Raw genomic sequence first — 72,089 nt, 5'->3', positions numbered from 1 at the left:
CTACAGGTTTCTAAAATCACATCATTAGAGAGACATCCCTTTGTGTTAAAGAATAAAGCAGCACCTCTCCCTGCTTTGGCTTTATAAAGAAAGCCTCTGGAAGCTGCCAACTCATTAAGCAACAATAGTCATTAATACTTTATGATGCTAATCAATCTATCAACTTTAGACCACCAAGAATAAAGTTCAATCTTATGCCCTGCCTACAAGGAGTTTACAGTGTAATTGGAGAGAAGAAAGGCTTAGAAAGCTGACTATGAATATATATATTCTCTTTTATAAGAGAATCAAATACACAGAGCAAGCAATAAAACCTAGAAGACTACTCAAAGGCTACTTTATCAATCTCTCTCTCTCTCTCTTGAACTATCATTTATTGCCTCTATTTGGAAACATACAGTAATTTCTTCCATCTAAACAAACAACAACAACAAATTCTCCTAGGACACTATAATTGCCTCCAATCTGTTTCACAGGGACTTTGCAGCACTAAATTTCTTGAAAATATAATCTCTAATTCTCTTCATTCCCCTTTCTCTCAAAACATTCTAATCAGACTATACAGCCCCTGTCATACCACCAAATACCCAAGGACCTCAACAGCACTAAACCTAATTGTCAGTTCAGTTAAGTTCAGTCTCTCAGTCATGTCCAACTCTTTGCTACCCCATGGACTGCAGCATACCAGGCTTCCCTGTCCATCACCAACTCCTGGAGCTTGCTCAAACTCATGTCCATCGAGTCAGTGATGCCATCCAACCATCTCATGCTCTGTCATCCCCTTCTCCTCCTGCCTTCAATCTTGCCCAGCATCAGGGTCTTTTCCAATGAGTCAGTTCTTCGTATCAAGTGGCTGAAATACGGGAGTTTCAGCTTCAGCATCAGTCCTTCCAATGAATATTAAAGACTGATTTCCTTTAGGATGGACTAGTTGGATCTCCTTCCAGTCCAAGGGACTCTTAAGAGTCTTCTCCAACACCTCAGTTCAAAAGCATCAATTCTTCGGTGCTCAGCTTTCTTTACAGTCCAACTCTCACATCCATGCATGACTACTGGAAAAACGATAGCTTTGACTAGGTGGACCTTTGCTGGCAAAGTAATATCTCTGCTTTTTGATATACTGTCTAGATTGGTCATAGCTTTTCTTCCAAGGAGCAACAGTATTTTAATTTCATGGCTATGGTCACCATCTGCAGTGATTTTGGAACCCAGCTGACAAAATGTGATCCACTGGAGAAGAGAATGGCAAACCACTTCAGTATTCTTGCCTTGAGAACCCCACGAACAGTATGAAAGGCAAAAAGATATGACACTGAAAGATGAACTCCCCAGGTTGGTAGATGCCCAATATGTTACTGGAGAGGAAAGGAGAAATAACTCCAGAAAGAATGAAGAGACAGAGCCAAAGTGAAAACAACACCCAGTTGTGTATGTGACTGGTGATGGAAGTAAAGTCCAATGCTGTAAAGAACAATATTGCATAGGAACCTGGAATGTTAGGTCCATAATCAAGGTAAATTGGAAGTGGTCAAACAGGAAATGGCAAGAGTGACCATCAGCGTTTTAGGAATCAGTGAGCTAAAATGGACTGGAATGGGCAAATTTAACTCAGATGACCATCATGGGCAAGAATCTTGCCCATTACTACTATGGGCAAGAATCCCTTTAGAAGAAATGGAGTATCCTTCATAGTCAACAAAAGAATCCAAAGTGCAATACTTGGGTGCTTTCTAATTATCAATGATGCATATTTAGATATTTGATCTATCAGCAGACTTTGGCAAGGTGATTACTCCTCTCTCCTTGAAACATTTCTTTTATTGACATGTAGTTGATTTATATTACCGTATTAGTTTCAGGTAGACAGATTAGTGATTCAGTATTTTTGTAGGTTGCTCTGCATTATAGGTAATTATAAGCTAATGGCTTTAATCCCCTGTGCTATACAGTATATCCTTGTTATTTACCTATTTTATACATAGAAATATGTTCTTAATGTAGTTTTCTGTGTAACCACTCTCTTGTTTTTTCTCTCAACTTTGTGACTATTCTTGGTTACATTTTAAAAAATTATCCTTATCTTGTAGATTTCTAAACATTGAATGCTTTAGGCTTAATCCTATGATTATTTATGTTCCCTCTACATTAATTCTTATAAGAGCTCATCAAGTTTTATGGCTTTAATTGCCATTATTTGCTGACAACTCCCAAATTTATATATGCAGCTGAAACTTAATATGTTCAGGACCAAACCCTGGATCTTCTCTCATAAACCTGCCTTGACTCATCCTTTCAGTTGTTCAGGCTAAACACCTTGGGTTCATGCTTGACTCCTGTTGTGGTCTTAAATCCCTTTTCCAATTTTTTGTAAGTCTATAAATCTTTCAATTTATAAAGTTTATTCAATCTAATTGAAAATGCTTTCACTTTAATCCACACATTTTTTACAAAGAAGACTAAATTTGCAAGGTCTGTTTCATTAAGAAAATTTAAATTTGTATGTATATGTAGAAAATCAGAAAACTAAATAAGCAGTTGCAGTATTGTGTTACGTTTTACATCAGTTGTATTAGTCATGATTCAGTTCTGTTCATTTCAGTCACTCAGTCGTGTCCGACTCTTTGCAACCCCATGAACCATAGCAGGCCAGGCTTCCCTGTCCATCACCAGCTCCCGGAGTCCACCCAAACCCATGTCCATCGAGTCAGTGATGCCATCCAACCATCTCATCCTCTGTCGTCCCCTTCTCCTGCCCTCAATCTTTCCCAGCATCAGTGTCTTTTCAAATGAGTCAGCTCTCCACATCAGGTGGCCAAAGTATTGGAGTTTTAGCTTCAACATCAGTCCCTCCAGTGAACACCCAGGGTTGATCTCCTTCAGAATGGACTGGTTGGATCTCCTTGCAGTCCAAGGGACTCTCAAGAGTCTTCTCCAACACCACAGTTCAAAAGCATCAATTCTTTGGTGCTCAGCTTTCTTTATAGTTCAACTCTCACATCCATACATGACCACAGGAAAAACCATAGCCTTGACTAGATGTACCTTTGTTGGCAAAGTAATATCTCTGCTTTTTATATGCTGTCTAGGTTGGTCATAACTTTCCTTTCAAGGAGCAAGCCATCTTTTAATTTCATGGCTGCAATCACCATCCGCAGTGATTTTGGAGCCCAGAAAAATAAAGTCAGCCACTATTTCCACTGTTTCCCATCTATTTGCCATGAAGTGATGCTTATATTAAAGAGAAAAGCCAATGTAGCTTTTTAAAGATATAAATTTATTTCTCTGTCATGTAAAAAAAAATCCTGGGTGTTATGGCATCTCTGCCAAGTTTTCAGGGTTCCAACCTCCCGTTTTTCTGCTCTGGTCTCCTTAGTATGTGGCTTTCAGCCTCAGGGTTAACTTATGCTCCAAGATAGTTCTTTTTTTTTTAAGGAGGGATTATTATTTATTTTTTTAGTGGGGGGTGGGCTGTGCCCCACAGGTTGAGAGATCTTAGTTCCCCAACTAGGAACTGAACCTGTGCCCTCAGTAATGAAAGCACAGAGGCCTAACCAATGGTAAGCCAAGCAATTCCAGTCTAAGATAGTTCTTGAATGTATAGCCAACACATCTGCCTCCAAGGTTGTCTCATGAAGGGAAATGAAAGAGTGCTTCTCCTAGTTGAGTTGGCTTCCTTTAAGCAAGTTTCTAGAAGTGCCACAAAGTATTTGCACTCACATTTTATTGGCCCAGAATTAATCATATGGATACATCCAGCTGCAAAGGATGATGGGACTGTACATTATTCTAGTGTGTACAGTGCTATCTCAGATAAAGTCAGGAATCTGTTACTAAGAAGGAGAACTTGTATATTGGTTAGTGATGGACATTCTTTGCCACAAGTACAGTGTGTAATAGGTGTTCAGATGAGGGGTCTTAGGCTCACATTTAGGAGGCCAGAGAAAGATGATGAGATGAAATGACTTCTGCACCCATTCCAGTGTGGCCTGACTTAGAATTACATGTTAAGGTGGAAGATAGATGGGCTCCAGACTGAACAGCTGCAGTTTATCCCCTGTGGACAGATACTCCAAAATGAAGAGGAGGAGGGGTTAAACCCAGTCCTATAAATAAAAGATAGAAACCATGTATTTCTCATTCTTGAGATCAAGGAGACCTTCCCGACTATACATGTGCAGAAAGGCTCCTTGCAGGCCAAAAGGGATGTCCACTTATCCACAGGCCTTTTTGCTAGAATCCATCTTGGCTAAGTAATACATACACACATAAGAGGACCCGGAGATAAAGTAAATATGGACTCAGAATCAGGCAAAGCAAGATGACTGACCCACATTCCAGGACTTTCCTGGTGGTCCAGTGGCTAAGACCCCATGCTTTCAATGCAGGAGCCTAGGTTTGATCCCTGGTCAGGGAACTAGATTCCCACATGCCACAACTAAAAGAGCCCATGTGCCCAAACTGAGACCTGGTGCAGCCAAATAAATGAATAGAGGAGAAAAAAAAGAAAAGAAAGAAATGACCCACATCCAACTACCACAAAGGCACAGCTCTCTCTGAGTCCACCCTGTGTCTAGCCTCACTTACACTTTTCCCTCCTAAAAGTCACTTTACTTGTTTCTCTACTTTCCGTCTTTGTGAGAATTCATTTCTGCAAAGCCAAAAGGCCAGGACCTAGGCCACTGGTCTAGTCACTAGGCTTCAGTGCTCTCATGGCTACAGCCTGACTTTAGTCTCTGGCTGGAAACTGAAATCCTCCAAGTCTCTGCAGGCACAGCCCACTGGAGACCAATATCTGCATTTACACTGGGGTGTGAGCCCTGGGAGAGCTAGCACTCTGTCTTCTTTGTGTCTAAAACCCTTGAAAGGGGAGTTTTACATAGCAGATCTTCAATATTTTTGGTGAATTGAGATTAAAATGATGAAGCTGTTCAGGAGGAAGTGGGGGAAATTGTGTCAGCTTTTATCATCATAAAAAATACCTCAGGCTTTATATCACAAAGGCAGCTTACATTAATAATTTGTTGAAACAGCTGTAATTTTGTAATCCTTCAAAAGTCTTCTTACTAATAGCTGATCCACTTTTTAGTCATGTCAATAAGCAGACCTTCTTCCTTTCCCTCAAGTCCACCCTCGCTCCCACCCCAGAGGTCCAAACTCGGCTAAGGACATAAATGACAGGCCAAGTTCAAAATCAGGATTGATTGTAGGCTTTATGTAGGTAAGGGGTAGGGACTCAGGGTTGCGGAGACCATGACTTGTATCCTTTCACAGAACACAGCTCTTGGAATAGGTATACTATAAAACCAACATTCGGACACAGATGATTGCCATAACTGATTCCCAGATGAATCACATTAGCTATTTCCCAATTTATGGGGTTATGGAAAGTTGAACATGGCAACTGCTACTTTTACAGAGTCTAAAACCCAAATTAAGACAAATCCTGACAGCCAGGGGAAATTTGAGAACAGCTGCTAACATACATTCTATTTCATTCCATTTAACTGGTTTGAGATTATACAGAGTGAGAATGACTCTGTGAGATGACTACTGATTTTCCCAGAAATGAAACCCAAGCTCTAGCAGCTAGTTTACCTTCCTGTTGGCTTTTATATTCTCTTACTAAGAAATGACTGTGCTCATGTTAATTACAGCACAGGTGATGGAAACTTGGCTGCCACATCCAGACAATGACTGAGTCTGAATCTGGTCAAAGACCTGGTCCAGCTTGAACCTAACTGTATCTTGACCCTCTGAATGGCCCCCTTCCGCTCCGCAGTTCTAGACAGCCTGATATAGGCATGCCGCCAGTTGCTTCAGCTCGGGCATCTCTGCATTATCAGTTGGGTGTGAAGGAGAGAAAGCAGACTGTACCCCCTTCAGATTCAGCCTGGTAGATCTGAAGAGTCATGTTGGAATGTGGATTTCCGAGGATCCTTCAGATGCGCTCTTAACTGCTCTGCAACAGATGGGCTTCTTAGAACTTTCTCTTATCTCTTAGGGAAAGGAGATAATTTTCTCTGTTCTGTTTCCAGTTTTCAGATGTGATGATTTGTGAGACAGCTATAAAGCCACAAGATACAAGTTACTGTTTAGGACAGTCAACTATCAAACAGGACAAATGGATAAGCTCATGAAGTTAGGTAACTTAAAGATAACCAGGAGCTTTTCCTTCAACTCTTCAGTCTGAGAGAAGCACTTTAGGCAGAGTGCCTCAGGGAGGAAGGAGAAAAACTACCCACACAAACAGGGAAATGCTTCATTATTTACTTAGGTCTTCAGAAATCACAGTTCCAGAACCTGAAATCCAGAACGATCAGTCAGTTGAGATTGTCAGTCCTGTGGGAAGTGGAATATGACAGCTAAGAGTTCAAGCATCGGAGTCACGACAAACCTTAGATTTTGAATCCCACGCTCAATGGGACAATGAAACTAAGACATAGAGAGATAAAGGCCAAGGTCTAAAACCTAGTCCAGGGACTTGGTGGGCCCGTGGCTAAGTGCTCTCAGTGCTCCCAGTGCAGGGAACCCAGGTTTGATCCCTGATCGGGGAACTAGATCCCATATTTGGCAACTAAAAAGTCTGCATGCTGCAGCTAAAGGTCCCACATGCCACAGTGAAGACCTGGTATAGCCAAATAAATGTAAATATATTTTCTTAAAATCAACTTAGTCCAAGTACAATGATGTGTTCATAAATGGGGTACCAGGATACAGATTGAACGCCCATCTCAGTATCTCAATAAACTCAGTTTATTGCCATCTTAAGCACCTATGTGTTCATTGCTTAATCATGTTGACTTTTTATAACCCCATGTACTGTAGTCCACCAGGCTCCTCTGTTCAGAGAATTCTCTAGGCAAGAATACTGGAATGGGTAGCCATTCCCTTCTCTAGCGGATCTTCCCAACCCAGGGATTGAACCCGTGTCTCCTGTATTACAGGCAAATTCTTTACTGTCTGAGCCACCAGGGAAACCAGTAAGTATCTATTGCTGCATGTTAACTGAAACAAAATTTATTTGCTTTTGACTAGAATTACATCTGCTCAGTATGGTCCACTAGTTATCCATGATAAAATAAAATAATAGTGCCTAATGCATACAAGATGATGGCCTAACAGGAAGAGTGTGGATTTAACCCTGGATCTATTCATCTTCAGTAAACTGGACAAGTTACTTGAACTCTTTGAGCCACAGCTTTTTCATTTATAAAACAGAAATAATTCTCACCTTGCAGGTTTGAAAAAAGGATTCCAGATCATTATCTGTAACATAGTCATTATTATTATCATTGTTGAGAGGGTAGCTCATTGAATCATATCTCTACAGTAGTCAAACTAGTCATTGCCAACTTTTCAGAAAAACTTTTCTGTTTATAAGAAATCCTGGCTTTTCCATCTGGGGGAATCATATTCAAGTTTCCACTTTAACTCTTGAATCCTTCAAGGAAGTGCCCCTCAAGCCTTCTTGCCCTGAATGATGCCGTGTTCCTAGACACATTTCCACCCCACATACGTTTGCTGTGTTCTAAATGTTTCTGGGGGTTGCCATGGTTTCTAATACTCATTTGTAATCTGCACGAGAAAGTCTGAACTGAGAGGTTATCAGTTAAGGGGAGGGAAGGAGTATGGTCATGTCAGACTTCAAGGTTTCATATTAATGTGGTCTTAAACTACCAGTCAAACCTTGTAATTTCTTCACTTACAAAATGGGATCGTTATACCTACTTCACAAGTTTGTTGTGAGAATTATAGGAGCTAATGCATGTTAAAGCATGTAGCTTGCAGTATATCATGTATTTAATACATGTGCTTCTACACAATCATCAAGACAGTACTGTACTGGCACAAAGACAGAAATATAGATCAATGGAACAAAATAGAAAGCCCAGAGATAAATCCACTCACCTATGGACACCTTATCTTTGACAAAGGAGTCAAGAATATACAATGGAGAAAAGACAATCTCTTTAACAAGTGGTGCTGGAAAAACTGGTCTACCACTTGTAAAAGAATGAAACTAGAACACTTTCTAACACCATACACAAAAATAAACTCAAAATGGATTAAAGATCTACACGTAAGACCAGAAAATATAAAACTCCTAGAGGAGAACATAGGCAAAACACTCTTTGACATAAATCACAGCAGGATCCTCTATGACCCATCTCCCAGAGTAATGGAAATAAAAGCAAAAATAAACAAATGGGACCTAATTAAAATTAAAAGCTTCTGCACAACAAAGGAAACTATAAGCAAGGTGAAAAGACAGCCTTCAGAATGGGAGAAAATAATAGCAAATGAAGCAACTGACAAAGAATTAACCTCAAAAATATACAAGCAACTCCTGCAGCTCAATTCCAGAAAAATAAATGACCCAATCAAAAAATGGGCCCAAGAACTAAATAGACATTTCTCCAAAGAAGACACACAGATGGCTAACAAACACATGAAAAGATGTTCAACATCACTCATTATCAGAGAAATGCAAATCAAAACCACAATGACGTACCATTTCTCGCCAGTCAGAATGACTGCTATCCAAAAGTCTACAAGCAATAAATGCTGGAGAGGGTGTGGAGAAAAGCTCTTACACTGCTGGTGGGAATGCAAACTAGTACAGCCACTATGGAGAACAGTGTGGAGATTCCTTAAAAAAACTGGAAGTAGAACTGCCATACGACCCAGCAAACCCACTGCTGGGCATACACACTAAGGAAACCAGAATTGAAACAGACATGTGTGCCCCCAACGTTCATCTCAGCACTGTTTACAATAGCCAGGACATGGAAGCAACCTAGATGTCCATCAGCAGATGAATAGATAAGAAAGCTGTGGTACATATACACAATGGAGTATTACTCAGCTAATAAAAAGAATACATTTGAATCAGTTCTAATGAGGGGGATGAAACTGGAGCCTATTATCTAGAGTGAAGTAAGCCAGAAAGAAAAACACCAATACAGTATATTAAGGCATATATGTGGAATTTAGAAAGATGGTAACAATAACCCTGTAAGTGAGACAGCAAAAGAGACACAGATGTATAGAACAGTCTTTTGGACTCCGTGGGAGAGGGCAAGGGTGGGATGATTTGGGAGAATGGCATTGAAACATGTATAATATCATATGTGAAATGAATCGCCAGTTCAGGTTCGATGCATGATACAGGATGCTCAGGGCTGGTGCACTGGGATGACCCAGAGGGATGGTATGGGGAGGGAGGTGGGAGGGGGGTTCAGGATGGGTAACACGTTTACACCCATGGCAGATTCATGTTGATGTATGGCAAAACCAATACAATATTGTAAAGTAATTAGCCTCTAATTAAAATAAATTTATATAAAAATAATACATGTGCTTCTTTATCCTCCAAGAGGTCACATCATAAATACTATAATCCTACTAGTCTCGTTTGCTCACCCTACCCTTGGGGTGATCAAGGGTATAAACATCTTTTTTTTCCTCTGCTCCCTTCTTTTTCTTCCTTCCTCTCACTTTTAACTACTTAATTACAGGTAGTTGCTGAAAGAGTAAAGGGGACCTTTTATAACTGGTTTTTTATTAGTGGCTTTATTGCTCTATCTAAACTAAGCTGCTGAAAATTTTTGAGGAATAAGAAGACGTCCCAGAGAAGATGGACTGCGTCACTCTTGCCCTTGTGTATAATTCCGTACTGAGCAAGCATCTTGGCATATCGTGGGCATTCAGTGTGTATCAGGAGTCAAGCTTGCGGATCTAGGATCCCAATGTGTGATCCGAACTTTCTGCTACCGTGGACTTGAGGCAAGTTACTTGATCTTTTTCTGCTCTGTTCCCTCCTCTGGAAAATGGAGTTAACATTAATGCTTTCTTCAGTGTTCTGTTGGGGATAATATGAAGAATGCATATATTAAGCGTGCAATACATTGTACATAGTTATTGATAGCTATACATAAATCCTACGAGTAGCACCATTCCTGGGTGGTGCTAGTTGTAAAGAACCCGCCTTCAGTGCTGGAGACATAATGAGACGTGGGTTTGATCCCTGGTTCGGGAAGATTCCCTGGAGAAGGGCCTCGCAGCCCACTCAGTATTCTTGCCTGGAGAATCCTATGGACAGAGGAGCCTGGAAGGCTGCAGTCCATACGATCGAAAAGAGTAGGACATGATTGATGAGGCTTAGCACACCCACATAAGTAAATAGCTAATAAAATATCATATGGAAATAAAATAACTGGCAGAAAAAAATGTGTGAGTAATTTGATATGTTTAACCTGTAGACTAATTGCTGAATGAGCAAGGGTCTTGGGATCCTGACTCTTTGATTTAAGGGCACCCTGGTCAAACCACTCTCAGCTGTGCTTTCCATTGCATCCTTCGCACTGTGATCACAGTACCTTGTTCACATACTTCATTCCCTTTTGAATGTCTCTTCCTTTCCAGCCTTCAGAAGTTGTACCTTCCTTTCAAGGCACAAACTGAATCCAGAAATCTCTATGACATCTTCTTGGATCCCCCCTGTTAGTTAGAATAGAAAACAGAGTCCAAAATGTCTACAGCTAAAAGACTGGCAAAGAAAGGCGGAAAAAGCCAGAGAAAAGGGAACAAAGCAAAAATCTGCAGATGAGTGGGAACCTCAGATGAAACAAACCCGTCCCCCTTCCTGATCCATGATGGGTACTAGCCCTAATTTGCATAGGGCAGGCTGCGAAAGGGTTGGGGGAAGGAGACATAAAGTTTAAAAAGAGGCAGCCAAGCCACCTTGAGGCCTTTGCTTTGGGATCTGGGGTGTACTATCCTTTGTTTACCAAATAAAGCTCTGAGCTCTAACAGAGCTGTGGCTGTAACACTGGTCTGCTATTTCAAATCTTTTTCACAGCAAGACTGAACCGAGAAAATTACGCACTTTCCCTACACCCCATTCTGCCTTCCACAGTTCCCCTTCTCTCTTTCTTCCAAATACAGTAGAGTACATGCTTCTCTGGCCTCTGTTGTTGTTGTTTTTTTTCCTCTGGCCTCTGTTAATCCGTGGAAACCTGTCCACAGCACTGCATAGAATGGCCTGATTGGTTTTGATGGCTTATCTCTATTAGATTATAAACACCCGTTCAGCAGAGTCACCTTCATTTTTTAATCTACCAGTATAGGAAACTTTAGAGTCAATATGAATTATTCACTGAACAACAACAGCATAGGGAACATGATGGGCCTCTGTCCTGTTTGATAAGATCCCACTGGATTGATTTAGTTGGAATCAATCTGATTTGACTGATTTGGAATCAAACTGATAACAGTTTGTGAGGTCATTTGCCTCTGCTGCTTCTCAAGTCCTGGTTAACATCACAGTTTACTCAAGGACTTCCCTGGTGGCCCAGTGGTTAAAATACTGTGCTTCCAATACAGGGAGCATGCATTTGAACCCCAGTTGGAGAACTAAGATACCACATGCCACATGGCCAAAAAGAAAATAAACAAATACACAATTTACTCTAATTACCTCTTTCTGGAATTGTATTGTTAATTTAGTTTCTTGAGATTCTCAATTAAAACACCAAACAGAATTGAGTGGAGTGGGGCTGCCTTAAGAGTGATTATAAAAGATTTAGAGGCAGTACTGTAGAGACATGCAAATCAGCACCTACAATCTATCCCCAGCTAATTATTTTGTAGAGTTTCTATCCTTTTCTTTTAGAGTCAGCCTGATGAATTGAGCCCTAGGGCTGGTTTAATCAACAGGCTGACTGGAATATGTATGAACTTCCCAACTCTCTGGATGCTTTTAATTCTGAAAGTGTCTTCTGGGAGAGCCTAGCCTTCTCCATAGGTTTGGGTTTGAAAGCAAGCAGAATGAAAGAAGGCTGCAATTGTTCACATGTGTTTGAGTTTACATACACTTAACAGTTTTTTAAAGGGCTTTTTAAAAAGTGCTTTTCATATGATAATCATTTTCTGTATAAGCTATATTTTAAAAGAAAATGCTTAATGATTTCTAAAAGAAAGTAGAAGAATGCTCTTCTATTACACTTCTAAAAAGTATTTGTACATTAAAAATATCTCAGTGAACACTGAGGTCGGGATTTTAAATTTTTCTTGAAATGCATAGCAACCTCTTCTTGATTTTTGTCTTTAAAACAAACACTTTTATTCATTCTATGCAAAGTAGTATTTTTAAAGTTACATATCAGTTCTCATGAGGTATATTTTGTATTGGGGAAATTATGAAACATTAAAATCATGCAAATTATTGTAAATGAATTCATTACACTTTGAAAATACTGCAGGTTTTGAAGGCAGGGGGATTGCTCAAAGTCTGTGCCCCTGTGTCCTCGGGGGACCTGGACATACTATTAATCTCTCTAAGCTTCCAGTTCTATGATCCAATCTCAGTTATTCTCTCATAGGTCAGATGTGGGGATTAAAACAGAAAACGTACACGTAATTCTGAGTATAGTGCCTGACATCTATAAATCCACAACAAAAATTTATTTTTATTGTTAAATAAACTCTACTCAGTTTCAGCTACTGTATCAGGCCATGATGACATGAAGATAAGAAAAAGGATCCTGTCTTTAGTCCCACTTCTTTGTTTAGAAGAAACCAAAGAAAGAATTAAAATTAGCTTCTCACAACTGAGAGCTGGGAAACCTGGGCACTAGAGCCTTCATATTTGTGTTTCTGAACATAAATCTTTACGTTTCTGAAACTCCAGCTGACCAAAACATTCTCTTGATTTTGATACTTAAAGGGCCATTTCTTCTACCAGGGGAATTTCCTGATCCACAGGTTAAACCCGCGTCTCCTGTGTCTCCTATATTGCAGGCAGATTCTTTACTTCTGAGCTACCTGGGAAACCCACTTAAAAGGTTAGAGATTCTAATTGGCCAAAGACATTTGTGGTCTTACAGTAGTTACGTAACTTCCAGTTGGAGCTCAGATGGCCTGATGTTTACCAACAAGGAAATCTCCTTTCTTTGATTGTGCTTTCTGAATTGGTAACCTGAACAAACATATTTCTCAGCCTCAGTGAACCCTCTTTGTCTTCAAAGCAACTCCTCCTTATCCTTCAAGAATCAGTTCAAAAGTTGTCTTGCTCTTTTCTTTTTTCCAGTTTTATTATTTTCCCGCACAATCCTGAAAGTGTTAACGCTACTGTCCTCAGTTGTGTATGGACTCTGTCATATACCTCTACTATAGTTGTGCAGTCGCTCAGCCACACCCAGCTCTTTGCAACCCCAAGGACTGCAGCATGTCAGGCTTCCCTGTCCTTCACCATCTCCTTGAGCTTGCAAAAACTCATGTCCATTGAGTCAATAATCTATTATAGCACCTAATATCAAAGTGATAAATTAATGTGTTTACTATTAGTTTTCAAACTATGAAATGTGGGCTGTCATGTTCAGTCCTATTAGTATGTGTATCCTCATTAGATGTGTTCAACATTCAATAAGGATTGGCTCAAAGGACCAAGTTTCAGATCTGTCACAATTGTATGACCCTGAATTGCTTAATTTCTAGAACTTAATTTCTTTAGTTACAGCATGTTAATTTGGCCTATGTAACCGTTAAAGTCTTTGTTGAATGCCACATTAGATGAGTTTATAACATCAAGTAAATCAAAATGTGCATTTTTATTCTCCATTCAAAAATTAGAAAGCCCGATCTCAGAGAGTTGATGGGATGTTTAATAGAGTTGTGGAGACAGAGCTGGGTGTTTCAGAGAAATGGCCTTTAGAGGCAGAATGCCTAGTTGAATCTTGCCTCCACTGCTTTCTTACTTGCTCTGTGATTTTAGGCAAGTTGTTTAAACTTTCTGTGCCTTTTCAAGTATCTGTAAAATGACAATGAGGGATTTCCTTGGTAGTCCAGTGGTTAAGACTCTGCCTTCCATTGCAAGGGGCAAGGGTTCAATCCCTGGTGGAGGAACTAAGATCCCACATGACATGTGGCACTGCCAAAAAAAAAAAAGGGATGATAATAATTTCTATATGTAAGGTCGATAAAGAGATTCAATAACTTAACATATTTAAAATGCTGAGCGATTCTCAGGTGGCTCAGCGGTAAAGGATATGATTGCCAAGCAGGAGCTACAGGATCAATCCCTAGGCTGAGAAGATCCCTAGAGAAAGAAATGGCAGCCCACTCCAGTGTTCTTGCCTGGGAAATCCCATGGACAGAGGAGCCTGGTGGGCTACAGCCCATGGAGTCACAAAGAGTCAGACACAACTTAGTGACTAAATGACAACAACCACAAAATGCTAAGATCACTGCCTGATTCATAAGAAATAATTACTGTCAGAATCCATCATTATCTGTTATCTTATACCAGTTGACAACACAGAAGGTCCTAGAACCAAGTCTCCTGGCCACACAACAGTGCATTACCTGAGCTAAACTAAACAGCAAAGAACAAAAATGAAAATATTTCTCACCAGTTGGGTTCTCTCTCTCTTTTTAAATCAAAGTGGAAAAAAAAAGTGAAAGTGATAGTCACTCAGTGTGACCGCATGGACCATAGCGCACCAGGCTCCTCTGTCCATGGAATTCTCCAGGCAAGGATACTGAAGTGAGTTGCCGTGCCCTCCAGGGGATCTTCCCAACCCAGGAATCAAACCTGGATCTCCTGCATTGCAGGCAGACTCTTTAGCATCTGAGCCACCAGGGAAGCCCAGTGAAGGACAAAAATGAAAATACTTATCACCAATTGTGCTCGCTCTCTCTCTTTTAAAAATCAAGTTCTTCAACAATTATCTCCCAAAGCCCATCTCCTCCTGGTAGGACTGGGTGGTTTCCTATGATGTGAGGTCACAGGCCTAGGTGGTGCTAGTGGTAAAGAACCTGCCTGCTATTGCAGGAGACCTGAGACATGGGTTGGATCTCTGGATCGGGAAGATCTGCTGGAGGAGGACATGGCAACTCACTTCAGAATTCTTGCTTGGAGAATCCCATGGACAGAGGAGACTGGCACGCTACAGTCTACAGGGTCGGACACCACTGAAGCAACTTCTGCACACACGAGGCCACAGGACGAACTGTCAGATTTGAAAAGCAATAAATACAGTGCGTTTCAGTTTCCTGGGAAAGATCAAATGTTTTGAGTTTGACTTCCTTTCTACCCCTAAAAAATATTTCAGAAGGAAAAGACTGATGAATTCTTCAGTGATCTTTCTCCTTTGTATATTTTGTTAGTTTTTTTTTTTTTTTAAACCAGGCTGTGAAAAGTTGTTGTTCATTAACAAAACTCAGAAAGTGGTCAAATCCCTTTGAAGTTTAAGATAGCATCTGTTCCACTGTCCAAAGAGAATAGCGAAATTAACATCTCCATCACATGCGTTTCAATGTAATTCAAGTTACTACCACCCAGAAGTTGCAGGTGCAAGGATATAGCTAGCTTTGTTTTATGAAGCATATTCGTGTGTGTGTGTGTGTGTAGTGTGTGTATGCACATGCACAGTAAAGGTGAAATTTTACAAAATGCATATTTTAAAAGATAAGTTATAAAAGTTTGAGATTAAATTAGAACTGCTCTTCAGGTATATTTTTCTGTTACTGTCAAAGCCGTTTAGAGTTCAGTCAATAATAATCTAGGTCTTGTACAAAAAAATTAATCAAAGAACAAAATTAAGCCTTCTAAGAAACAACTTAAAATTTCTAGTCCGGCTAATTGGAAAGAGTATATTTAAAAGTAGGAAATAAAATTCGAGCAGGATGCTTATCTCTCTTATCCTTCCCAATCAAGATTTCAAAAGTTAGAGTATTAAAAATAATCATAAATATTATATTTTAGGTTTGCATATAAATGCTCATTAATTTGTCAGTCTTTTGATGTACAGTTATGGCATGTAAGGGGGAGTGAAGTACATATCAACTAATTTGTGCTATCTAACCTTTATAAGCCATGCCAGTAATGGAATTCCCATTATTTCTGTTTCTGGTTTCCTTAGAATGGAGTGAGAACTCAAGAAACATTTGAAACTCAAATGTCAATGCAGAAACCTTCAACATTTCTTCTCATCCATACCTAGTTGGATAACAATTATTTCAAACAATTTTAGTTTTACAGATCAATTAATCCCCCCCACACATTGCTTTCTTGTATAATTTACTAAACTAAGTAATCATAATAATAACTATCAAAAATGGAGTAAGGTTCTACTTTTGAAAAGATGGAATAAACTTCTATTTTTAAAAAGATGGAATAGATAAGTTTTTCCCTATTCCTTCTACTAAGTATATACCAAGGTAAAATTTTGGAAATTATATGCAAGGCAGGAAAAAAAAAAAGACCTTGAAAGGTCTGTTTTTGAAAAACAGGAAGAATATACATAATGGATAAAAAAAGATTAACAGAGCCCTATGAATTAGTGGGACTGTCACAAATCTAATATTTGTGAAGAGAAAATGTTTAGTACAATTATAAAAATAAAAGTTAAGGAAACACAAAGGGAAATAAAGTTTCAAAATTTCATTCCAGCTAATAAACATCTCAACACCAGTTTTCTGTGATAAATTATATATATATTGTAGTACCAGTGTTGTGCTGTTCTTAGTCGCTTAGTCGTGTCCAATTCTTTGCGACTTCATGGATTGCAGCCTGCCAGGCTCCTCTGTCCACGGAGATTCTCCAGGCACGAACACGAGGGGGTTGCCATGCCCTTCTCCAGGGGATCTTCCCAACTCAGGGACTGAACCCAGGTCTCCTGCATTGCAAGCGGATTCTTTACTGATTGAGCCACCAGGGAAACCCAATGTAGTACCTAGAGCAACCCTTTAAAAAATCATATACAAGGATACAGTGAAAAAAACTGTAGATGAAACAAAATGGAATTATTTTTTTAATGTTTTAGCAAGCCATGAGAAAGAGTGGGAAAAAGAAATACACAAAAGAGGCAGAAAACAAAGATTTAAATGGCAGGCTTAAGTGCTAACATACCAATAATAAATTTTTTTTTTTTTAGATTTGCTATATTGATTTTATTCATATTTCTGATTTTCTTTACATGGTGTTTTGTACTTAGTTACAATCTGATGTTTCTTCATTCTAAAACAACTTCCTTGTTATTGACACATATATTTCTATATATCACAGTATAACAATATATTGTATGTCTTGTCTCTCTTTTCTTTAAATAAGTTAAAAACAATGAAGAAATGTATATTTATAGTGTTCAATATTTGCATAATGACCTGTATTTTCTTTACTGCTTTCCGTATATTTAAATTACTATCTTTGGTACTTATTGTCTGCTTAAACTTCCTTTTTGTATTTCACATTAGGCAGATCTGCTATCCATTCTGTTCAATTAGGGAATGTCTTTGTCGTAATTCTGAAAGTTACTTCTATGTCTATAAGATTCTTGCTGCTTCTTTCGCTTCAATCGTATCTGACTCTGTGAGACCCCATGGACTATATTCCTCTAGGCTCCTCTGTCCATGGGGATTCTCCAGGCAAAAATACTAGAGTGGGTTGCCATGTCCTTCTCTGCAATAATAACTTTAAATGTAAATATTCTAAATATACCAATCACAAGATGCAGATAAGCAGAGTAGATAAGAAAACATGCTGCAAGTATATGCAGTCTATAAGATACTCACTTCAAATATGATGATATAAGCACGTTGCTGTTGCTGTTGCTGCTAAGTAGCTTCAGTCGTGTCTGACTCTGTGCAGCCCCATAGACGGCAGCCCACCAGGCTCCCCCATCCCTGGAATTCTCCAGGCAAGAACACTGGAGTGGATTGCCATTTCCTTCTCCAATGCATGAAAGTGAAAAGTGAAAGTGAAGTCGCTCAGTCATGTCCGACCCTCAGCGATCCCATGAACTGCAGCCCACCAGGATCCTCCGTCCATGGGATTTTCCAGGCAAGAGTACTGGAGTGGGGTGCCATCACCTTCTCTGATAAGCAGGTTAGAAGTAAATGAATAAAAAAAAGATATATCATGTAAATGGAAAACAATGTGAGAGTGGCTGTATTAATATCAGTTATGGTAGCTTTCAAAGCAACAGAAATATCACATACTAAGAGACAGATAAGAAACCATAGTACTCCTAAATGTACATGTATTAAACAATAAAGCTTTAAATTCTGTGAGGGGAAAATAGAATTGAAAGGAGAATAGAATTATTCACACTTTTAGTTAGAAACTTCAACATCTTTTAAGAATTGTTGAAATACGTACCAGTTAGAAAACCATGAAATTAATAGCACTGATGACATCAACCAACAGAATCCAATCAACGTTTATGGAACATTCCACCGACAAAAAGCAGAATATATTCTTTTCAAGTACCCACTGAACACATTCCTAAATGGCCCACATTATGGCCATAAAACAAACCTCAAAACAAAAAATGTAAAAGAAATAAGGTCATACAGAGGGTGTTTTCTGACCACAGTGAACTTAAAACTAGAAATTGTTAACACAAAGGTAAGAAAATCACCAAATGTGCGAAAACTAGGCAACACACTTTGAAATAATCCATGAGAGGAACTTTCAAGGTAAATCAAAAGTACACTTAACAGAATGAAAATAAAAATATAGTATAACGAAACTGTAGGATATAGTTAAAACGTTGATGAGAGGGAAGTGTATAGTTCTACACGCTTACATTAGAAAGAAAAAGACATATCCAAGTAATCATGAAAGAAAGTTTTAAAAGTATAGCTATTAATTTAGATTAATCCATATTTTCTCTTCTGAAGAAAACAAATGTATTTATTTATTTGCCTGCACCTGGTCTTAGCTGTGGCATGAAAACTCTGGGTTGTGGTGTGTGGGATCTAAGTCCTTGTTTGGGAATCAAACCCAGCCTCCCTGCATTGGGAATGCAGAGTCTTATTCACTGAACTACCAAGGAAATCCCAATCCACATATTCTTACAATCCTACCAGTTGTTACTTTATTCTACTACTACTACTAATTTATAAATTTAGACATCTAAGAGACAAAAAAGCATATTTCTAGTTGCCAAAATGAGTAACAAATAAAAAATGTAAAAATGTGCCTACAATTAAGGAGTAGCAGAATAAAGTAGCAACTTAAATTATCTTTCATTTTCTGTGTATCATTCATCACTTCCAAATTTCTGCTAGTTCCCTCTAAATTTCTTTTTTTGGCCTGGCTTTCTTTTTTGGTGAAAATTTGTCTATTTAGGGGAAAAACAGTAAAATCTTTTGTTTGTGATAGAATGGAAATCTGTCTTTTCCAGGTAAGCTCAATATGTGTATTTATATTTATTACATTCTTTAGTGGTTCAGATGAAAGAATCTGCCCGCAATGCAGGAGACCTAGGTTCAATCTCTGGGTCAGGAAGATCCCCTGAAGAAGGGAATGGCAATCCATTCCAGTGTTCTTGCCTGGGAAATCCCGTGAGGAGAGGAACCTGGTGAGCTACAGTCCATGGGGTCGCAAAGAGGTGGACGCAACTGAGTGGCTAACACTTTCACTTTTCTTTTGTTATAATTGAACTTATTTTTATCTCTGGTTTTATGTGTTCTAGCTATCATACAATATGCCAATAACTTTCACTATTATCTTATAGAACATACTATTTATGTTAGCTGTAGGGATCTACACCACTTTTTTCTCCCAAACTCAAATTTGCATGAATTCTATGATATATATTAAGTGAATAATTGTTTATAATATTTAAAATTGAAACCTTATGTGACAAGCCAGCTCATTTGAAAGGACCCTAATGATGGGAAAGATTGAAGGCAAGAGGAGAAGGAAGAGGCAGAGAATGAAACGGTTAGATAGCATCACTAACTCAATGGACATGAGTTTAAGCAAGCTCCAGGAGATAGCAAAGGACAGGGAAGCCTGGCATGCTGCAGTTGTTGGGTTCACAAAGAGTCGGACATGACTTAGTGACTAAAACACAACAACAATAAATCTTCACCATGTGGTCATTTCACTGAAAAAAATATGTCTGGATGAGAGGATGAATGGATAATTATTTCAGATTGATTGCATTTTAACAGTGATAGAAAATATTTTTAAGCTTGTCTCTACAAAGGAAACAAATATTTGTAAAAGTTAGACTAAGCACAATTTATGTCCATTTGTTTAAATAATTTTTAAAATATAATTATTTTCTCCCACTCATCTTAAATGTTTGCATTTCAAGAAGAAAAAACAAACCTCTTAGCCTTTCAGATTGGGTCCCCTATTTCAAAATATAAATAGGAGCATTTGGGGAAAGGAAGAAGAACATTTGAAAGCTGATTTAACCTTATTGGATCAGTCACTTGTAGAGGCTTGATTAAAATTTTAACTATCAAAATAAAAATAAGCCAATAACAGCCATTGCTAAAGATGAATGCTTTGTAGAAGATATTAGACTCTCTCCCTCCTCTTCCTTTCTGCACATATATATGTATATATATATGGAAATTTATATGTGTGCATGTGTGCTAATTCACTTTAGTTATGTCCCACTCTTCAGGACTCTATGGACTGTAGCCTGCCAGGCTCCTCAGTTCACAGGATTCTCCAGGCAAGAATCCTGGAGTGGGTTGCCATGCCCTCCTCCAGGGGGTCTTCAGAATCCAGGGACTGAACCCTCATCTCCTGGGGCTTCTGTATTGCATGATTCTTTACTGCTGAGCCACTGGGGAAGTATACATACATATATGTATGTATGTCAGTCTATCATGGTCCAGGCAGTATGCTTGGTGCTAAGAATTAATCAAAAAATGGGGTCGTTCTAAAGTGAACTACATGTGTTTAAGTCAGCAGGGCACACTTCTCCCTCATCTAAACAAGGTATAAAATTTTCAACAAACTTGCAGTCTTCACCAGCTGGAAAAAAGGCCAAGCAGGTTTTTTAGTAAAATGCCTAGTCATGCTCAGGTGTAACTGGTCAGTTAGAGGTCACTGAAGAAACAAAGGTTGTTAGTCTTCTCCAGTTTGTATTTCCTGGTAAAAGAGGATCCTCCATACAAACAGCTATTCTAAGAAACCAGATCCTGACTCAGAGTTCTTTATTAAGATGCAATGGTGGAAAACTGTTATTTAGCTAAAAGTCAGAGTGGCATATTTAAGAAAACACGGCAAGGGGGCTGGAGGTGGCAAGAAAAAGTGTGAGGCTCCTCCTTACTGTAAGTCCCGTGGCCTCAGGTCAATAATTTGTCTTAATGGTAAAATGCTTTCTCTGCAAAATGGATGCAATGATATTAGTTTTAGCTTCTCATAGCATTGCTGGGAAGGAAGAACAAATAAAGACTTGTAATGTTCACTGCAAATATCTCTCACTCTATTTATTTCACGCCTTACTATTTCTTCTTTTTTTGTGTGAAATTTTTTTCTGTGTAAAAAGGTAGCATAGCTCTGGATTGGCTCCTTCCAGAACATCTAATCACAATACTGTATTAGATTAGTTATGTAAATAGATATTAATTAACCAATCATGAATTTACCGTTGAATGCATTTAGTCAATATTTATGAAATATCTGTTGTTTTTAAGGCTTTGTACCCAGTGCTTCAAGAGATATAAAAGTGATTGAAACAATTCCTTTGATATTATATAGAAACATTAGTTTTAAGAATTTATCATAAGGGGTCACTTGTACCTGGTGGCTCAGACAGTAAAGTGTCTGCCTGTAATGCGGGAGACCCAGGTTCGATCCCTGGGTTGGGAAGATCCCCTGGAGAAGGAAATGGCAACCCACTCCAGTATTCTTGCCTGGAGAATTCCGTGGATTGGGGAGCCTGGTAGGCTACAGTCCACGGGGTCATAAAGAGTCAGACACGACTGAGTGACTTCACTTTTTTACTTTTTGTACATACCTGAAAAGATCTTAAATGAAGGCCATGTCTTCAGTGCTTTCATAACAGATAAGAAAGAACAGAATAAACTATCAAATAAGAAAGATTGGTTAGATATATTCCCAAAATATTACTAGTACAGAATCATATGCAGTCATTAAAAAGGACTATGTAGCTCTCTAAATCATTAACTGAAAACACATAAAATAGTTAAACGAAGAAAATAGTTGCAAAAAGTAAATGCTCCTCTTTGTGTAACTTCTGTACATTGATTCAGTTTTTTCTACATGAAAAAAACTGGCACCATTTCTGAGTTTTTACTCTTTTTGAACTCTTTTATGGTGTAGCTTATTTACAATGAATAAACAAGATTTCTACAAAACCAGTAAAACTATCTTCAAAGAATTGAAAGTAAATAAATGGCATGGGACTAGTCTTCAAAGCTTCCACAACCAAAATTAGGAGAGATTGTATATATAAACATAACTATAAAATTGTTGTTTAATTGCTAAATCATTTCTTCTGTCACTCCGTGGACTGTAGCCTTCCAGGCTCCTCTATCCGTGGGATTTCCCAGACAAGAATACTGAAGTGGGTTGCCATTTCCTTTTCCAGGGGATCTTCCCTACCCAGGGATTGAACCTGCTTCTCTTAAGTCTTTTGCATTGACAGGCAGATTCTTTACCACTGAGCCACCAAGGAAGCCTAACTATAAAATTATAGAGGGAAAAGTATGATATGAAAGATAGGCATGGATAAGACTCAGCACTCCCAATGCAGGGGGCCCACGTTAAATCCCTGGTCAGGGAGCTAGGTCCCACATACCACAAACTAACACCCCGCATGCCACAACAAAGAACCTGCGTGCTGCAATAAGACCTGGTGCAGGCAAATAAATAAATAAATAAATAAAAACAGGAGGGAGAGATAATAAGAATTTTTACACTTGGACCAAGATGAGAAAAGAGCGGAAAGGACAAACAGACTAAGGTATTGACATGGAAAAGTGCTGTAAGTTGTTTAAACCAGTGTGATTTACACGGAAAGGTTTGCTGTCAGGTTGGAATGTTCAAGGCAACATCAGACTGAAGCACTGCACCTATGCTGATTTGACAATGGAAAGTGGTGATATTGTACAATAGAAGAAGGATATGCTCAGATTATACTGTGGAGCAGTTTCTCCTCATGGATGTCCTGGTGCGATGCCTCGAAGTATTACCCTGACACCCAGGCATGAAGGACCCTGGTACTAAGCCTATTTTCAGGGCCAGCATAAGCTTCTACCAAAGAATTGGAAGTCAGAGGTCAAAAGAATGGTGCAATGGGTGCCTGATTTGGGGAAGGATGAATGTGCTTGAATGTGTAAACTGGTATAGTCAATGCATGTCTGCACTGCCCATCACATTATAGGATATAACCAGGAGTGGGGAAAAAAACAAACATAAATGGTGGTCAGACCAGAGGCAGTTCACTGGCACCAGGTGGATGGCGGCTGGTAGTGAGTTTTCAGACTGTGTTTCTGGCACAAAATGCTGAGGCATTGAGATCTCTAAATTTGAAACAGGCCTTGCAAGTTTCTACAAGGGTACATTTTCAAGGTAGGAAGAGGAATTAATTTATTGAATACTTTACCCACTTAATTCTTCACTATTAAGCATTTAGACATGTGTCATGTGAGCCTCTGTTAATACTTGTGCTGAGTCCTATGAAGGTTAGTGGTCAGGGTAGATGAGATCGCAGGTGGCCTCAACTTGCAGCAGTTTGAAGCAGGGTTTCAGTTCCCAGCCAGACTGAGGTCAGGCAGCCAGAAGTAGAGCACTGAATTCTAGCCACTAGACCACCAGGGACAGGGGTCAGTGGCAAGGCCCTGGCCTGTCAGCTGCATAGAAATGAATTCCCACATAGAAACAAAAAGTGGTTATGTGTTTATTAGGAGGAAAAGAGCACAGTGCATGTGGACAGACACAAAGGTGGGTTCAGAGAGGGACAGTCTCGCCCTAATGGTAGTTTGAATTATATTTATGGGGCATTTCTTCTGGGTTTCCTTTGGCCAGTCATTTTGACTTTTCTGGTTCACAGTCCGTATTTGATGTGTCTCAGGATCCTCCCATGTGTGCTCAGGCATCTCTTAGCCAAGATGAATTCTACTGCAAAGGACTGTGGGTGATGAGCCTCTCTTGGCATAACTTCCATTTGACATCCAAGAAGTTTTTCTGCACATGTGTGGTCAGGGAGGTCTCCTAACCTTGAGAATGAGAAGTCTGTGGTCTGGGCAGGGCCTAACCTCTTCCCTTAATTGTCCTGTTATTCTTGTCATGGACTGTCAGTCTATAGGGAGTGAATGTCCAATCATTTTACCCTGGGCAGGGAGGGAGTCAGCTACCGCCTGCCTCAACATCACTTACTATGAGGTGATGCCCTTTTTCTTTTGACCTCCAAGGAGCCTTTCTGCACATCTGTAGTCAGGGAGGTATCCTTGAGTTTGAGAATGAGGAATATATATTCTTTCATCTCTTATCTGGGCAGGGCCCAGCCTCCTGCATCATCCTGATTTTCTGGTGTTTCTGCTATTATGGAGTTTCTGACCACAGGAGATAAACTGTTCAGCCTGGGGCCCATCTATCTCCTGCCTCAGATGGCCCATAGTAGATGCTCAATCAACTTTTGATGAACGAATAGTTGGTAACAATGAACACAATGATTCCAAATGAGGAGAGATGACAGACAGATGACAAATTGGCCAGAATTTCTTAGACAGAATTGTTATATTTCCAATTCAATATAGTCAGTAAATAGCCTAAATTCAGTTATTTGGAAGAGAGTTGGGAAGTCATGCTCAAGTTGTTATATTTAGAAATGTCTTTTATTTTATTTAGGAATTTAAATTAAATAAAGATGTGAAAAATAACAAATATATTCCTTCTCTTTGCTCTAAAAACAGAGGTATAAAGATTTATTTTCAGTTAACTATTTATTTTTGGACACTCCTACGAAAGAAACTCCTTGATTCAATCTGGCCTGAATCACTGACTCATTGTGTGTGACGTGGGGCAATTCATTTGACCTCTCTTTACCTCAGAGCTTTTCAGCTGGAAATATAGGTGTAAAGCAAGAATGTGCTGAAAACCAGATGCTCCATCTAAGTAAGCTTCCTTGGGTAAATACATTATGCAAAAAAAAGAACATTCAACTCTTTCAAAGAAGTATTTTAAATTTGGCTTTTAATTCTTCAACCTAGGGCTTTTTATAATTTAGGTAAACTCAGTGAATGGTATTCAATGAGTACTTTAAAAGGATTTTCTTTAAGAATTAAAATCCAAGTCTGTAGCTTTTACATCTTCAAAAAGATCTGATCAGCTTTTAAAATTTTTGAACTCTGAGCATATTTTAGAAGTACAGTAGCAGAAAGTCTTAACCTGAATAAGAGAAATTGAACATCTCTATGACAACGGAGGAACAAGTTCTTAAGCACTTTCTTTCCAACAACACCAGTAATTATGGTTAACTTTTATCACACAATTATCAGAATCTGCCTGCAATGTAGGAGACCTGGATTCGATCCCTGGGTCAGGAAGATTCCCCTGCAGAAGGCAATGGCAACCCACTCCAGTATTCTTGCCTGCAGAATCCCATGGACAGGGGATCCTGGTGGGCTACAGTCCATAGGGTTGCAAAGAGTTGGATGTGACTGAGTGATTAACAGGGTATCAGAGTGTTATGGGGATAATTTTATTTACTTTCAACATGAGCTTCTAAGGTAAGGTTTTAGTAATCTCCCTATTTTACATAAAGAAAGAAACTGAGACCTTAGAGAGATAAGCAATTTGCCCAAGACCACACAGGTAGTAGTTGCGTGGGTGCCAAAAACACATAGTTCAAGTCCAAGGGGCCTCAGGTCTATACGTGATATTTCCTCACTTGTGGCAGAAATCACTAGGTTAATACACCAATGAAAACTTACTGATTATACGAACCTTATCATGTTCAAGACTATCATAATGTCATTAAATAAAGAAATTCTTTGGTATTCACAATTTGATTGCATTTTGCAAAAGAGTTTTTGCTCTTTTGTTTCCCAAGTACAGTTAAGACCCAAAACTGAATTTTAAAGAGCTATGTGTAAAAAGCCCAAGAAACTCGTAAAGCAGAAGTTCCCAAGCTTCAAAGTACATAAGAATTACCCAAGGAAGCTTTCAAAATAGATTCTCAGGGTGTGCGTGCTCAGTCACTTAGTCATGTCCAAATCTTTGTGACCCCTTGGACTGTAGGAGCCTGGCAGGCTCCTCTATCCATGGGAATTTTCCAGGCAAGAATACTGGAGTGATTTGCCATTTCCTACTTCAGGCAACCTTCCCAACCCAGGGATGGAACCCATGTCTCTTGTGTCCCCTACATTGGCAGGTGAGTTCCTTACCACTGTGCCACCTGGGGAGCCCTGATTCTCAAGACTCACCACTATAAACTCTGGTGAACTGGGTCTGGAGTTTGGACACAGACATGTCTGTATTTTTAAAAGCAGCCAGGTTATCGCAATGGAGGCTGACCTCAGTTCATACTTTGAGAAGTCTAAGTTACTTGTCACCTCTGATTCTTGGAACCACCTGGCTTTTCAAAATAAACAATGAGGCAACTTCCCTAATTGCTTCATTAGAAGCCTGGCAAATTCAGTCTGAACAAAATAACAGGTGCTGTCTACAAGAGACAAGTCAAAATACGTTCTAGTTTCTTAGCTTAAGCATAGTTAAATAGATGGCACCCCTCCATACTAAGTTCTCAGATCCACATGGATCTGGGTTGAACTTTGAACTATTAAAATACTGGAAAGCAGTCCTATGGGAGAGATCATTCCTACAAGCCAGGAGAATGTAACTCCTTTGACTAGCATGACAGTGGCCTGCTTTCATCTTCAAGTTATATTTAAGCCTAAGGTAGGGAGGATGTGACTAAGGCAATGCAAGATGTCCCATTTCTTAATGGCATTTTGTAGGACAGAGAGTGCAGTGCCAGGCTGCAGTTACCTTTGGAATGATAATTCTGCTAATTGGGATTTGGAGCTTATACGTCGCTTGGACAAAGGTAGGAAGTCTCACTTTACTGAACTGTTTCAGCATTTTTCTCCTAATAATTTCAGGCATTTGAGTTAGAAGGCAGTCTTCTTACCTCGAAAGCTTGAATTAGAATTTGGGCTTTTGTTATTGTTGCTGTTGTTCTCTTAAAAGTATAGAATCAGATTTCAATTCCCAAGGAAAGGCAAATGATGTATTCTTTAAAACTCTTCTATTTCCAGTTTCCTATTACCCTTGGATGACTTTCTCTCAAATGCCTGATTTCCGTAATTTGAGATTTTACCTTCCCTAAATTGATGCATGAAAAAAAATTACTGTGAATCACTAGAGAAAGTAAAAGGCGTGTTTAGTTTTTTACCCCTTTGTCCTTTTAAAAAACTTTTAAATATATGATATAGTTGCTAAAGAATTAAAGGTTTAGGGTATGTATTATAGTATTTACAAAGACCCAACAACACTCCTGTTGGACAAGGACATTTTAAATTTGCTCTTGAACAGATCTGGGGGAAGACAATCGGTGAACCCCTTGAAATTGTATGGACATTTTTGAGCATATATTCACTTTTCTGAGAATGGAGTTATTTTTTTCCCCCTTAATTATATATAAAAAGAAATTTCCTCTACCTAGAAGACTTTTAACTACCCCCTTTAATAAGAAATACATTAGTTTCCAGAAATTAAGTATATCTTTAAGATTTTTTTTAAAGCTGGAAATCTTATTAAGCTTTTCAGGAAAAAGTTGAAATGCCACCCAATATTCAAAGAAGATAAGTTAAACAATGTAGCTATATTTTCACAATTACAACTATTAGCAATTGCTTGTGAGCACTTCCATTTCAAAATCTCCTTAGTCATTACAATTAAGACTATTAAAATATCAAAGGACAGTTAGATTTAGACTTCCCCTCAACTAGCTCTTTCTGCTTTTATTGTTTTGTCATGTAAAATATAAACCCTTACTGATGGAGCTGTTGGTATTTAAATTGAGAATAAACAGTTCTGTCCTTTTCTGTAATCTGGGTCAGAAAATGCAAGTAATAAAAATGTCATTTAGGTTACATGAAACAACTCTGTCCCCCTCTAATCTGAATCCCATATGAGCCAGGGGATAATTCTTAAAATTTAAATAGTCCAATAACATGAAAGCAAAGCTCTCATCTATTTGCTGCTTTAAGATAAAGTTTTAAAATATAAGGTTTCCTCTTTTTTTTCTTTTTCAATAATTCATTCAGATGGTTGTATTTGGGTATTGTGACGCCAATCAAATCATAGTCATTCGTCTCAGATACTTTTGAATAATCTTTTAGACTAAGTCACATAATAGTTTAAAGCTAGTTTCCTTATCCATGGAAAGGGATATTGAAAGAAGATTATAAAGAGAGTATCTGATGAGGAAAGGGAGTTTTGTTTCTTTTCTTTCTTTTCGGTAATCTTTAATGCACAGCTTTAATAATACTCAAAATTTAATTTAAAATTATCAACAATTGAAAAATGATTATTCTGCCTGATACAGTGAGATCTCCAAAAACTACGATGAGATTTAAAGCATCCTCTTCTATATATTAGTGAATTAATCTGTTCATTCTGATTTCCTGGGTGTCTGATAGATGCTTCAATATCTCCCTGTACCCACAAGTGAAAAACCTGGTCTTACCTTCAAAATTTCATCTGAATTAATCCTGGAGCCTCAAGAGTTCAGCCTTGGAATTAACATTAAAAATATGCAGTCCAATTTCAATGAACTACTGGAAACCTCTTCACATTATCTAAACTGGGAACTATTAATAGAAACGAAATTCCTGATGGGCTTCCCAGGTGGCTCAGATGGTAAAGTTCTATCCCTGGATTGGAAAGATCCCCTGGAGAAGGGAATGGCTACCCACTCCAGTATTTTTGCCTGGAGAACTCCATGGACAGAGGAGCTTATTGGGCTATAGTCCATGGGGTCATAGGACAGACTGAGTGACTAACACTTTCACTAAATTCCTGAACAATCTTCTTCTATCTTTGCACAATACAGAATCTTACAAAATACTACCTTTTATGAGGCTGAGACATATTGTTTTAATTCCCTTTGGCTCATAGAGAGTATGCTAAGTCTCACATGTATATGCCAGCATTGTGAAAGCTTTCCATGTCTGTTAGGTTCTCTGAATCCTTCCTGTTCTCTGAAATATCATTCTGGGCATTGCTGTTTCCTATAGGCATGCTTCATATGACAGAATCACTATTAATATTTCTCTTCCTGTTGCAGGAAAGAGGACCCTTTCCAGGGCCTGAAAGTGGGCTCTTGTCTAACACTCAGAAATGAATTGTCCAAGGAGACACATGTGCTGACAAACAAGAGATTTTATTGGAAATGGCGCCTGGGTGGTGAGCAGTAGAGTGAGGAAACCCAGGAGAACTGCTCTCCCAGTCTTGGGTTTTATGGTGATAGGACTAGTTTCTAGCCAATCATTCTGACTCAGAGTCCTTCCTGGTGGTGTCAAGATGGATGCCAGTGAGGATTCTGGGAGGCGGTCGGACATGTGGTGTCTCCTTTTGATCTTTTCCCAACTCTTCCCGTTGGTGGTGGTTTATCAGTTCCGTGTTCCTTACCAAGACCTCCTGTCATAAAACAACGTACACAAATGGTTTCCATGGTGCCTGGCCAGGGTGGGCCGGTTCCAGTCAATGTGCTTCCCCTAATATTCCCACTGGTAGATCTCTTCTCAATGTGAAAATTTATTTATATTCTTAAAGTGAAACACACAGATTTATATACTGCTATATTTGCTATGCTTAATGTAAGCTGGCATTTTCCAAAGTGTAATCTGAAGATGCTTGGGTACCCCAAGACCCTTTCAGAGGACCAGCAAGATCAACACTATTTTTAAAATAAGACTAAGAAATTATCTGCATCTTTCACTACATTGACACTTACACTGATGGTGCAAAAATAATGGTGAATAAAGCTGCTTATACCTTAGCATGAATCAAGGCAGCGGCATTAAACTGCACTCTCAGTCCTACCAGTTTTTGCATTCTTTTCCCCCATACAGGAAAAAAAGAAAAAAAAAATTTTTAAGAAAGTTCTTGAGGGACTTTCCTGGTGGTCTAGTGGTTGGTACTTCACATTTCCATACAGGGCATGCTCCCTGGTTGGGGAGCTAAGATCTCTCATGCCTTATAGCCAAAAACCCAAAACATAAAACAGAAGCAAAATTGCAGCAAATTCAATAAAGACTTTAAAAATGGTCCACATCAAAAAAAAAAAAAACTTTAAGAAAGTTCTTGATAAAACAGTGAAAAAAATTATTCATTTTATTAAATGTCAATCTTTGAGTGTATGTCTGTTTAACATTATTGGTGAAGAAACACCAAGCTACCATGTTTGTCTGGTGAAAAAGCTGTGATTGAGCTGTGAGCAGAGGGGGTCACGTTTATCCTGGCATACCATTTTCACGTGAAAGAATAATTCGCAGGCAAACTATTATTCAGACTTGGGTGTTTTGGAAGATATTTTATTTTTTTGAAAATAAATATCTGTGATGATAATGATTGACATTATTTGATGCTAGCGAAAATGTATGAGCTTTCAAAAGAATATTAGAATTTCAGTAAACTTTATTTGCCACCATGACCATGACAGCTTCCCAATAGTGGAAGACTTTTTGGAGAAGGTTGGTGGTGATCCAATGGTTATGATTTTTAAAATATGGAATAATGAAATATACCAACAGTTGGGAAATTTATATAATTTAGTGAGCTGATATTTTAGAAATGACTGATACATGATATCACAAATTCATTAACGGTTGTAAAAGATGCATTTACAGTGTAAGATAAACCAGCAGATTTTAATTTGACAGGGTACACAAAGTTCATTCCTGTTGTTTCAGATTCAACACTGCCATTTACCTTTATTTAAAACTTTTTTTTTTTTTTTGGTCCCTCTAGGTCTTTGCTGAGGCTCAGGCTTTCTAGTTGCAGCCTGGGGGCTTCTTTTGTTATGGAGCAAGAGCTCTAAGGCTTGAAGTCTAAACAGTTGCCACTTGCAGGCTCTCAAGTTGAGACATAATTGCCTTGAGGCATGTGGGATCCAGTGTGTCCCCTGCATTGGAAAGTGGTCGGGCTTCCCTGCTGGCTCAGTGGGTAAAGAATCTGCCTGCAATACAGAAGACCTGGGTTTGATCCCTGGGTTCAGAAGATCCCCTGGAGAAGGGAATGGCTACCCACTCCATATTCTTGCCTGGGAAATCCCATGGACAGAGGAGCCTGATGGGCTACAGTCCATAGGGTCGAAAAGAGTCAGACGTGACTGAGTGACGGGTACAATTTCTTAACTACAGGACCGCCAGCGCAGTCCTTGCAATTTACCTTAAAAAAATTACTCTTTGAAGTTTTGACTTAGCATCAAAGAACAACAACAACAAAAAAGCTACACACACAAAAAAAGCTTCTGAAAAAAGCTATTAAAATACCCCATTTCCCAATTACACGTCTGTTTGAAGCCAGAGTTTTAAAATGTCAATCGTTAATTCAAGTAACAACTGAATGATGAAAATCCTTTTTTTTCCCATTAAACCGGATAGTGGAGAACTGAAAAGATGGACTACAACATCACATTTCACAAAAATATGTTCTTAAGTTGACTAGTCATTGTGTGCAGTACTTTAAATGAATTAATATTTTTAAAACTCTTTCAGTCAGCTTTTCTTTTTTAAAATTTATTTTATTCAAGTATAGTTGATCTACAATGTTGTGTCAGGTTTTATTCCTAACACGCTAAATATTGATGCCTATAACCCACATAGACACGTTTGTTGGAGGCCTCAATAATTTTAAGAGTATACAGAGATCCTTTACCCCAAAATGTTTGAGGCTCTCTTATGCAGAGAATTATGAAGGTAGTCAATCCTTTTTCTAGGGAATTCCCTGGTGGTCCCCTGGTTAGGACTCTGTGCTTTCACTGCCAAGGGCGTGGGTCCAATCCCTGGTCGAGGAACTAAGATCCTGCAAGCACCTCATGGTCAGTCAGGTCAGTCGCTCAGTCGTGTCCAGCTCTTTGTGACCCCATTTACTGCAGCACACCAGGCTTCCCTGTGGATCACCAACTCCCAGAGCTTACTCAAATTTCATCCTCTGTTGTCCCCTGCTCTTCCGGCCTTCAATCTTTCCCAGCAGCAGGGTCTTTTCCAATGAGTCAGTTCTTCACATCAAGTGGCCAAAGTACTGGAGTTTCAGCTTCAGCATCAGTTCTTCCAGTGGATATACAGGAGTGATTTCCTTTAGGTTTCACTGGCTAGATCTCCTTGCAGTCCAAGGGACTCTCAAGAGCCTTCTCCAACACCACAGTTCAAAAGCAGCAATTCTTCGGCGTTCAGCTTTCTTCACAGTCCAACTCTCACATCTATACATGACTACTGGAAAAATCAGAGCCTTGACTAGACAGACTTTTGTTGGCAAAGTAATGTCTCTGCTTTTTAATATGCTGTCTAGGTTGGTCATAGCTTTTCTTCCAAGCAACAAGTGTCTTTTAATTTCATGGCTGCAGTCACCATCTGCAGTGATTTTGGAGCCCAAGAATATAAAGTCTCTCATTGTTTCCATTGTTTCCCCATCTATTTACCATGAAGTGATGGGACTGGATGCCATGATCTTAGTTTTCTGAATGTCGAGTTTTAAGCCAACTTTTTCACTCTCCTCTTTCACTTTCATCAAGAGGCTCTTTAGTTCTTCTTTGCTTTCTGCCATAAGGGTGGTATCGTCTGCATCTGAGGTTATTGATATTTCTCCCAGCAATCTTGATTCCAGCTTGTGCTTCATCCAGCCTGGCATTTCACATGATGTATTCTGCATATTAGTTAAATAAGCAGGGTGACAATATACAGCCTTGACCTACTCCTCTCCTGATTCGGAACCAGTTCTGTTGTTTCATGTCCAGTTCTAACTGTTGCTTCTTGACCTGCACACAGATTTCTCTCCATGGTAGAATTTCACCTCACTTCATGGAAGAGTTTAAAACAAACAAACAAACCCTTGTTATGGAAACTTTGTCTCTCAGACATATAAACACTTACTTTGTGTTGTGAGAGGGAGGAGATCAGTAACAACTCACCGACTCCAGTAAATCTGCTTCTGAAGTTTTTTGCTACATTATCTTGCATAGTTGAAAATGTAATAGATATAGGTTGTATGAAGTTGGCCTTAGAATATCAAAACCTGAAAACATCTGTCATTTTCTGGTCCAAACAGCTTATGTTTAAAACAGAAAGCTAAACTTTAAATTAACAATCAAATGTTATTCAGTTGGCCAGGATGAGATGGATGGATGGATGGCTTCACCCACTCAGTGGACATAGGCTTGAGCAAACACCGGGAAATACTGAAGGACAGGGAAGCCTGGCGTACTGCAGTCTTTGGGGTGGCAAACAGTTGGACACATCTGAGTGACTTAACAACAACAACAGCTTGTTTGTGAACTGGACTTCATGTCTTTTAATTTGTTGCTTATGAATCAGTATTAGTTGACTAGTAGCTGTAATTCAGGCCTAGGACTCAGAAAGGAATTTCAGTTAAATGTGAAGGTTTGAGGTATATCTAGGGGCACCCAGAGGAATTTAATCTATGAGTCAGTGATGGGACAGAAGAAAGCTGAAGTAGGTCCAATAAGTGAGCATAGGATAAAACTTTAGTTAATGCTTATCAAGAATAGAAATGCTTATAAAGAATAGAAAGAAAGAAGAAGGGTACTAAAGTTTTTTTTTTTTTTTAATATCCAGATTGGTTATATTAAGAATCATTGGGTTACATTCGGAAGCTCTATCTAAAGGAGAGGTAACACATTAATCTTCTAACATTGGATTGGCCAAAAAGTTCAGGTTTTTCCCTAACATCGTGCAGAAAAATCTGAACAAACCTTTTGGCCAAGCCAATATAACTTAATACATTCTATCTTCATAACTCTGTAATGTAGGTATTTTCTCCACTGATCAGCTAGGTAATAAAGGTCTAAAAAGGTGAAATATGATTCCAGGATTATACAAATGGATCCTATATCATGCAATCTTGCATCAAAAGTGGGATTTGTGAGGTCTTTCTTATTCTGAATTCCCTAAGAAAATCTGTCAGTTAACAATATTCTGCCTTCAAGGAGCTTTCTCCTCTGACTTTAAATTGTGCTATCCTTTTCCCTCTCTTTTTTGGGGGAGTGTTGTCAGGCTCGGGGGAGACTGATAGAAATGCATGGATGTATAATTAGCTTTTATATTCATCTAGTGTTAGGAGACATTTTACTTTTGCTTTATGAATCATGAATTACAAGTAGAAGGGGACAAATAACAAATGTATTTTTGTTTAAGAAACTCAATTTTACTAAATGCTCTCATTACTCGAACTCTGAGCACAGAAAAAACTAAATGCTACCAAGGAATAATCAACAACACTGTGTTACATATAATATTCATGGAAATTTAGAGCTGAGGTTGTGTTCGTGTGTGGGGTTCCACAGCTAGATACGTGACATCCCACAATTTCCACCCTACCCCTAAGTCCGTTTAATTCACCTTATGTGTAAGAATACTTAGGTTAGATAATATATTTTCAATTATAACTCAGCATTTAAAAACAACCATACAACTACAAATCACTAATTCTTATTCAGTGAGATGAAACTGGGCTCTGAAATTTAAGCCAGTTTCTCAAGAGTTGACCACCTAAGACAGAAGGCTGCAAAGTTTGCAGGAGAAAATTAGAAAGTGGGTTTCCCCGGCGCGTTGTAGAGTCATCAGGCCAAGGTAATACTTGCCAGAGGTGTGACCGCTGTGTGTGGGGAGTGGGGGTGAAAGGATAGGCGGAAATGCGTAGTACTTTGCAAGTCGGCCCCTGGGGACTGGGTTGGCTGACACCAGGTACGGCAGTAAAATTCTTGACCTCTATTCACAGCATTCTCCACCGCCCCCCCCCCCCCCGCCACCACATCCTGCGGGACGTGTTGAAAAAGCATCGCTCCCAGGTTACTGACTTTTCCGATTTGACTTGTTCGTTATTATACAAGATACGTGATAAGGAGCAAGAACCTAGCTTTCAAGGCCTAGTCGGGTTCGAAGTAAGTCCACATCTCAGATGAACGTTGGAAGAAAAAAGAAATCTCTTTTATCCTATAATAACCGGCGAAATCTCCCCAAACCGAAATAGTTAATTTGTAAGCTCACTTTCATTTTTTCCTAAACAGTGCCACCTACTGTCCATTTGAAGTCATCGGGAGGCTTTTGACGAGGACCAAAGAGAAATAAAGAAAGGGGTAAAAGGAAAGGACAAAATTAACCCCCCGCCTTGGGCCCTTGGAAGAAAGATGCGAATAGGCCATCACGAAGCAAAAATAAGTATTTTGACTTGTTATCTTCTTAAAAGTCTCTCAAGAAGCAAAAGCCACTTACGCAGCTTCCTTACACACGGCCTTTTTTTCTTTTTTCTTTCTTTTTTTATTTTTTAAAGCGCGCTGTTCTGGAGTTCTCTAGAGGACGATTTTTATTTTGTTATATTTTATTTATAATGCTCGCTGCTGGCGTATTTTAATGTTAGGGGATCAGGTTAAGGAAAAAACAATTATTTTTCTACTCTTTCGACTACCCAAGGCGAAACTTCTATGTAAAGGAGAGTTTTGACACTTGACATCAGCTCAGAAACTTTTGAGTTGGAGGGAAGAAAGGGTTAACCAGTGGGAGACCAGTCACCGATTTTTTAAAGAGTTTCAGTCGGCTTTCGGAGGCTCCAGGTGTACACACACACACACACTCCATCTCTCCCTTCCCAGGGCCGTTACTTAGCCTAAGGGCACCATTTGGTCTTAAAGCAAATTACTTAAACAGAACTGGCAGTGCATCGCGAAGTGGGAATCCCTGTAAGTCACAAGAGTCAGGGATGTCTACGCAGCCTGGCCTCCCTGCTCCTCCGCTGGAGGAAAGGAGGGACTCAGGTGGTGGGTCGCCTGTGTGCACAGCATTGCTCTGCACACGTTTGCAATCAAGTTAATTGAATTCATTGGCGTTTAGAACCGGCCTCTAGCTCAGAGAGAGCTTTGAATGGCCAATTTCTCTCTCCCTCTCCCCCTCCCCGCCTCCCGCCCGCCCGCCCGCGCTCCCAGTTCCCTCCCCTCCGGTTTCCCAGTCCGCACCTCCCTTCTCCACTCCCCTCACCCCTATTCCCTCCTCCGCCCTATTAAAACACCCACCAGCTCACTTGTTAAGACCCCCTTAAGTTGGAGGAGGCAGAAAGGCAACAACCGCGAGGAAGGAGAAGTCAAGACGTCTGGAAAGAATTACCCAGTCCTGGCTTCCAGCAGCCCATTGAACCAGGGACTTGAACCAGCCCCAGCCAAAGACATTCTCCTGATTCTACGCTTCCTGGGTTCTGCTGACTTTTCACCAGGCTTTTTTTTTTTTTTTCTTTAATACAAAAAGCGAGCAGAGACTTTCCGATATTAGGGGGAAGGAACTAGAGCATAAAATAAAATAAAGTTAATTTATTTTCAAAGCACAGATAACATTTTCTTTTAAGAGTTAGAAGATTGAAGTACAACGGAAATATTTAAAAATACTAGTGATTTTATTTTAAGTAGGGGATACCTAAACATTTGAGACTCCCCTATCCTTTTTAAATGTTGTTTTTAAATTTTTTATTTTTCTTGGCCGGTCGTCTCAAATTCATCTGATCTCCTATTACCTCAATTTTGGAAACTGCCCGCCACCGACCCTTCAGGACCACACAGACAGGCTGAGGACAACTTTATGACCAAGAGCTGAACAAGGTACGTTACACTGGCGCGATTCGGTGAACGGTGAGGGTCCTCTCGAATAGGCCAGGGAGGGGGGTCATTACCCCACGTTAAGAGTTAAACGCAATTTTAAGTCCGTGTTCGACAGAAAAGTTTGAGGTCTGAACATTTCCAACAGGCTGCAAATCAGCGGTATTTCGGATCCCTGGCAAGCTTAGTAACCTATCCCGGGGCTTGTCCCATCTCTGCGGCGCTCGCCAGAAATCTGCTGCCTTTATGGGAACACAGGTTACCTCTTTGCCTGGGAAAGGCTTCACTTCCCGGGATGTACTTTTCCATTCCACATCTTCCGGAGCTGCCGAGGGGCTCCCGAGCTAGGAAACAAGCATCTCCACTGTGTAAGGAAAATACATTCCCCACTGCTGCCCCCTTCCCCCTTCCATTCTCATCACCTCTCCCTTTTTTCCCACACTCTGTGTGGGGAGAAAAGCCCTGAACAGCCTAGCGCGTTTTCCTCCTAAGTGGGAAGGAAGCCTGTTTCTTGGAATGCAAAGGGTTAAAGCGATCGCGGGTCGCAGTTCTGGCCCCAGGGAGGGAGGGTCTTCGCCACCTCCGCGCGGCTACCGGCCTCGCTCGGCCACTCCCCCTTTTTTCCCCTACCCCCCCCTCCCACCTCTTTGCACTCTCTACACCCCGTTTAAGTGTCAGAGTGGGTCTATCTGGGCTCAGCCCTGCTCCGGAAGCCTCACTACGGCCAGGGGTCCCCGACCCAGGCAGTGGCACTGGGAGACCCGAGCGGGAGGAGAGCGCGCATCCCTACAGTCGGCCGCCGAGTCCCCGGGGGCAGGGCGTGCATGGGGACCGTGTGGCGCGCAGGCAGCTGCATCGTCCCAGGAGCCAATTCCGACGTGGCATCGGGCACGCTGGCGCCTCTCTCCGCAGCTGCAGCGGGGGGCACAGTCGGGTGGGGGCTTTGGGGTGCCGTGCCCAGCGCCCAGCCCCGGGCTGGGGCTTGGGGGTCCACTGGGAGCCGGGGGTGAAGATGGGAGGCGAGCCAGAGGCTAGGTTGGGATGGATAATCAACACCTTGGGCGGAATTCGTCAAGCTGGTTCCCGCCCAGCGTGAGCGAGGGCTACAAAATGGGTCCCTGTGAACAGGAGGGCGGGTCTGAAAGGAGGGTCTGTGTGAGGGCGAGGACTGGGAGGCGAGAGGCTGTTCTTCTGGCCCAGGATACGCAGCCGAGGGGAAATGGCTCTGAAGGGATAATTAAGTCTGGAAAGAGGGGCTGGGAGCTGAGAGGCGGTGCCTGGAGAGGAGGGTTTACAAGACCCGGGTCCTATTACACAGGCTTAGGTGCCAGCTTCCCGCGGCCACTCCCTCCATCCCCCAAACGGGCCGCGCGAAGTACTTGGAAGTCACCAACCCCGCGCGCCTCCGGCCCCAGCGAGCTGCTGCAGCCCTGCTCCCAGGAGGTGGGTGTAGGAGCTCTGCCGGCTCCTCCCAGCCTCCTCACCCTTGGGGACCACTGCTGCCTGGTGTCTCCCGAACAGCTGCCCAGAAAGGCTGCACTTCTACAACCCACGTGGCTGGCCTGGGATTGCCTTTGACGTCACACCCAGGGGGGAGGTGTGACGCAATAGAGCGGGAAGCTCTGATTGGCTACCGAGGGCTTTCCCAACTGGCGGCCTGAGTATATATAGACTTTCAACTCTGCCTGAGAGCAAAGCCAACCAAGCAAGTTGGTTGTTGAGCTTTGCTGGGAAAGGGAGGCGACAGATAAGAACAACTTCAATGGCCCTTGTAGATTTCAAAGTTCTTTCCGGCAGATTTCTCTTTTCAGTTGAAGACATATGATAATGTACCTTTGAAAGTTTAAGAAGGATTATGATTTTTTAAAGGTCATTTTAACAAAATATTTTGAGGGTCAGCACACATTCAAGCATGCCAATGATGAAAGGCTAAAAGTTAAAATGTATATTTGTGTAGAATTGGGTAGAATAAATAGTTATGCCCATCAAACTGTTTGTAGATACAATTGAAAATGTTATAGAATGGGTTTGAAAAGAACTCCTAAATTCTAAACTTTTTCCTTTCATTCCAATATGCACAAGTTGAATCATTCATTAAACTGGTTTTCAGTGCATTTTTCCAAAGGCTAAATTAAATAAGATTGTTCTGACAACCGAAATACTGTTTTTAAAATGCTTACTATATTCCAGCGGAGGTTTTCCAAATATTTTGGCTATTCTTTTAAATTTTCAATAGTTTGACTCTTTAAAAGTATGAATTTTAGTATATATATTATGTTGTGAATGGAGCAATATTGGGACTAATGATTCAAAATTCTAAGATATTTCTGGATTATAGCACTATAATGAAGATATAATTTATCCTCTTTTCTTTTTAGCTATATAATAGCTGAGCTGGGTGAATAGAAAAACTTCTTGTAGAAGTGTGTCAAATGTACGTTACGGAGTTACTTGTACTGTACCTAGAACTGGATCCTTTGTTTTCAGAGAAAGCTATGGCAACTGTAAGAAGAATTCAAGGTCTTAAATCAGTGACTAGCACCAAATCTGAATGCCACTCTCCTCCAAACAAAGATGGTGTTTAGTCACCTACCTTCTTGGAAAACAAGAATTGTGCAACGAATGGGTAACAGACTTACTAGAAAGTAAGTCATATCGAAACTAATCATTGTTGTTAAGTCTGTGGAATAGTCCCAAAATATTGAATTTCAACTTTCTTTTTTCACACATGGATTCCTTACCAACTGAGATTGTTTTAAGAAATATTTCTTGAATTGTTAAATTCATACCTTCCACTGATTCATTTATTTTCTATGAGGAAAGGACTTATTTATGGATCACTGGGAGAGACCGTTTAGCAAAGTTTTATTACACAGTTGTATTTTTAATCTAAGAACAAGTAGCATATTATTAACTTCTTGGCTTTTATATAATGTGGGAGCTATAAGTTAATGTAATTGGAGAATAGAGCATAAGCCCCACAGTCCTTTTACAAGGTTCTGTTTTTACCCATGCTCATCCAGGCTGTGCTCCACTAACAGGCTGTAAGGACAGAACCTGTGGCAGCTTGTATGACACTGAATGGGGGGACAGCTCCCTGCAGAAAAATCAGTTTCATCACCCCCAACTTGGTTTTAATCCTTTCCTCTGTAGCAGTAGTCTGCATAGACAGTATTATCCCACTGCATATATCTTAAATTCAATAATATTTTGAATGTTATCTATGTGGAGTTCATAATATACTGCTGTGTTCACAACCTAGAAAAATGTCATTGAGTCAAAGTAAATATAACTTCACACTCTTAAATTTTTCTTCAATTTAAATGTAAAATATTTAAGTATGAATGTCTCTTAGAAGCATACAACTGTACTGCAATTTATTTTTAAAATGAACAAGATGTAGTACACATCTAAATGGAATGCTTCATAGGAAAAGCATAGTCAAAGAAGTTTTTAAATAACCACAGTGTAAGGTAAAATGCAGTCTGGCCCATAAAAAAGTAAAATAATAGCTACTATTTATCACCTGTTTAATATGTATCAGGCATCGAGGTAGATATTTGATATGAATTGTATCTAGTGCCCTGCCATGCCCCCCAACAAGAAAACTTTATGGAAAAAAAACTTTGCCTCAGAAAAGTAAAGTAACCCACTCAAAATCACAGGGTTACTAAAGAGAGTGAGTGGAATTTAATCCAAGATTTCTTGAATGGAACACCCTTGAGCTGGACTATACTACAGTTGGACTAGTAAAGTTTTATGAGGGTTCAAACTGAGGAGAAATCACATCTGATCGAGAGAGATCAGGAAAGATTTCACGTAAGGATTTGACACTGGTATATGTGGCCACATAGGAGTGAGGATTTCATGTCAGGTCTTTGTGTAATTTCCCCCCTTTGCCACAGTGAATTTTAGGATGAAGCTTGCTGCTGCTGCTGCTGCTGCTCAGTCACTTCAGTCGTGTCCCACTCTGTGCGACCCCATAGACGGCAGACGACCAGGCTCCCCTGTCCCTGGGATTCTCCAGGCAAGAACACTGGAGTGGGTTGCCATTTCCTTCTCCAATGCATGAAAGTGAAAAGTGAAAGTGAAGTCGCTCAGTTGTGTCTGACTCTTAGTGACCCCATAGACTGTAGCCCACCAGGCTCCTCCATCCATGGGGTTTTCCAGACAAGAGTACTGGAGTGGGGTGCCATTGCCTATTCGGGAACAAATAGACAATTGGGAGAATGGGCATCTTAGGAAGCCATTGATCAACTTGGTACAAAAGAAGAGAAATCTGAAACCTAAAGTTCTGGATCCAGAGACAGCTCAGATGACAAGGTCTTTGAAAGGTGTTTTGCTAAACCCCTGCAGAATTAGCTCCAGGGTCTCTGCTAGAAGAAGTGCAGTGGTACTGGTAAAGACAAAGGTCAACTTCAAAACCAGAGAGGAAGAGCAGGTCAGAAGGGGAGAAGGAAGGGGTGGGTCAGGTGCTCTAATGTGAAGACTCCTGGGAGGCGTCATCTCGGTACTTCTCTTAGGGTTTCTAGCTGAGGACAGTAGCAGAGGCAATGCACCTGAGGGATGTGTATCTGTCCAAATGAGGTCGTGAAAGTTTTCTTAGACTTTAACCTAATGATTACCAAACTTTGTTGCAATTAGTGTTACTTAAGGAGATTTAGAAACTCCTGACACCCTTGTAGCACCCCATGCCAATTAACTCAGAATGTTGCGGGAGCCACACTTCTGTAATTTTTACAGATTCCCTGGGAATTGGATATACATCAATATTTGGGAACCACTGCTTTTTAGCCTTTTGTTGACCATCCTTTCTAATCCACCATTTGCAGGCAAACGGCCAAAAGCAGAATATGTCTTGTTACAAAGAAATACATTTCCAGATGTCTTGCTAGTGTCACCTACCTGAGTTAGTATTTCTAACTCTAGTCATTCTACATATGACTTGATCTATTTCTTCCTCCTCCCACACATTAAAGAGTAAGGAAAACCTATGTTCTAAAATCTTTTCTGCTATTAGATGTGACCTTGAGTCATGCATTCACTAACCATATTAAAAAATATATCTCCTCTTGTCCTTTGTGCTTCTGTGTGTTTGTTTAAATATCAGCTGTAAGTGAAGGGACATTGACCTGGTCTGTCTTTATTATATTTTGAACTATAATGATGCATCCTTTGTGTCAGTCCCTGAGGTCAGTCTATTTCCCTCAGTAAAGCTGGTTCTAAATGTGCCTTATAACCCTTTGTATTGAGATCCTAAGCAAAACTCAGTACCTTGTAGAAATAGAAAGTGCAAGTCACTTTACAACTTGAATTATGTTCCTATGTGTTAAGATACTAATGCCATTAATATTCCATTGACTCTATAATAAATATACATATTCCTTACCAGTAATCCTGCCAAAAGTTATCATTCCCATCTTGCAGATGAGGAAATGAGGCTCAGAAAGTAGAGACCAAAAGGAATTTACACTTAATATTCATCCTTGTTCAGGTGACTATGTTGAGGAGACTACCTACAGTACAACCTATATCCATCCTTCTAGACACTCAGCTGTGGGCAGCTGTGGGTTAAAGTCATTAAAATGAATAAAGTTATCTATCCCACTAAACATTTTTAAGTTCAGAGGTATCAATTGTCCAAGGACACATGGCTCATTCATAGAACCCTCAAGTGGTTTGTTGAATAGCTAATATGAGGCAGAGGGAGCTTGGACTTGAATCCATTTCTTCCCGTCCTGCTATCCTTTCCACTATGTCAAAATTATCCCTTGTTAACTAACAAACAACAACTTAAAAGAGACGGAGAGTCAGGTTGAGTAGGTGATTACTAGTAGGGTAGTAACCCACAGAGAGCTAACAACACTGAGCTCTAACTTGATAGTTTCCTTTCAGGTATTGAAATGAGATCCATCTTTTAATCTCATAATTAGGTGAAGTCACTATGATTAGCTCCATTTTAAAGATGAAGAAGTGTTTCCCAGCTGGTGTTGGTGGTAAAGAACTCACCTGCCAATTACAGGAGATGTAAGACGTGGATTTGATCCCTGTGTTGGGAAGATGCCCTGGACAAGCTAATGGCAACCCACTCCAATTTCCACTGGAAATTCCTATGCACAGAGGAACCTGGCAGGTTATAGTCCATAGGCTGCAAAGCGTGAGACACAACTGAAGCGACTTAGTATAGATGAAGAAAGTGAAGATGGCAAGTATTATGTAACTTGTTCAAGGCTACCCAACCTTTAAAAGAAACCACTGAAAGACAGTTGCGAGTCTATTCCAACTCGGTGTGATTCCAGAGGCCAATGTATATGGGTGTGCACACACACACACACATATGCTCATTCACGATCATTAGCATCAAGACACAAAGCAGTGTGTAGATTAATGGACAATAAATATTGTAAGACTACTTACAATAGAGGTTAAGTGGAAAACTACTTAGAGTTCAAATGGAAAAAAGATGACCTCATTATCCCTTATACCCCAAACTTGACCCCCAAATTCATCAGCTTGCTCAGACTGCAATTTACAACTTCAGGATCATTTGCCTTTTCGAACTTTTTTATCCAGAGGTCTTCTAGAGCTGGTTGGATACTCCCCACCCTTGCCTCCCAACCTTTAAATAGCTGGGCAAGAAATTACAGAACTGGTTTTAAAAGAGCGAAAAATCTTCTGGATGAAGGATACCCTGAGGGCTCAGCATATTCACTGCCTCTGCAGCAAAGACAGAGTAAGGCCCTGTGCTCTGTCAGGCTATACTGACTACTTGAAACTAAATGAATATTCACTTATTTAAAATGTATTTATTGAGTGCATACCCTGTTTTGTGGGCTTCTAAGAGCTTCCCTGGTAGTTCAGACAGTAAAGAATCAGCCTGTAATTCAGGAGACCTGCGTTCAATCCCTGGGTTAGAAAGATCCCCTGGAGAAGGGAATGGCAACCCACTCCAGTATTCTTGCCTGGAGAATTCTATGGACAGAGGAGCCTGGCAGGCTACAGTTCATAGGGTCGCAAAGACACAATTGAGCAACTAACACTCAACACAGGTGGTACAGTGGTTAAAGACTCTGCTTACCAATGCGGGAGCCCCGAGACTTGGGTTCCATCCCTGGGTCGGGAAGATCCCCTGGACAAGGAAATGGCAACCCACTGCAGTATTCTTGCTTGGGAAATCCCATGAACAGGGGAGCTTGGTGGGCTACAGCCCATGGGATTTCAAAGAATCAGCCATGACTTAGAAACTAAACCACAACCACCCTGTTGTATAGCACAGGCATATACAGTTGATTGAGATAAACAAGTCCCTATAGTCAGGAGTGTTCTTAGTGTAACAGAAAATTAAGCAGAGTCGGGAGCAGGGGTTAGGTGAGATGAATTGAGATTGGGATTTACATATGTGCACTATTGATACTATATATAAAATAGATAACTAATGAGAGCCTACAGTATAGCACAGCGAATTTCACTCAGTGCTCTGTGGTGACCTAAACAGGAAGGAAATCCCCCAAAGACGGGATATATGGATATGCGTAGCTGACTCACTTTGCTGTACAGTAGAAGCCAATACAGCATTGTAAAACAACAATACTCCAATAAACACTAATTAAAAAAATAGAAAATCATGCAGGGTAAAAGGAGATGGTGACAGGCAGTGACGAGATGTCAGGGAGGAGGAGCTACTTTATTTTCATTTATTTTTAATATTTCCTTTTATATTTTCCTTTTTAAATTTTGTTGCTGGAGTAGAGTTGATTTACTGCAGGAGTTACTTTAGAAGGAGCAGTAAGCTAGGACCTCTCAGAAGAGGTGTCACTTGGCCTAATTAATGTCCACAGCCTTTCCCTGACTTGACTCATTAGAGTTCACTTTAGCTTCTCCCTGATCCAAAATGGAAGCCCCCATAATGAAAGCTGTGGGAACTTAGTTCTCACCACTGCACTAGGGCAATGAGAGCAGTTGTTATTCTCTCTCATCCACCGTTTGCTCTCTGGTTAATAGAGGAAAGTCAAAGGGAAGGAATGGTGCCCAGTGCAGCCCAGTGACCTACGGAGTCCCACTTGGGGTCTATGAGCAAACGGCAAGGTTTATATCTGCTCTACAGATGGGACCTATGGCCCTGTCTCCCCTTGAGTTTCTAAGTAGCACTAAGTACACACTGTGGCTATAGATGGACTTTCCTGGTGGCTCAGTGGTAAAGAATCTACCTGCAACGCAGGAGCCGCAGGAGACTCAGATTCTATCCCTGGGATGGGAAGATCCCTTGGAGGAGGAAATGGCAATCTACCCTAGTATTCTTGCCTGGAGATTCCCATGGACAGAGGAGCCTGGTGGGCTACAGTCCATGAGGTTGCAAATAGTCAGATATGACTAAAGTGACTTAGCATGCACCCATAGCTGTATACACTTGTGTGTCGCAATCAACTGTGTATTCCTGTATCCAAAAAACAGGTTTAGCACAAAGTAGGTATTCAATAAATACATTTTAAACAAGTGAAAAATCCATTTAGACTCAAGTAATCAGTGCAGACTGGCAGAGCGTAGGGCCTTCTTCTGTCTTTGCCTTTGTTAGAGTAAAACAGGAGTTTGACTGTTAGCATTAAGAACAGCACTGCTGTTGCCTAAATGGAACCACCAGCCAATTCCCTTTGGCACCACATCTTTCCAGGTTCCTTTGGTTGTAGCCATGTAGGAAAATATATGAGCCTAGAAATCTCTGGGAATTGGCTGTTGTATCTGTTCCTGAGTGCATATCAATACTCATTTTTCTATTACAGCTGGAAAACGGTTTTCAAGTTCTTTTTAAATCTTTCCTTAACACAACACGCATATTAACCAGAAACAAAAGAACACCACCTAATTTTTCATGAAAGTTCAAATCTATTCAGCCAATATTCACTGAAATTATGCCACTGTGTGAATTGGGCAAGTTTTGTGATTTGGGGCAAGTTACTTAAACATTCAGTCTTGGCTGCCTCATCATATGTATGTGTGATTTGTAACATGAGATTAACAGTATTTTATATTTACTGTTAAAATTAAGTAGGATTGTTCGCTATTCAAGAAAACAAAACTTGACTCTATGCCTGGAGCTTAGAAATGATGAATTAAAAATCATTGATGTTACAATGATGCTAATGATATTTATGAATAAAGTTATGTCTATCATTCAAATATTTTCTGAATACCAACTGTAAGTCCAACAATATTTTGTGTCCTTGGGGGACATTAGTGAAGATAATTATTTATGTATATAAATATGTATTATTTGTGTATATATATATATATATATGTGACTCAGATGGTAAAGAATCCATCTGCAATGTAGGAGACCTGGGTTTGATCCTTGGGTCAGGAAGATCGCCTGGAGATAGAAATGCAACCCACTCCAGTATTCTTGTCTGGAGAATTCTATGGATAGAGAAACCTGGTGGGCTACAGTCCAGGGGGTCACAAAAGAGTCAGACACGACTGAGTGACAGATAACTAACACATACAGATACACATTGTATATATATATGCACACACATATAATCTGTTGACTTGGAGTGTACATTATGGTGCACCAAACTGTTTTTTAACATTTGGTTTGGCCCAGAATTCTGTGCAGCAACTTAAAAATCAATAAAGTCTAATAATGGGCAAAACCAAGTTTTATATTTTCAATAACTTGGGGAGGCAGGTTTCTAAGTAAATGATCGAGGATGAAACTAACCGTATTTTCCAGTTTAGCAATAAACTATGTGCCTGACAAGGAGGGTTTGCTTATGAAACGGAGTGTTTGAATTGGGGATTGTCTCAGAAAGTCTCACACATATGGTGCCCATATCTCTGAAATTATAAAGAAACACATCCTGTGTGTCAGTTCCTGAGATCAATCTATTCCCTCAGTGCAGCTGGCTCTAAGTATGCCTTTTAACCCTTTGGGCTGCACCGAGATGCTGCTTGTGTCAAACTAGGCAGCAACCCAGACTTCCCAGAAATAGATTCTACTGCTGCAGTTTACTAGCAACTTTTCCCAGGCTGCAGAAGGACATTCTGTGGACTCCTATGATGTAAGAGGGTGTTCCCACTACAGCAGCTGCCAGCAGATGCTATGTGAACACGCTCTGTGTCTACATGTGCTGATAAAAGCAAGGAAAATGTGAATAATGGAAAAGAATGGCAGGCAGTTCTTTTGCTGGCTGTCGTGATTTGAAACACAAGCAGAACACACTTCTGAGCTTCTCCCAGGCAGAGTGTTTTCGTCCCCTTGAAATTTTTCACTCTCGTGAGAATGACTCATGTCTTGGAAAAGCCAAGTTCCTGGTCTGGCGCTCCCAGCACCTTCGCCATTGGTTAATGTACACTTTGGGGAGTTTTCCGCATCCGGCCAGTGGTTTCAATTAACAAGGGATGCTGTGCTCTGAAAACTCAGCATTTCACCATTGTCCAGCAGCTTGCACTTTCCATCTGTGCCATGATTACCTTTACCAGGCCCACATGTTACATATTATGGTGTCCTATATAAGTGCCAAAAGTGGAATGCACGTTTGGTTTTTTATTTCTAGCTTCCATGTTAGTGGATATTTTAAATTGTAACACTTTGATTTTGTTCCTGATTGTTGTCCTGTGAAGGGTCCTTGACAAGTATCATCTCCAGTTTAGCAAAGGAAAATAATGTCTACAAGCTCAAAGCCTGGTCTCCAGTCTGCTGTGCATTGCTTGAATTGTAATGAACTAGAGACACTAAAGCCAATATTCGTAACAGGCACACAAACACAAACTCAGAAATTATTTCTTGTTAACGTGAATCCAAGGCAGTTATTCCTGATTGATGGCATCAGTGACTGATTTCCTTCCATGTGGCAGTTCAAGGACCAAGCTCCTTCTATCCTTGGGTTTGCACTCTCCAAGGACCTGTTAATATGTACATCAAGATTGTGGAGGGAAAAAGAGATATTGCAGCACGCCCACTCTATCCCTTAAAAGCCCTGCTGGAAATGGCACATTTCAGAATTCCAAAGACTGGAATGCCATGGCCACATTAAGCAGTCTGCTCAGGAGTGGAAATACAGTTGGTGAGCAGTCACAGTAAGTTACCCTAAAGCATAATGCACTCAGGACCACCTCAGTGATGACCACAGGGCCTAGAATGTAAATGGTATCACTTAGAGTTGAGTGATGTGATGGCCACACAACTAGTAACAACCAAGATGTTAACAGATTTTGTGTCAACACTCAATTTTAAGTCTTAATGTGGAATAGGAAAATATAAATAATATATCCAGGAAGAGATTTTTTCAGAGGTAATTACTTAACCCAAGGTACTTTTGAAATAAATTTACTTAACTTTTTCAAAAACCAGCTGAACTAAAGGGAAAGGTTAAATATTAATTATATGCAAATATGACAAAACCCCTGAAGTTCGTGTAAATGATTGAAGGTCACACAAATTCTATCGCTCATTAGAGTTCATTATTGGAAGGGGAGGAAAAAAGAAAGACTTCAGGGGGAAACCTATGATATTGTGATTAATTCTGATAAATATAGACTTGGTCTTTGGCCTGAGGCTCTTAAGATGCTTGGCACTTCTTCCTACAGATTTAGAGATGTCTTTTGTTAGGTTCATGCGATGACTTTTGGAATAACTTCCATTTTTCTTGCCCAGATAAGTGGGGAGGGGAAACAAGCTAGAGATGGAGTTTAATTGCCAGTGGTCAATGATATAAGTAATCATTCTATGTAATGAATTCTCCATAAAACCCCAAAGAAGAGGGTTTAGCTAGCTTGTGGGTTAACAGACATGTGGCAATTTGGGGAGAGTGATGCATGGAACTTTCCCCATACCTTGCCCTGTGCATCTCTTCCATCTGCCTATTTCTAAATTATATCTTTTTATATTAAATCAGTAATCTGATGTATAAACATGTTTCCTGATTCTGTGAGTCCTTCTAGCAAATCAATTGAACTCAAGAGAAGAGCTCATAATCCTATGAGTTTTAACCAGTTTGTCATAATTGCAGGTGACAACTTGGGCTTGCAACTGACATCTGAATGTGGGTCTGTGAGGGGCCAGTCTCATAGGATGGAACCTGTGGAATCTGATACTGCAGGCATATGATGCCAACATTGATTTATTTGTTGGACACCCGGCAGGTGTCCAGAGAATTGTTTGTGGCATGTATAGGAATAGGATCCAGGAAACAAGACCAAGCACCTCGTCTGTGGTCATAATCGGAGATGCTTTGAGGAATACAAAATGTATGATCCTCTTATACTCACATTCAAAATATTTCAGGATATTCGTAAACAGGGGAGGAGTACAAAACTGGATATTATTAAGAACTGAAATGTGTTTTTAAAGTCTACGTTGTTAAAGTTCTTCAGACAACAGAAAATTTACCTGTTGAATTAAGCATGATGCTATTTCTTCTTTAATAACTTATTTCTGCAAACATTTATTGTGTCCTTGCTGTGTTTCGGTAAAGTTCCTGATTACCAGGTTCTAACTGGCTGGTGTGGATGATGGATGAAGGAGACAGTCATATAAACAAAGGACTGAAATTTGGAATTTCAGAAGCTTTGATAAATGTCTGTGTAGGATATCTATGCATAAGGAAGTTTTAATGGCAACAGAGACTTGGGAGATAATCCAGTCTAAATGCCTATATTTTACAGATTTAAATTTTTAAACATTTTATTCTTTATATTTATTTATTTGGCTATAGTTGTGGAGTGTGGGATCTTTGATCTTAGTTGCAGCATTTAGTACCCCCACCAGGGATCAAACTTTGCCCCCTTGCATTGGGAGTGCAGAGTCTCAGCCAGTGGACCAGCAGGGAAATCCCTAACAGATTTTTCAAGACTGAAGCCGAGAGAGGAAAAATGACTGGCTCAAAGTCACGCAAACTGATGGAAGAGCTAGAACGGTAGAATCCATGTATTTTTATGTTCAACCTCAGCTAGCTGCATGGGAAAGATGTGAGCTGAGGGATTTGCATCAGAGCTGAGATAAAGTGATACATAAGAAATTGAGCAAGGCCTATGAATTTTGAACTTTCACTGGTCAGTATTATGAGTGAAGGAATATGATGGTGCAAGAGTGCCTTGCTCACTAAAAATATTAGGTGTTATGCTTAGCTATGACTACACACACAGAGTACATCCTTAGGTAAATGATCTAATGTACTAAAAATGATGCATCCATATATTTGTTTCATACATTATAGTTTTCAATGGTACAATGCACTACCATCTCATATGATGTTTGAAAGAATCCTCTGAGGTATGCCAAAAGGACATTCTTTTTTTTTTTTCTTCAACACTTATTTTTCCAGATCATTTATTTGGCTGTATCGAGTTTTAATTGTGGCATGTGGGATCAGTTCCCCAACCAGGGATCGAACCTGGGTGCCTTGCATTGGGAATGCAGAGCCTCCTTAGCCACTGGACCACGAGGGAAGTCCCCAAAAGGACATTCTTATCTCTTTTGCCAATGAGATGCCAAACTGAGATGCAGAAAATCACTGAACTAGTTAAGTGAGAAACTCAGGGTCAGAGCACTTGGAACCAGTGTGCTCCCTGTGGTACCCTGTATGTAAAGAAGTGTGGGACAAGAGTGGTTAACCAAGTGTATCATGTGGTTATTTTTACAGATGCATTGTGAGAGATTTCTATGTATCCTGAGAATAATTGGAACCACACTTTTTGGAGTCTCTCTCCTCCTTGGAATCACAGCTGCTTATATCGTTGGCTACCAATTTATCCAAACAGATAATTACTATTTCTCTTTTGGACTGTATGGTGCCTTTTTAGCATCACACCTCATCATCCAAAGCCTGTTTGCCTTTTTGGAGCACCGGAAAATGAAAAAATCTCTAGAAACCCCCATTAAGTTGAACAAAACTGTTGCTCTTTGCATTGCTGCATATCAAGAAGATCCAGACTATTTGCGGAAATGTTTGCAATCTGTGAAAAGGCTAACCTACCCCGGAATTAAAGTTGTCATGGTCATAGATGGAAACTCGGAAGATGACCTTTACATGATGGACATCTTCAGTGAAGTCATGGGCAGGGACAAGTCAGCCACTTATATCTGGAAGAACAACTACCATGTGAAGGGTCCTGGAGAGACGGATGAGTCACACAAAGAAAGCTCACAGCATGTCACCCAGTTGGTCTTGTCCAACAAGAGTATTTGCATCATGCAAAAATGGGGTGGAAAAAGAGAAGTCATGTACACGGCCTTCAGAGCACTGGGGCGAAGTGTGGATTATGTACAGGTAGGTCTCCACATCTGCCAGGACAAACATACATTTAAATAAAGCATCTTTTGTATCTCTCCAGTCATGCTATAGCCCATCTTTGTCCCTTCTGGACACAGTACTTCTTTCAGTTCATCTGAAAACAGCATGACTGTTGAAAGACCATTCTGAAAGAGAGAAAAAAAAATATTGTAAAAAGGTTAAAACTATCTATGAAAACGCTTACTTCATGCAATGTGATTCGTTGCAAGTAAAGATTATTTTGAACAGGAGACCCTCCCCTCCCTTCCCCTCCCTTACCTTCTCTTCCGCCTTGGTTCTGCCAAATCAATTCCAACATCATTTTCCACACTCTTAAACTCTCCAGCGATGTAAGAAAATAGTGTGTGCCCCAGCAGAAGGAGCTGGAGAAAATCTGCAGGACCAAAAGAAGGCTATAAAATATTTTTCACAGAGGCTAGGCAAAGTCGGGGCAATACTTTCCAAATTTTAATTGGAAAGTATAGAAATTCAAAAGTAAGACACCAAGAAAAAGAAAAGAAAGGGGGAAATGGAAAACAAAAACAAGACCAAAAAAAAAAAAACCAACCCAACCTTCTCAGAACAAAATCTAAGTCATGTTTATTTCACTCCCCAAACAGCATTACCTCACTCCTTGCAACTTGACCTTTGAAAGTGTTTGTGATGGTGTTTGCTTGCATGAAAATTAGACAGGCTGTGTCTCTTTATTAATTTCCTGACTGCTAACTCTAGGGTTTTTTCTCTTCTAGTTCTCACCGAAGCTTGCTTCTTTAGAACGTTAGCAGGGCTCCTGTGAGTTTTCTAATTGTAATTTTCTGCAGATATTTAAGTTAGACTTTGGTCACAATGATACTGAGAAGGGAGAAATTCTCTGACTTCAGATATATATTTGACACTCTTCCTCTTCTCTTAAACATGAAACCCTTGCTTTTGGAAGATCCATTTTAGGGCTATTTATCAACACAGAGTAATGCCCACTGGGTCTCTGAGTAATGGGTCGGGAATGAGCACTGGACTCAGTTCAGTCAACTGAGATTCTAGTCCCATTTATTAGTAGCTGGTTGACCTTGAGCAGGACCACCTCCCAAATCTCGGTTACCTGGTTAGAAGATAGCAATCTCTCAAAGGATTTCAGATAATTATTTCAAATTATGAATCCAAAGGGGCTTAGCCAAAGTTGCTGATAATGGCATTGTTCATACTATTAAAGCATTTGCTGTTAATCATATAAAAAAGAATACTCTATTAACAGCAAATGCTTTGATAATATTATGTAGTCCTTATGCAGATTGTAGTAATTTCAATTGCTAATTAACATGTCAGTTGTTAATTTCACTAATAGTTGAATAATTTGAAACATTTCTTGAGTTTATACCGTCTGTGTAAATCTCTCTTCTAGGGAGTTGATTTCAACCCCCAAGTGTCTCCTATTTTCTAAAACTTTTGCAAATAAGGCTGATTTAGTTAACTCGACATTTTACATACGTGACCAGATGAGAGGATAAGATAAAACTTTTACAGTAAAGGATGGCTAGGGACTTTACAGAAGATATGAAGAATGAAGCTCTGGCCCTAAAATGAGAAAACATCTGTTTTGATGTTTTGCCTTTAATTCTAGTTAAAACAATTTACGTTTGTCCTTTCTAATCAACACGTCATTGTGTAGTTTTTCTTCTTTTTTTAACCAGCTTCTCCCAAAGCCCCTTCTCCCATCATTTTGTTTGGAATTTTGTTTGTATCCTTGGCAACTTGACTTGGGCCTGTCCAAGAAAAAATAATACAAAATTTAAAATGTTAGAATAGACTTTTTGCTGGTGCCCTAATCAGGCTTGAGAACTTTCCTTCCATCAGCATGATGTGTCCAGGTAGACTGACCCTACCAACAGCTGTTAACTGGACCCTGAATCCTCCTGAGCCTTATGGTCCATTCAGAACACTCAAAGGAAGGTAAAAAATCTTTTGGAATTCTGAAACCAGTAAACTCTCTTGCCATGCTTCATCAGATCCCTTGCTATTTTAACCATCTGTGCCCTATAAAAACAGAAATTGTGTGAAAGTCACTCTAATATAGTATTCTTATCCTTTCTTATGACTGACCCAGGGTCCAAGAATTGCAGAGCAGAAGACCAACGGGGAGGGAGTTGAGGTTTTTGGCTCCTGAGCATTCCAAGTACTTGGATGTGGAGTTCAAGTTGGTTAGGAAGGGAAGGAAGCAGCGTTCAGGTGCTAATACACGAGAGAGAATGGGGACTAGGGGAAGAAACTGACCATCTGCTCATACTTGCTAACCTGGCTGGAGAACACTGCTTAAGTGTGCAGAGAGATGGCCAAAATGACTGGCTTCCAGTTGCAGCTGGATCCTCGGCACTCATCAGCACTCTTTTCACTTGATCTTGAATAGATGTCTTGCTTATTCCTCTTGTGTCTGTTATTTCATATCTCCGTCACTCTCCCAGGGCCTTACCCAAACTCCTCCCTGCTTAACTACAAACAGATGATTTTGCCTCCTACAAAAGAGAACGGCAAAGGCATGGGCTCTGAAGCCTGTCAAGACCTGACTGTCTTCTGCTTACAATTTCAAGTGTCCCCAGCCTCACTCCCTATCTCAAGGTTAACCTTTCTACCTGTACTTCTGAGCTTTCTGGGTTAGCTCCCTCTGATCTCTTTCAGAACAAGGCTTTATTAGTTATCACCTCTTTATATCTCAAATAATAAGTGCCAACGTGGAATTTTTAGGGAAGCTGTAGTCTAAGACAAGCGTGGTAGGAAATTCATCTGTGATGCTAGTGGCTGCTTCCAGAGATGAGAAGATAGAAAAGCAGCAGAAGAAAAATAACAGAGAAAATAAGGTATAGGGAATGAGAAAAAAGGAGAATAAGGAAGATTTTCTTAATTTTCAATCAATGTATTTTCTGGAAAAACTTTCAAAGATGTAGAAAAGTGCAAAAAGCAAAACTAAAATCATCTGCAACAGAGGTGGGAGAGAGAAATTAGGAATTTGGGATGAACAGATAACCTACTATATATAAAAGATAATAAAGACCTACTGTATAGCATAGGGAACTATATTCAACATGTTATAATAATCTATAATAGAAAAGAACCTGGAAAGAATACATAGGTATATATTTATAACTGAATCACTTTGTGGTATACCTGAAACATTGTAGATAAGTTATATACTTCAATGAAAAAGAAAAATAATCTGAAGCAAATACCTGACCCATGTATAGATTATCAAATTTAATATCTTTCAGCATATACTTTTCTATTTTTCCTTATTTTAAAAACAATTTTGAGATTATATCACACTTGCCTTTTGTATTTACTGAAAAAATCAGGACACTTTTAAAGTATCTTTTGACATCTTGATTTGATAATCATCTCTCTTTTCACTGAACATGGATATAACCACATAAGTAGTTACCAATGTGACAAAGGAAAGAAAAAAAAAAAAAGTATCATCTGATGTCTCTATTAAAAATTTCCCAGTTTAAAAAAATACAATAAGTATGAGCATTTTCCCAAAGGGAAGATTATAGGAAGCAATTTTATTATTAATTTAATTTGGCAATACCCTTGCTATCCAACATTCCTTTGAGAAGGAGAATAGGAAGATTAAATCATTCCTGATAGTAGAGTTGACCCTAATTGTTCATGGATTTGGTGTTTGCAAATTAGCCTAATGAATAAAAATGTATTTATTACCCCAAGATCAATAGTTGCAGTGCTTTTGTGATTGTTTACAGACATGCTCAAAGTGGCAAAAAAAAAAGAGTCACCTGATGTAAATATTTCCAACTGAGGTCAAACAAGATTATGCTTAGCCTTTTTGTTTCAACTTTTATACTGTAAACAAGCAACTTCTTTAGTCTCTTTACTAACATGCTTTTCATATTTCTGTGCTTTTTGTTGGCGATGTAGCTATTTAAATGGTCCTGAAGTGAAGAGCTGTCTAGTGTTCTGAACAAAGGCTGTTAACCAGAATGCCCTGGCAGGCCAGTGGTTAGGACTCTCATTTTCCACCACCAAGTGTGCAAGCTCAGTCTCTGGCCGGGAAACTAAGACCGTGAACTGAGTTACGGTGCTGTTGGACATGAGTTCAATGTGAACGAACCAGCAATATATATTAAATAAGGTGACCCAAATAAACACAAATAAAACAAGTTTAGGTATTGATCACTAGGCAAAACTGTTGTGACCAGAGGCTTTGAGGAACCTAACTAACTCTTCTGTACTTCTGCTGGAAGCAATTTCCTGATGTATGCTAATTCATTGTTCATGGAAACTTTGTAGTGCATAACTACCATGGATAATGAAAATTGACAGAATATAACATTTGATTGGTTCCTATTTTCTGAAAATTTCTGTTGGGCCTTGTTGAGAATGTTAATGCGACTTTATGTTCTTCATTTTACAGGATGAAATTAAGAGCACATTGACATAAGAATGGGGAAATCTGAATTCTTGATTTAACTGATTACTTGCTATGGGCCTCAACTGGTACAACAGATCGATTTCTGAGATCACTTCCAGCTCAAGATGCCAGTTAGGGCTGTCTTAATTTACTAGCAACCTACCTATGCTTTGCAAGAGTATATCATTAGACTTTTCTTTTCATTTTTAATCTATGCTTTTCCCCAAAGTCAGGTTCTTGAATGTAGACTCTTATTTAAGGCCACCATTATGCAATTTCCTGATTCCCTTCTTGAGAATGGGAATTCCAACCACTTGTAATAGAGGGTGTTTCCTGGCTTAAGTCTTAGAGGTGACAACATTAGGTTTCTCATTTTCCAGCTAGCTTGTCACCTTTGCTTTTGCACCGTCTGTAACTTTCACTCATGTATAAACTTTCCTGAAAAAGACAAGAGAATAACCTAATGACTCCTTTTTCACCTTAAATAAATATTCTAGGGTGCCTGAAGGCAAATATTTTATAACAGTTTGGGTAACATTCTACCAAAGAGCAACAAATAACAACCAAATTGTTTAGGTGTCTGATTTAGAGGCTTCCTCTTGGTTATATTGAGATCTTTTACTGTAAACCAGATTACCGTAAGAAAGAATAATCCTACCTATCCCCAGTCCCTCTCCCCAAAGAAAGTTTATTTTGTGAGGGCATTTATTTTTTCCTAGATTGGTTTCATAGATTAATTTCAAAAGGTCTTTTCAGTCCTAAAATTATTAGATTTTATGATTTTGTTTTTGCCACTCACAGTCTGCCATAAGCTGCTCTCTAATCTTTTTCCCTAGCAAAGAGCCCAAACTAAGGACTTTCATGGTGCCTGCTCAATAATCCAATTTGTTTAACTTAATTTGTTGGACGTTGGATTAGGCATTAGTTTCTGCTCTCTGAGTGAGTTTTGGCTTATTTACAGTAATGATAAGAAGGACTCTTTCCTTCACTGGACTAGTGTTCTTCCTTTTTGCCTCTGGTTTTAATGTTTCTTTATTTGGCTGCATTAGGTCTTAGCTACAGCATGCAGGATTTTTGTTGGTGGCTCTGGGACCTCAGTTCCCCGACCAGAGATAGAACCCATGTCCCCAGCATTTCAAGGAAGATTCTTTACCACTAGAACCACAGGGAAGTCCCAATTCATCACTTCTTTTTATTGAGCATTTACTATGAGCTAGCCCTTATAAGTGCTACACATACAGTATCTAGTTTATTCTCCATTACAACACGTTGCTAGGTGGATTGACTTATCCTTATTTTTCAACTGAGAAGTGGAGACTTATAAAGGTAAGGTAAGGAGTTTAGGCTACAAAGCTAGTACAAGTAAATATAACTGGTCAGTGGTGGATTGAGACTCCAATTTGTTTCTAAGGTTTTGTGTGACACTTTCTTTGCAGTAGTATGTTTACTCTGGCGTTGTATTGTTATGAGTTCAGGGGCCTAACACTGTCTTTTGTTTGCTAGTGAATAACTACTGGGGAATTTCAGAATTCTGGCTGACTTCTTTCAGGCAATGGCCTGAGGGAAACAGGGTAGGAGGGTCTTTCCATTTACTATGTGGTTAAGTTGTCGAAGGGAAAGTAGTAGTGGGATCCTGACCAAAGGTAAATTTCGAACCTAATAGCAATAAATAGTATCGCTGCATCCAGGTTAAGATGAAGGGTCAAGGTTAAGAAAGGGTTGAGCCTTAATAGCAGACAGAGGATGAAGGCAGCAGCAACAGTAGGGGTCTGGATTTATTTTCATCCTTGTTTCCTCATTGAAGGCAGGCTAAAAAGTCAAGACTTCCTCTTGCTGTGTAACTCTCAGGGCCCTTTGAAGTGGTTTAGAGCAAGCAGATATGGAGAATCCACCAGTCAGTCTGAAAGGAAATATGTTTTTTTAAAAAGGTAAAACATGGGGAACTTGGCCTTTTAGACCTGAGTCAGAATTTGAAAGACATTTGATAGAAGATGTAACAGGAGAGTTTTATTTAAACTGTGGTGAGGTAGATTAATGTTACATGAGGTAAGCTAGAGTAGATTTATAGTCTGATAAGTTATGAATAGACAGTGATAGTCTATACCTGTTATAGATAATTCCAGACATTTAAATTTGTTCACTGTGATAAGAGATTCTTAATATATAATCAATTTTCATGTTCCTTTTAGAGATTCTCTCTATCGAGTTATCTATTTGTGGTAAAGATTGCCATGCTCTTTTACTTACAATATAAAAACGTAAAGGTTATTATCCTGTACAAATGAGTTTAAGCAAATTCCGGGAGATAGTGAAGGACAGGGAAGCCTGGCGTGCTGCAGTTCATAGAGTCGCAGAGTCAGACACTTGGTGTCTGAACAATGAACAATGAATGGTATACTTCCCTATGATTCTTTGTAATCACAAGGTACTTTTCTATTTGGTGTCTGACTCCACTATGACTTACTGAAAATCGTAGAAGTGAGATATAGGACTCACTATTTAATTGAGGCTTCTTGACTCAGGATATTTTGCTCTTATAATAGGCAAATATTGGCCAAAGAAGATTTAGTTTAGTAATATTTTATTCTTTTTACTTTATTCTTTTTACTTTATTCTAGTTACTCTTACTAATTATAACATGTGGAGATGGAGGAAATCATTTTAAAAAATCTACTAGAATTAAAATTGGGGCTTAGGACATATTTTATCTCAACTTAAAAAAAATTTTTATGACAGAACTCTCCTGCAACCAATTATTTGAGGCCCGGGGTTGGTAAAGTTTGCTTGTAAAACACCTGATAGTAAATTTAGGCTTTGCACACCATATGGTCTGGGTTGTAACTGTTCAGCTTAGCTGTTTTAGTGTGAAAGCATTCATAGATAATATGAAAGTAAATGTGTGTGACTGAGTTCCAATAAATATTTATCTATGGACACTGAAATTTGAATTTCATATCATTTCCCTGTGTCACAAATTTTTTTTTCAACTGTTTAAAAAGATAAAAATCATTTATCTCATAGACTGTCCCCAAACAGGTGGCAAGGCTGGCTTGATTCTTAGACCTTAGTTTGCCAACTCCTGTTGTAGCCATGCAGAAAGGGGCAGCCCTAACTCTTGATTTGAGCACGGATGGAGGGGGAGCCATGGCCTTACGCACTTTAACTGATGATTCTGTGGTTATGACTGAGGTAGCTGGTTCTGCCCCATAACATCTTCCATTCATTTTCCATTCATTTTAATCAAAATTTGGTGACTGCCTTGTTTCCATATCTCCCAGTGATTATGACTGGTGATCATGTAATTTAAACAAATCAGGATGATACATTCAGGGTGGACAGAAAGACAGTTTGATTTGTGCTCAGTTTCCTGTGCGCAGATCATGCCCTGTAGTTTTCCCCAGTGTGAAGTTAAGCTCTTCATGACCTGGTGTAGTTTCCCCCACAGCTTCTAGCCCAGAGCTAAACAGCCAGCCTTCGTGAAGTTATACACTTGTTATTAATGGGTGAAGAGACGGCTAGAAATCCTGTTTCTACTAGACTGGTTTCAAGAAGGGCTAGAGTTATAGCCTTTCAGTTCAGTTCAGTTCAGTCGCTCACTTGTGTCTGACTCTTTGCGACCCCATGAATCGCAGCACGCCAGGCCTCCCTGTCCATCACCAACTCCTGGGATTCACTCAGACTCACGTCCATTGAATCAGTGATGCCATCCAGCCATCTCATCCTCTGTCATCCCCTTCTCCTCATGCCCCCAATCTCTTCGAGCATCAAAGTCTTTTCCAATGAGTCAACTCTTCGCATGAGTTGACACACAAACAAATCAATAGTATTATGTCCATGAACATACTTGCTTTCATAGGCTGTCGTAGATGGTGGTTTTCTAGTTGGCATTCTATCACCAAATAACATCCAGAAATTGAACTTCTATAAAGAACTCTTTAATCCTACTATAACAAACCCCTCCCAAGGGATTTCTGAGAGCTTTCCCTTCTGACAGTTAAATTCACCATGTGAACAATCTCTCTCAGAGAACTTCTGGCACTTTGCTGTTGGAAATTGGGGGTGGGGGGGGGGACCAATTTAAATATGCAGAACCTCAGAAGTTTGGTTCCAGTTTGGTCATTTCAGAGAGGCAGTTCCCTTGGCTTGTTTCTGCTCACAAGCAGGAGGAGTTACCTAAACATTAATTCTAGATTGCCGCCTTCCTGTTTTTAGTCTTATTTTTAGCTTTCTGGTTTTACCTTTCCCAGCTTGAGTCAATAGAGGTGGGTGTGGCCATAAGCTCTGGATGCTGAGAGGTTGAAAGTTGGGTTGAACTTCTGCCTTCACTTTTTACTCCTCTAGTGATTGGCCTGCCAGGCTTATAACCACTGTATATTTACAAAACAGTGATAAACAAGGCAAGAGAGTGGAAAAACATTGCTATTGGAAGAAATTGTTTAGGTTTCTGAGGCTTTGGATGCTTGGGTACAAATCCAAGTATTAGCAAAAGTCTGTTTTTTTAATGGAATACTAATGCCTAGCTGCTGTCTATTTTTTCCTCCTCTAAAATAAGTCAGACCATGCTGGACTAAAATAGAATGCACCTCCACTCACCCAAAAGGGGCAAGAAGTTATTTAGAAAATGCATGTTTCTAAATAGGGACAGTAATATAAAAATTCAAAAATTAACTTTTATGTAGCTAATTGAGTTTAGAGAGGTGATTTCATTTCTATAATTTTGGATACCCTATATACTCCTTAAATTATAAGTTTCAACAATACATTTAAGTTGTTTTTACCAACATTATTTGTTATTAATATATATTAATTTTTCAGAAAAATCTATTAGTAAAGTTAAGCAACATACATTTTAAAAAATTTTGAGATTTTCTAGTTATGTATGTGAGGGTCTCCTACAATATAACATAGAAAATCCCTTTGAACTCAAAAGTGTGTGTATGCTCAGTTGCTCAGTTGTGTCTGACCCTTTCGACCCCATGAACTGTAGCCTGCCAGGCTCCTCTGTCCATGGGATTTCCCAGGCAAGAATACTGGAGTGAGTTACCATTTCCTTCTCCAGTTAACTCAAGAGTTCATGCTTTTTTTTAATATAAATTTATTTAATTGGAGGCTAATTACTTTACAATATTGTATTGGTTTTGCCGTACATCAACATGAATCCACCACGGGTGTACACGTGTTCCCCATCCTGAACCCCCCTCCTACCTCCCTCCCCATACCATCCTTCTGGGTCATCCCAGTGCACCAGCCCCAAGAGTTCATGCTTCTAAAAATTGTTTTCCTATTTTTTCATTCACAACTGGTACATCAAATTCCTACTATTTTTATAAACCAGTTCAGAGAACTGTAAAAATACTGGCTTTTGATATAAAGAGACTAAGTCTTGATTAAATTAATAAATGTAGCCAGACGACATAGAAAAACAATGGAACTGCAGCTAACACTCTGGTCTCTGCTAATCATGTCGTTTATTGCTTGGGTGGGGATATGAAACTGGTTCATGGTGTGTCAAGTTCGATCAATTTATATCTTCTTGGGCCTGACTGAGTCCTCCAGAAAAAGATATGATGTTATTATATAATTAGAGAAGTGACAGTTCTTTCTCTACTTCTGATTTTCTTTGATCATGTGGAAGAATCTCCATCCACAGGTATAACATACCTAATTCCTCCCTAAGAGAAGTGACTTAATCTGGTTGGGAAGTATGAAAGGTATAAGGGGTAGCCTAGCTCCTTCTGGGAGTGGGCTACTCCGAAGGAGCCATACCTTTCAAAGAGCCACTAACTGTCTTCAGGAGGAGACTGGTCCCACTTAGATGCTATTCAGAATTGATACATCAGTCTAATTCTGGGGAACATAATTACAAAACTGGCTACTGCATTGATATTAGCCCTATTTTCCATATCAGCTTTATGAGTATTCAGGTAATATTTTGGCTTCATATCGCCTTTATTCTTCTGTTTCATTATTCAATAAGTTCATAAATCAGCTTGGAAAGAAAAGTACTATTTGTAACCCTGCAACTTTGGCCTCATAGAATCTTCTGTGAGCCATTCTTGGGTATAGGTAAATTCTAAAAAAATTTCTTGAAGTTGTAATTGGTTTGCTTGCAAAATTGCTTTTGTTTTTTTGGCCTGTATAAAGTTTTTTTTTTTTTTTCCAGAATAACAATTAGCACTTACAGAAAAGCTTAAGATAATTTACATCTCAGTCAGTTCAGTCGCTCAGTCATGTCTGACTCTTTGCGATCCCATGAACCACAGCACACCAGGCCTCCCTGTCCATCACCAAATCCTGGAGTCCACCCAAACCCATGTCTATCTAGTCGGTGATGCCATCCAACCATCTCATCCTCTGTCGTCCCCTTTTCCTGCCCTCAGTCTTTCCCAGCATCGGGGTCTTTTCAAATGAGTCAGTACTACACATCAGGTGGCCAAGTATTGGAGTTCCAGCTTCAACATCAGTCCTTCCAGTGAACACCCAGGACTGATCTCCTTTAGGATGGACTGGTTGGATCTCCTTGCAGTCCAAGGGGCTCTCAAGAGTCTTCTCCAACACCACAGTTCAAAAGCATCAATTCGTCAGCACTCAGCTTTCTTCACAGTCCAATTCTCACATCCATACATGACAACTGAAAAAACCATAGTCTTGACTAGATGGACCTTTGTTGACAAAGTGATGTCTCTGCTTTTTAATATGCTGTCTAGGTTGTTTATAACTTTTCTTCCAAGGAGTAAGCGTCTTTTAGTTTCATGGCTGCAATCACCATCTGCAGTGATTTTGGAGCCCAGAAAAATAAAGTCTGACACTGTTTCCACTGTTTCTGCATCTGTTTCCCATGAAGTGATGGGACCAGTTGCCATGATCTTAGTTTTCTGAATGTTGAGCTTTAAGCCAACTTTTTCACTCTCCTCTTTCACTTTCATCAAGAGACCCTTTAGTCCTTCACTTTCTGCCATAAGGGTGGTGTCATCTGCATATCTGAGGTTATTGATATTTCTCCCAGCAATCTTGATTCCAGCCTGTGCTTCCTCCAGCCCAGCGTTTCTCATGATGTACTCTGGATATAAATTAAATAAACAGGGTGACAATATATAGCCTTGATGTACTCCTTTTCCTATTTGGAACCAGTCTGTTGTTCCATGTCCAGTTCTAACTGTTGCTTCCTGATCTGCATACAGGTTTCTCAAGAGGCAGGTCAGGTGGTCTGGTATTCTCATTCAGAATTTTCCACAGTTTCTTTTGATCCACACAGTCAAAGGCTTTGGCATAGTCAATAAAGCAGAAATAGATGTTTTTCAGGAACTCTCTTATTTTTTCAATGATCCATCGGATGTTGGCAATTTGATCTCTGGTTCCTCTGCCTTTTCTAAAACCAACTTGAACACCTGGAAGTTCACGGTTCATCTACTTTTGTATGTAAAGAGCTAGATCAATACATAATACCTTTAAAAGCTTTATTTTCCTTTCTGATGGAATATGATCTGCTAAGTCCAGGTCAAATGGATATCTTGTTTCAGAGTTATACAACCCACCTTAGAAGAACTGCTTTCCTGTCTTAATTACTATATTAAAATAGAGAAGAATAATTACTGTTAAACATGCCTGTTATCAATACTGCCATAGGAGTTTTCCATCATCATTCAGACCTGAGAAATAAGATATCTAAAAGCTTGATTTAAGGCAATTAAAAATAGAGGGAGAGACATTTATAGTGACAAACCCAAGGTGTTTTCCAAGACTTGGAAACCTAGAGTGTTACCAGGGATATGAGACTTTTATTGCCAAAACTGAGTACATCCTTGGAGAACCAGGAAAAGCTGACCACCTTTCATGACATGCCTAGATCATCAGTTCATTTGTTCTTTTTAGCAATGTCATTAGCTTAAATACTGAGTTTGCAAGTTCTTTGTATTGCCATTATATAACAAACTCACATCCACATGATACTCCCTTATTTAGGCCTTGTGGCAATAGGCTGAAGGCATAATATATATATGTCCAATTTTGACTACATGGAGCATGCTCATTGTCTTATGTAACTCATTTCTTACTTTCTTTGCAGGTTTGTGATTCAGACACCATGCTTGACCCAGCATCATCTGTGGAGATGGTAAAAGTTTTAGAAGAAGATCCCATGGTTGGAGGTGTCGGGGGAGATGTCCAGGTGTGTATAGCTTTATGTTTTCCATGAGTCACTTTCCGTAGCATCCTTAGTCATTGATTCTTCGAATATATATTTATTATATACCAGACTATGTGCCAGGTGTTGTTTCTGGAGACTAAGACACATTAGAATGTGTCTTGTACCCACTGTACTACCTCTTCTACTACCTAAATTGAAGTAATTTATGATTTCTTTGCTTAGCTGTGGATTGTAACACATGTATGTAGTAGCTGATAAGTTATATAAAATATAATGTAAGTGTGTAATTTCTGCTGTGTCTTCTTAAGCCATAACTTAATGTTCTGGTAAAATGATGTTGGAATTTAGTGCAAGGATTAAGAAATGGAGGTATGGCAGTGGGTAGTTTTTATTACTATACCATATACCCATATACCTCTATATTTAAAAGCTGAGCAATATATGACTGGTCAAAAGTCCAAATCAGGAAAACTAAGGAAAAAAGAGAAACTGCAATTCAAATTTACACTAGAGAGAAAGTCAAAGAAGTGGATTTTCCAGTATTATTTTTTCCCATTATTTTCCAGCAATGGAGAAACAGTAAGTGAAAGAAATATTAATGAAGGTGATTAACATTTGTGGAATAAGAAAACAATATGTGAAAATATATGAAGATTAAAGTGAATCCTTTGCAAAAGTACAATTAGATTTTAGGAAAAAGTGAGAAGCACATGAAATTTTGACTTTAAATGTAGGTATTATGTTGCTGTATAACCCATACTGATAATGCTTGGTACCAGTGAAGGCAAAGCAAATGAACTGGAAGGACAAAGAAATACCCTGGTGATAAAAAGGAAGCATACAAAATCCAGATTAAAATGGAACAAAATGGAGACAGAGGAGGAGAATTAAGAAATATTGCCCCCCTGCAAAGCTAATAATTTTAGTAGCCTTTATGTAGAGCCTTATTTCAGGATTCCGGTTTTAGCTGAAGTCAGAGAAAACCCTTTCATCACTAGCATTGCTAAAACTGGGGAGGAAGGAGAATAATAGGGTTGGATGAGTAGGAAAAAGAAGATGGGACTTAAAACCCTTCAAATATTGGATGGTAAGAAAGCGACAGGTGAGAACTGAAGCCTAAAAAAATCCCAGTGTTACAAGAGAAAGAAAACATAACAAAAGAGTACAGGGAGTGATGAAGTAGAAAAAAGTTATTTTCAACAAGTCAATACATACACACACACCACTTATCAAGTTAATCTAGTAATACGTGAAGAAAATAAAGGAAAATCATGTTAAAACAGAAAGAAGTCAAAACAGAAGAATGAAAAAATCAAACATGACCCTAGGTAGTAACCTCACAATAGCGCAGATTTTGTTGGTATTTTTAGCTGGGGATTCAGTTTAGTCACTCAGTTGTGTCTGACTCTTTGAGACCCCCATGGGCTGCAGCATGCCCCGTTTCCCTGTCCATCACCAACTCCCAGAGCTTGCTCAAACTTACGTCCATCGAGTCAGTGATGCCATCCAACCATCTCATCCTCAGTCATTCCTTTATCCTCCCAACTTCAATCTTTCCTAGCATCAGTCTTTTCCAATGAGTCAGTTCTCTGCATTAGGGGGCTTACCTTTATTTAATTACTTTTATTTTTCTTGCAGATTTTAAACAAGTATGATTCCTGGATCTCCTTCCTCAGCAGTGTGAGATACTGGATGGCTTTTAACATAGAAAGGGCCTGTCAGTCTTATTTCGGATGTGTCCAGTGCATTAGTGGACCTCTGGGAATGTACAGAAACTCCTTACTGCATGAATTTGTGGAAGACTGGTACAATCAAGAATTTATGGGCAGCCAATGTAGTTTTGGAGATGATAGGCATCTAACGAACCGAGTGCTGAGTCTGGGCTATGCAACGAAATACACAGCTCGATCCAAGTGCCTTACTGAAACACCTATAGAATATCTCAGATGGTTAAACCAGCAGACCCGCTGGAGCAAGTCCTACTTCCGAGAGTGGCTGTACAACGCGATGTGGTTTCATAAACATCACTTGTGGATGACCTATGAAGCCGTCATCACTGGGTTCTTTCCTTTCTTTCTCATTGCCACAGTAATCCAGCTCTTCTACAGGGGTAAAATTTGGAACATCCTCCTCTTCTTGTTAACTGTCCAGTTAGTGGGTCTCATAAAGTCATCTTTTGCCAGCTGCCTTAGAGGAAACATTGTCATGGTCTTCATGTCCCTCTACTCAGTGTTATACATGTCAAGTTTACTTCCCGCCAAGATGTTTGCAATTGCAACAATAAACAAAGCTGGGTGGGGCACATCTGGAAGGAAAACCATTGTTGTTAATTTCATAGGACTCATTCCCGTATCCGTTTGGTTTACAATACTCCTGGGTGGTGTGATTTTCACCATTTATAAGGAATCTAAAAAGCCATTCTCAGAATCCAAACAGACAGTTTTAATTGTTGGAACGTTGCTCTATGCATGCTATTGGGTCATGCTTTTGACACTGTATGTGGTTCTCATCAATAAATGTGGCAGGCGGAAGAAAGGACAACAGTACGACATGGTGCTTGATGTATGATCTTACGTTTGATGTTTGCAGTTGCAGACACACAAAACCTTAGCTCCTCTAGGGACTGTACGGCATTGTGGCGTCAGATAACGCCACCAAAGGAGACATATCGCTGCTGCTGGGACTTGAACAGACATTTGTATGGGTTTATTTTAATTCTGCCAAAGGAAAATGATACATCAAGAAGAACAACTCAGATTTAACCTGATGTTTCTATGAAAATGGGAAGATTCTTTGTGTATGCACTTTTTCCTTACTGTACATCCGCCTAACAGTGTTTTGCCCTATATACCTCACTAGCCATGCTTTATGTGGGTTATCATGGAAGAAAAGGATTTTGGAAACTCAAGGAAAAGTTCTTTCAACATATACAACCTAACTTATGGACTGTGTTGTTAGCTAATTTTTTTTTAGAATGATTTTTTCTGTTTAATTCTACCAAATGAAATGCCAAAGGAAATTTTACAGGCCGTTGGCTGTGCTGTATTTTTATATAATTGTACTGTGTTTTAAAATTTTTGTATGCCAATTTTAAAACAAATTTTGCATATTTTATACTTTACTTCTCTGCCAAAATACACCTGTTTTTCCTCTTTTTTTTTTTTTTAATAAAATAGGTTCTTAAAAGATTCCTACTTAAAAAGATTTCTACCCAAAATGTGAAGCTTGGTTGACATTGTTCATGATAGAAAGAATAAAATGTTTCTCTCTCTACCTTTAAAATTGAATAGTTTATTTCTGTGAAAAAGTGAACTTTCAATGTTTTAACTTTTCAAAAAATTTCTTTTAGGGAAGGCCAATATACATGTCACACTTCGAGAGTAGACATTCATACTTATCTGTACAAAGAAATCATTGAAAATCAAGGCCAAAGGGGTAGGAAAGTGCAATTTTTTCAAAAGATTGAAAAAGGGAATGTTAATTCTTGAAAGAAAATACTAGGCATCCAGCAGTGGACAAAATCTGGTTATCAAAGATAGTCTTTGGACATTCTCACAGTATTTTCCCAGGCTAAGTAAAGAGGAATGTGGGAAAAATTATCTGTATAATTTGGACAAATACAATTCAGTTCATCTTTTGTTCTGTGACCTGTATTCACTGGATTCTGTCTGTATGTGAAACATACTTTACCTTCCTTTTTTTCCCCCTAGGCTGTTAGTTTACTTTGCATGTCAGTATGAGGTTTATATGGGTGAATGGGATAAAGTATAAAGATAAAGCATATAAATTCAAAACCAGCAGAATCAAGCTCTAGGTGTCCTCTAGCTTTCTAGGGAAGATATTTTCTGAATTATACAGATAATTGCTTCATCTCTTCTGTTCTTGGCCTATATAAATGTGTCTACAGAGTAGACATGATATCAAGGTTTAATAGCTGTATCAAGAATAATTGACACATAAAAAATTGAGGGATCAGGTACCTTCAGCCTGGTTAATTTAGCTACTCTGAGGCCTCAGTTATCCAGTTTGACTTTTGGCATGACCCATCTTACCTTGTAGCTGGTGCTGTGTAGACCCATGTTGGAAAAAAAAACAAGACACATGTAGAGTCGCATGAAAAGCATTGTGATGAAGCAGAATTGTGGAGAAGTATTCGACCATGTTCTTCCTAACTTTCTGCTTCCTTTTAATACAGACATCTATAGTCCATCCATCCTGCCTAAGAAAAAACTGCACATTCTACCTTCAGAGTACAAAAAGGTACATAACTTCTACAACGTAGACTCTCACTGATTGGAGAGCTTGTGGGAAACAAACAGACCATGCCATTAAATGAGACTAAAACTTGAGTTTGCCTTTTTAATTATTTATGTTCTAAGTTAAGCTTGATAACATTCAGATTCTCTCATTCTTATAAAAGATTGAATTAATTGCCTGTATTTATTTTAGCAATTATTCAATGTATTTCCAGTATAGGATGTATAGTATAATTGAATTTTTTTGTAAATAAAATATTTTTGATAAGATTATCGCCTTTTTTTCTAAGGGAAGGGGGAATTCAAATAAAACAATGTTTTATTTTGATTGTAAGGGTATGGATTTAAGAATGGGGTATATAGAAAAATAAACATTGTTAGTCAACAATAAGGGTCATTTAATGTTATTAATCAGAAGGCAGAAATCTCTAGAATTGATATGGTTGGGAATCTAGAAAAATGAGAGACAGTCCCAATTAACATGACTTTGTCTTTCTTGAATCTTTTTTTTCTGCCTTGTCCCTGAAAAGAGCCCCAATTTAGACAGTTGTTTTACTATAGTAATCTATCATAGTGGGGAAAAAAAAGTTTCAGAGACATCATAGGCAAGTTTGTTACAGCATTATTTACAAATAATAACAAAATCTTAACATAATTTAAGATTTAATAATGTGGGTAATAATTAAATGAATTATGGCATTTCCAAACAATGGACTATAATTACCCATTAAACATAATGTTCCTAGAGAATATGAGGCTGTTGAAGAAATGTTACATTTAAAAATACAACCATTTTGTACAATAATACCCTGATTTTGTAAAAACAAAAATGTTAAAACATGGTTATCTCTACTCATGGGAATATGACCGATTTATATTCTGTATACGTTTTTTTGTATTTTCCAAGTACCTTAATTATGTATTGCTTTTATGATCAGAAAAGGACAATAAATATTGCTTTTTTTCAAAAAGTGGGTTGGGGCATCTAATAACATTTCCTGGTTTGAGGAGCTTTAATAGTAATTCATTTTACCACTTATCCCTCAAATTCATCTTATTTCCCAATTCTTTTTATTATTTGCTTCCTAAGAATCCTTCATTACCTTCATACAGTTACATGAAAGAACAAAACACTATAGCCATTGAACATTCCTGCCACTCTGAACACCAACATAGTGATGGTTTTGTCCCAGTAATTTGCTGATAAATGTCACTGGTGCTATACTAGAGGTTGGCAATCTTTTAACGTAAAGAGCTAGATAGTATACGAGGCAGACTTTCTTGGCTATATGGTCTGTCATGTGACTACTTACCCCTGCTTAAGTGAAAGTGAAGTCGCTCAGTCGTGTCCGACTCTTTGCGACCTCATGGACTGGAGCCATGGGATTCTCCAAGCAAGAATACTGGAGTGGGTTACCATTTCCTTCTCCAGGGGATCTTCCTGACCCAGGGATCAAACCCAGGTCTCCCACATTGCAGGCAGACACTTTAACCTCTGAGCCACCAGGGAAGCCCCTTACCCCTGCTATTGTAGCACAAAAGCATTCATAGGCCATATGTAAACAAACTGGTGTGTTCCAATAATATGTTTTATGGGCTTCCCAGGTGGCGCTAGTGCTAAAGAACCTGCCTGCCAATGCAGGAGACATTCAATCCCTGGGTCAGAAAGATCCCCTGGAGGAGGAAATGGCAACCACTCCAACATTCTTGCTTGGAAAAATCCCATGGACAGAGGAGTCTGGTGGGTTACAGTCCATGCGGTTGCACAGAATTGGACATGACTGAGCAACTAAGCACTTACCCAGAACCATATCTATTTACAGTTCCATCCACTTCCTCAGCATACATTCTTTGAAATCAATGTTTTTATTTCCCAGATGGGTACTGAGTCTTTTTGCCTTTTCATACTGTTCATGGGGCTCTCAAGGCAAAAATACTGAAGTGGTTTGCCATTGCCTTCTCCAGTGGACCACATTTTGTATTGAGTCTGCTTTTTGAGAGAAAAATAAAAAAACCAAAACAGAAGATAGTGTGAGAAACAGGAGTGTACAGAGAAAAAGTTGTTTAAGATGCAGTTGCAACCAAGGCTCCAGCCTATCCATCAAAGTTTCTAGAAATGGAATGGCCCTCCAGAATTGTCCTAAACTTAGACAAGGGGACCGTGCTTTTGTTAATACCCTTCTCCCTTCATATCAATCAGTAATTGGGTGAAAGGTGTTCTGGGGTGGGAGACAGGAGGAAAGACTCAGCCATGGGCAAGGAAGCTCACTTTAGCAATTGGAAATTCCAGGAGGGTAACTCAACTCATTTAACGACAGTCAGTACTAATTGGTCTGTGTCCAGTCATGTCCGACTGTGCAACTCTTCGCCCGCCAGGCTCCTCTGTCCATGGGATTTTTCCAGGCAAGAATACTAGAGTGGGTTGCTATTTCCTCCTCCAGGGGATCTTCCCAACCCAGAGCTCAAATTGGCATCTCCTATGTCTCCTGCCACTGAACCACCTGGGAAGCCACCAGTACTGTTGGTGGCTGGGAGCACAAGTACCTCTGTGCTAAAGCAGAGAAATAGGAATTGCCTTTCCTAGAGTGTACCCATTAAGAATCAGATTCCTAGGTAGTTAGTGCTTCTTAGCTAATAGACCCTAGGTGGACTTTAAGAATCTGTGAAAGTGAAAACACAGTTGTGTCCAGCTCTGTGCGATCCCATGAACTGTAGCCTGCCAGGCTCCTCTGTCCGTGGGATTCTCCAGGTAAGAATAGTGGAGTGGGTTGCCATGACCTTCTCCAGGGGATCTTCGCAATCCAGGGATCAAACCTGGGTCTCCTGCATTGTAGGCAGATTCTTTACCATCTGAGTCACCTGGGAAACCCTAGGAATCTATACATCTAGCCACAGTGATTCTCATGTACTTTGTGCTTCTGTCTGTTTTGGTAAAAATGATTCTGATAAAGGTTGAAGTCAATGTCTCAACTGGAAGAACACTTTTCTTAATATTCTTCTTCTCCCCATTCTCCATCAGAATTTTCCTGTTTATCAGAAGACCTTCTCTTCTGCTTGCCAGATTACCTGCAATGGATCACTTAAGAAAAAAAAAATATATATATATGTATACATACATATATATGTATGTATGTATAAATATTTGGCTGTGCTGGGTCTTAGCTGTGGTGTGAAGGCTCTAGCTCCCCAACCAGGGATTGAACTTGGGCCCTTCTGCACTGGGAGCATAGGGTCTCAGCCACTGGACCACCAGGGACGTCCTTACAATGGATCTTTAGATTTAGGACTTCTCTAACACTTGAGAGTTTCTAAGTACAAGGTCCTTTCATTTTTCCTTACATTGCTTCTCACATAATTTTTTTCTACTTTTTTTTCCCCTGAAGCGTTTGTAGAATAATGCCGATCACTCCAAAAGGCAGTAAGCCTAGCTCTAACCAACCTGTGATAAAATATTGCAATTTATTACCAAACCTTGGGATGAAATTCCAGGGTCTCCTGGAGGTCTGTCACTTAAACTCTTGGCTTTTCTTGAATGAAAATTGAGTAAGTAGTTGTCCCAAGACTTGCTCTATAAGAATATGCTTTATGACACAAGAGTAAGCATGGTGCCTCCAGCTTGTTTTCTTCGAAGCCCAAATGTGGAGGGTTATTTGTGCCTATAAAGAACATTGGTACTAAGATTGGAAGTCCAGAGTCACAACCTTTTAGATGAAGTTGAAGTTAGAGAGACTGTCTAGTCCTTGTCATTCTTTATGTTCACATCTTCTTGTATTTCAGAAGAGTAAACTAAGGATGCTGTGGACTCCGGATCTGAAAGGAGAAGCAAAGTAAAGTTGGTGCCGTGGCCTAGACCTACATTTAGGTTTTCTGAAAATACAAATCCAAGAATCCTCTCTACCAAGCTAACTAGGCATAGGCAAAGGTAACTCACAAGTGCAACAAAGGAAATCTGTGCATCCTCTATGGAGCAAGACAGCTTAATCAATTCCAATCCCTCTTACTTAAGAAAAGAGTCAAGATAATCCTTTCTCAGATAAGATAGAGTTGTTGATACTAGAGTCAATAAGGCTTCCCGTGTGGCACTAGTGGTAAAGAATCCACCTGCCAATGCAGGAGACACAGGAGACACAAGTTCAACTCCTGGATTGCAAAGATCCCTTGGAGAAGGAAATGGCAGCCCACTCCAGTATTCTTGCCCAGAGCATTTCGTAGACAGAGGAGCCTGGTGGGCTCCATACAGTCCATGGGGTCACAGAGAGTTGGACATGCCGAATGACTAACGCACAGACCCAAATTCAGAGGAATCTGGCAGGCTATAGTCCATGGGGTTGCAAAGATGCTAGAGTCAATAGGTCTGAGCACAGCACAGCTGGCTAGAGTCAACAAGAACTGGACTAG

General features: G+C 39.5%; 1 protein-coding gene across 1 annotated transcript; it reads left to right on the top strand.

The window, feature by feature from the left end:
• On the top strand, window positions 26,465-66,714 carry HAS2 (hyaluronan synthase 2). The gene is made up of 5 exons (XM_005688873.3): window positions 26,465-26,828; window positions 35,034-36,608; window positions 50,243-50,869; window positions 63,355-63,456; window positions 65,074-66,714. Exons 3-5 carry the CDS (start codon window positions 50,243-50,245, stop codon window positions 66,001-66,003), a joined length of 1,659 nt encoding a protein of 552 aa, XP_005688930.1. The 5' UTR covers window positions 26,465-26,828; window positions 35,034-36,608; the 3' UTR covers window positions 66,004-66,714.

This window comes from Capra hircus, chromosome 14 (genome assembly GCF_001704415.2).
Source record: "Capra hircus breed San Clemente chromosome 14, ASM170441v1, whole genome shotgun sequence".
In the NCBI taxonomy this organism is placed as follows: Eukaryota; Metazoa; Chordata; class Mammalia; order Artiodactyla; family Bovidae; genus Capra; species Capra hircus.
Note: the sequence above shows the minus strand (reverse complement) of the source record. Positions and strands in the feature narration are given on the sequence as shown.

Excerpts from the sequence above, each read along its gene's own strand:
- HAS2 (XM_005688873.3), top strand. The coding sequence starts at position 50,243 with ATGCATTGTGAGAGATTTCTATGTATCCTGAGAATAATTGGAACCACA. Across the intron at positions 50,870-63,354 it reads GAAGTGTGGATTATGTACAG|GTTTGTGATTCAGACACCAT; the intron begins GTAGGTCTCCAC and ends CTTTCTTTGCAG. Across the intron at positions 63,457-65,073 it reads GTGTCGGGGGAGATGTCCAG|ATTTTAAACAAGTATGATTC; the intron begins GTGTGTATAGCT and ends TTTTTCTTGCAG.